This window comes from Heptranchias perlo, chromosome 7 (assembly GCF_035084215.1).
Source record: "Heptranchias perlo isolate sHepPer1 chromosome 7, sHepPer1.hap1, whole genome shotgun sequence".
In the NCBI taxonomy this organism is placed as follows: Eukaryota; Metazoa; Chordata; class Chondrichthyes; order Hexanchiformes; family Hexanchidae; genus Heptranchias; species Heptranchias perlo.
In genome coordinates, this window is record NC_090331.1 from 72,443,898 (window position 1) to 72,514,694 (window position 70,797).

At 44.1% G+C, this 70,797-nt stretch overlaps 6 protein-coding genes across 6 annotated transcripts in view; all 6 read right to left on the reverse strand.

The window, feature by feature from the left end:
* Positions 1-5,960: 5,960 nt before the first annotated feature.
* Positions 5,961-11,259, reverse strand: LOC137323351 (gamma-crystallin S-1-like). The gene is made up of 3 exons (XM_067986835.1): positions 11,251-11,259; positions 7,390-7,636; positions 5,961-6,229 (listed from the first exon to the last, which is right to left on the reverse strand). The coding sequence occupies exons 1-3, from the start codon at positions 11,257-11,259 to the stop codon at positions 5,961-5,963; spliced, it is 525 nt and encodes a 174-aa protein (XP_067842936.1).
* Positions 11,260-17,817: 6,558 nt separating this feature from the next.
* LOC137324026 (gamma-crystallin S-1-like) lies at positions 17,818-24,039 on the reverse strand. Its single transcript, XM_067988195.1, has 4 exons — positions 23,977-24,039; positions 22,318-22,657; positions 19,252-19,529; positions 17,818-18,093 (listed from the first exon to the last, which is right to left on the reverse strand). The coding sequence occupies exons 1-4, from the start codon at positions 24,037-24,039 to the stop codon at positions 17,818-17,820; spliced, it is 957 nt and encodes a 318-aa protein (XP_067844296.1).
* A 217-nt stretch (positions 24,040-24,256) lies between these two features.
* LOC137323352 (gamma-crystallin S-1-like) lies at positions 24,257-29,262 on the reverse strand. Its single transcript, XM_067986836.1, has 3 exons — positions 29,254-29,262; positions 26,198-26,440; positions 24,257-24,532 (listed from the first exon to the last, which is right to left on the reverse strand). The coding sequence occupies exons 1-3, from the start codon at positions 29,260-29,262 to the stop codon at positions 24,257-24,259; spliced, it is 528 nt and encodes a 175-aa protein (XP_067842937.1).
* Positions 29,263-35,824: 6,562 nt separating this feature from the next.
* On the reverse strand, positions 35,825-42,045 carry LOC137324027 (gamma-crystallin S-1-like). The gene is made up of 3 exons (XM_067988196.1): positions 41,983-42,045; positions 37,259-37,501; positions 35,825-36,100 (listed from the first exon to the last, which is right to left on the reverse strand). Exons 1-3 carry the CDS (start codon positions 42,043-42,045, stop codon positions 35,825-35,827), a joined length of 582 nt encoding a protein of 193 aa, XP_067844297.1.
* Positions 42,046-42,262: 217 nt separating this feature from the next.
* On the reverse strand, positions 42,263-47,218 carry LOC137323354 (gamma-crystallin S-1-like). Its single transcript, XM_067986837.1, has 3 exons — positions 47,198-47,218; positions 44,204-44,446; positions 42,263-42,538 (listed from the first exon to the last, which is right to left on the reverse strand). The coding sequence occupies exons 1-3, from the start codon at positions 47,216-47,218 to the stop codon at positions 42,263-42,265; spliced, it is 540 nt and encodes a 179-aa protein (XP_067842938.1).
* A 16,411-nt stretch (positions 47,219-63,629) lies between these two features.
* Positions 63,630-70,797, reverse strand: part of LOC137324028 (gamma-crystallin S-1-like) — a 10,111-nt gene continuing 2,943 nt past the window's right edge. Inside the window, exons 2-3 of the mRNA XM_067988198.1 lie at positions 65,690-65,932; positions 63,630-63,905 (exon numbers count right to left, since the gene is read on the reverse strand). Of these exons, the coding sequence (XP_067844299.1) occupies positions 63,630-63,905; positions 65,690-65,932 (519 nt within the window). The remainder of the gene's footprint in view (positions 63,906-65,689; positions 65,933-70,797) is intronic.

The window sequence follows — 70,797 nt, forward strand, 5'->3', positions numbered from 1 at the left end:
ATGACTTCACATTTTCCCACATTATATTCCATCTGCCAAATTTCTGCCCATTCGCTTAACCTGTCAGTATCCCTTTGCAGACACTTTGTGTCCTCATCACAACTTGCTTTTCCACCTATCTTTGTATCATCAGTAAATTTGGCCACATGACACTCTGTTCCTTCATCCAAGTCATTGATATATATTGTAAATAGTTGAGGCCTCAGCACTGATCCCTGCGGCACCCCACTAGTTACAGATAACCATTTTGAAAATGACCCTTTTATTCCGACTCTTTGTTTTCTGTTAGCTAGCCAGTCTTCTATCCATGCCAGTAAATTTCCCCCAACACCATGAGCTCCTATCTTGTGCAGTAATCTTTGATGTGGCACCTTATCGAATGCCTTTAGGAAATCCAAATACACTGCATCCATTGGTTCCCCTTTATCCACCCTGCCCGTTACTTCCTCAAAGAACTCCAATAAATTTGTCAGACATGATTTCCCCTTCATAAAACCATGTTGACTCTCCTTGATTGTATTATGAGTCTCCAAATGTCCTGCTGTTACTTCCTTAATCATGGATTCTCGCATTTTCCCAATGACAGATGTTAGGCTAAGTGGTCTGTAGTTACCTGCTTTCGATCTCACTCCCTTCTTGAATAGGGGTGTTACATTTGCGGTTTTCCAATCCGCTGGGACCTTTCCAGAATCTAGTGAATTCTGGAAGATGACAACCAATGCATCCACTATCTCTGTAGCCACTTCCTTTAAGACCCTTGGATGCAAGCCATAAGGTCCAGGGGACTTGTCAGCCTTTAGACCCATTAGTTTCCCTAGTACTTTTTCTCTCGTGATAGTGATTGTTTTTAGATCCTCCCCCCACTTTGCCCCTTGATTTTCTACAATTATTGTGATGTTATTAGTGTCTTCTACTCTGAAGACAGATACAAACTATCTGTTCAATTCCTCTGCCATTTCCTTGTTTTCCATTATTATTTCCCCAGTCTCATCCTCTAAGGGACCAATGTTTACTTTAGCTACCCTCTTCCTTTTTATATACTTGTCGAAGCTTATTTTTTTCAGCAGACCTGCAATCAGAGAAAACTGCAGTGTGACGTCACAGGTGAGGCAGGTAAGTGATTGGTAGTGACTGTGGGCTAAGTTTTGAGTTAACATATAGCATATAACTAAATTTTAAAAACTAAACTTAATTGAATTAATCTAATAAATTAAACAAGGAAAATAATTTGTTGAACTCTAAATTAATGAAATAAATAAAATAATGGGAGAACAAGAGATGTGTTGCTGCTGCAATATGTGGGAGCTTATGGACCTTTTTGTCCAGGGTGACTACATCTGCAGTAAGTGTCTGCGGATCGAGGAATTTTGGCCTCGAGTTGAGGAGCTGGAGTTCGAGCTGCGGATGTTGTGAGACATCAGGGAGGGAGAAAGCGACCTGGACCTTTTGCTCCAGGAGGCAGTCACACCCCTTAGATTAGATACTTTAGAACTGACACGTGGTCAGGGACAGGAGGGTGTGACTGTGAGTGAGGCAGGTTCGGGGGTCCAGGAGGTCGTATTGCAGGATCCTCAGTCCCTGCGCTTGTCCAATGGATTTGAGGTTCTTGCAACCCTTGTGGACAAGCGTGGGACTGCGTGGAGGACGAGCAAACTGACCACGGCATCGAGGTGCACAAAGCCGTTCAAGTGGGGGGAGTAAAAAGGAAGGTGGTTGCAGTAGGAGACAGTATAGTTTGGGGGATAGACACTGTTCTCTGCAGCCAGGAGCATGAGTCCCGAAGTCTATGTTGCCAACCCGGTGCCAGGGTTAAGGTTATCTCCTACGGGCTGGAGAAGAACTTGGAGTGGGAGGGGGAGGACCTTGTTGTCGTGGTCCATATTGGTGCCAATGACATTGGTTGGACTAAGAAAAAGGTTCTACTGAGAGAGTTTGAGCAGCTAGGGACTAAATTAAAAAGCAGAACTGCAAAGGTAATAATCTCTGGATTGTTACCTGAGCCACGAGCAAATTGGCATAACGTCAATAAGATCAGAGGGATGAATGCGTGGCTCAAAGATTGGTGTGGGAGAAGTGAGTTTCGATTCATGGGGCACTGGCACCAGTACTGGGGAAAGAGAGAGCTGTTCCATTGGGTCAGACTACACCTGAACCATGCTGGGACCAGAGTTCTATCAAATCAAATAACTGGGGAGGTAGATAGGGCTTTAAACTAAATAAGGGGCGGAGGAAGGGTCCCGCTGGAGAGAAATCTAGAATGTCAAAGAGAAAAGACAAGGAAGCAGTGCAGGAAAGTGATTGGGGTAAGGATAACCAGATTGTGTCAGGAAGGGACAGACCGTACAAACAAAAGAGTGCACTAACAAATAGAGTCCGGATAAGAAAAATGGTAATAAGACTAATGGGGCTAGAGTACATAAAAATGTAAAGATGTCTAAAAATGTTAAAAAGACAAATCCAAAGGCACTGTATCTGAATGCACGAAGCATTCGTAATAAAGTAGATGAATTAACAGCACAAATAGATGTAAACGGATATGATATAATTGCAATTACAGAGACTTGGCTGCAGGGTGTCCAAGGCTGGAAGCTTAATATCCAAGGGTATTCGATATTTAGGAAGGACAGGCAAAAAGGAAAAGGAGGTGGGGTGGCATTGTTAGTAAAGGATGAGATCAGAGCAACAGTGAGAAAGGATAATGGCTCAGAAAATCAAGATGTAGAATCAGTCTGGGTGGAGTTATGAAGCAACAAGGGGCAGAAAACACTGGTGGGAGTAGTCTATAGGCCTCCAAACAGTAATAGTAATGTAGGGGATGGCATCAAACAGGAAATTAGAGGCGCATGTAACGAGGGTACTCGAGTAATCATGGGTGACTTTAATCTACATACAGACTGGCCAAACCAAATGAATTCCTGGAGTGTGTACGAGATGATTTTTTCGACCAGTACATTGAGGAGCCAACCAGGGAACAGGCTATCCTAGATTGGGTATTGTGCAATGAGAAGGGATTAATAAATAATCTTGTTGTGCGGGTACTTAGGGGAAGATTGACCTTAACATGATAGAAGTCTTCATTAAGATGGAAAGTGAAGTAGTCCAATCTGAAACTGGGGTCCTAAATCTAAAGAAAGGAAACTATGAAGGTATGAGGAGTGAGTTGGCTCTGATAGATTGGGAAGCTTCATTAAAAGGCATGATGGTGGATAGGCAATGGCTCACATTTAAGGAACGAATGCATGAATTGCAACAATTATACATTCCTTTCTGGTGCAAAAACACAAAAGGAAAAGCGGCCCAACCATGGCTAACAATAGAAATTAAAGATAGTGCTAGATCCAATGAGGAGTCATATAAAGTTGCCAGAAAAAGCAGCAAGCCTGAGGATTGGGAGCAGTTTAGAATTCAGCAAATAAGGGACAAGGGATTGATTAAGAGGGGAAAAATAGAGTACGAGAGTGAACTTGCAATGAACATGAAAGTAGACTGTACAAGCTTCTACAAGTATGTAAAAAGAGAAAGATTAGTGAAGGCAAAGGTAGGTCCCTTACGGTCAGAAACGGGAGAATTTATAATGGGGAACAGGGAAATGGCAGAGCAATTAAACAAATACTTTGGTTCTGTCTTCACAGAAGACGACACAGAAAACTTCCCAGAAATGCTCGAGGACCAAAGGACGAGTGAGAAGGAGGAATTAAAGGAAATTAGTATTCGTAAAAACATAGTGCTGGGGAAATTAATGGGACTGAAAGTCGATAAATCCCCAGGGCCGAATAAACTGCATTCCAGAGCACTAAAAGAGGTAGCCATGGAAATAGTGGATGCATTAGTTGTCATCGTCCTAAATTCTATAGATTATGGAACAGATCCTATGGATTGGAGGATGGCAAATGGAACCCCACTATTTCAAAAAGAAGGGAGAGAGAAATCAGGGAACGACAGATCGGTTAGCCTAACATCAATAGCAGGGAAATTGCTAGAGTCTTTGATGAAGGATGTGTTAACAGGACCCTTAGAAAAAATCAACGGAATTAGACAAAGTCAACGTGGATTTATTAAAGGGAAAGCATTTTTGACAAACCTACAAGAGTTTTTTGAGGATGAAACTGGTACAATAGATAAGGGAGAACCAGTGGATGTGGTTTATTTGGATTTTCAGAAGACCTTTGATAAGGTCCCACATAAGAGGTTAGTGGGCAAAATTAAAGCACAGGGAATTGGTTGTAATATACTGGCATGGATTGAAAATTGGTTAACAGACAGGAAAGAGAGTCGGAATAAATGGGTCTTTTTCGGGGTGGCAGGCAGTGACTAGTGGGGTACCTCAGGGATCAGTGCTCGGGCCCCAGATATTCACAATATATATCAATGATTTGGATGAGGGAAGCAAATATAATATTTCCAAGTTTGCTGACGACACAAAACTCGGTGGGATTGTCAGTTGTGAGGAGGATGCAAAGAGGCTTCAAGGCAATTTAAACAAGTTGAGCGAGTGGGCAAAGTATAATGTGGAAAAATGTGAAGTTATCCACTTCGGAAGGAAAAACAGAAAGGCAGAGTATTATTTCAATGGTGATAGATTGGGAAATGGTTGATGTACAAAGGAACCTGGGTGTCCTTGTACACCAGTCACTGAAAGCAAACATGCAGTTGCAGCAAGCAGTTAGGAAGGCAAATGGTATGTTGGCCTTCATTGCAAGAGGATTTAAATACAGGAGCAAGGATGTCTTACTGCAGTTATACAGGGCCTTGATGAGACCACACCTAGAGTATAGTGTGCAGTTTTGGTCTCCTTACTTAAGAAAGGATCTACTTGCCATGGAGGGAGTGCAGCGAAAGTTCACCAGACTGATTCCTGGGATGGCAGAACTGTCATATGAGGAGAGATTGGGTCGACTCGGCCTGTATTCACTCGAGTTTAGAGTGAGAGCGGATCTCATTGAAACGTATAAATTTCTGATAGGGCGAGACAGACTGGACGCAGGGAGGATGTTTCCCCTGGCTGTGGGATCCAGAACGAGGGGTCACAGTCTCAGGATACGGGGTAGGACATTTAGGACTGAGATGAGGAGAAATTTCTTCACTCAGAGGGTGGTGAACCTGTGGAATTCTCTACGACAGAAGACTGTGCAGGCCAAGTCACTGAATATATTTAAGAAGGAGCGAGATAGATTTCTAGATGCAAAAGGCATCAAGGGGTATGGAGAGAGAGCGGGAATATGGTATTGAAGTAGAGGATCAGCCATGATCATATTGAATGGCAGAGCAGGCTCGAACGACCGAATGGCCTACTCCTGCTCCTTTTTCTATGTTTCTATGTTAACCGACTTACATTGAGAACCATGAGCGTGTGTACAGTTACAGCATTGAATCAAATGAGATTTTTCATGTACACCTGAGCAATATATCCACTTCTTCACTGAAAGTGGTGAACATTGGAAATGGATTTCAATATAATATTGTTTTCTGATGTGATTTTCAATGTTTGTACTTTAAAAAGCAGTTACATTCTCTTGGAGTTGAGGACAAGAGTGAAGCTGGACTAAATGCTGTGGATATTTTTACTTTAAAAGTGCCTGATTCTTATTCCAGGTTTCCTTCAGTCAACTGAGATGATATAGAAATGAGAACCTTGGATATCATTCATGGGACAAGCAGCCCTCATTCATAGTGACTTCCATTTTGATGCTCACTTTCATGAAGTCCGTGCATTGTATTGTCAGTCTCATGGACAACGTTCATTCTTAAATCTGCATTTACTGAATTGAAATCAATTCATTAGCTGAGATCAAAGAGGTACAATACTCGGCATGAGACACCAGCCTGAGATTTCCATGAGATTTCTCTGTGATTTCCACCATTATCCAAATATAAATGACAAACTTGTTTGTTAAGTAGAGGAGATTTTATTAATCTTAAGACCATTTCAGAGAGACAAAATCATGTTTCTCAAGAACAATCTAGAAGTCCCTCATGCGCCTGAAAGATCCGATAGTTGAGCTGTAGCCACCCCAGTCACTGAATCTCCTGTATTCACCGGGTCTCATGAAGTACTGTCGGCCTCTGTAGTTGGGATGTTCATAGAAGGTCCAGTAACCGTCCATCACATGGCAGGAGTGAATGTCACGGTAGCGGAAACAATCGTAGACAGATGGACAGTCATCCATGAATTCCATCATCTGTCCTCCAAAGTCAGGCCTCTCGTAAATCCTCATTCTGTAGTTTCCACCTCTGTACTGTAATATAAAAAGATCATATTAGTGAAGAAACTATAAATGTTCAGTGTCTAGAAAGACAGCCTCCTGGTGAGAAGGGAGCTTAAGAAAGGTTGCAGATGATGTTTCTGAAAAGCAAGAGACCGTTCAGTGACATCTATTGAAGCAGCAGATTCTCTCCTAACTGAAGTCACCAAGCAGCTCTTGTGTAAATGATAAGATAAGATGCCTAAGTTCTGAGTCTCCCTGTAGGTGGTGTTTTTACATTCCAAACTTCCAATCAAACAATTAGGCATTCAATTCTAATTGGTTAATTATTGTGAACTAATTCATCCAATTATATTCCCGTTTTTATTGAAACTTTAGACTGTTGCACAGATCACATGTTACCCAGTTTTTTTTATATTGGTTCATAGATATAGGCATCGTTGGCAAGGCCAGCATTTATTAACAATCCCTAATTGCCCTTGAGAAGGTAGTGGTGAGCCGCCTTCTCAAAACGCTGCAATCCGTGTGGTGAAGGTTCTCTCACAGTGCTGTTATGAATGTTACTTGCCACTGAACAGCCCCAACCTGGATGTTGTCCAGTCCTTGCTGCATGCGGGCTCGGACTGCATCATTATCTGAGGGGTTGCAAATGGAACTGAACACTGTGCAATCATCAGCGAACATCACCATTTCTGACCTTATGATTGAGGGAAGGTCACTGATGAAGCAGTTGAAGATGGTTGGGCGCACGACACTGCCCTGAGGAACTCATGCAACAATGACCTGGGGCTGAGATGATAAGCCTCCAACAACCACTACCATCTTCTTTTGTGCCAGGCATGACTCCAGCCACTGCAGAGTTTTCCCCTGATTCCCATTGACTTCAATTTTACTCGGGCTCCTTGGTGCCACGCTCGGTTAAATGCTGCCTTGATGTCAAGGGCCATCATCACCTCTGGAATTCAGCTCTTTTAAGTTTGCATAATTATGCTCTTAAGAACCAAGCTGTGTATCTTTATTATTATAAGAAATATCAGGTCATTTAGATATAACACGCACAAAGCTTTACAACGTGTGAAAAAAGCTGAAGTGTTTTCCCAGTTGACATTGACAAACTCAATTGCTCAGCAAGTTGTCATTAACTTGTCCTCAATCTGGGTAAAATATACAAACCATCAAAGGTAACTTACATATGGGTAGGTGCGACATGACCCGATGCTGTCATTGAATCCCATCCAGCGCTGGTAGTCAGGATATTCTCCTCTGCTCAGAACATACTGGTATCCCATGTAATTGGGTCTCTCATACAGCACCCACCAGTCACTCTCAACACGGATGGAGTTGCAGCGGCTGAAGTAAGAGGACAGGTCAGCATAGTCAGTACTGCACTCGTAGTGCCGACCCTGGAAGTTCCTGTCTTCATAAAAGATGATCTGTGGAAAGATATAGATTTGCAAATTAATATTTTCTCAAACTAGGAGATTGAAGAGTTATAATACAAAGTATAAAATCTGAGTTCTCCTTGCCTTTCCCATTTTGAGCTCACAGTTAGATTAGTAACTGACTGAATGTTTCACTGCTTCACACAGCTTGGTATTTATATGCTGGGCAGAAAGGCCACTCTGGGCTGTATCTTTGTTATTCTAATGATTCAGGATTGAAAATCAGCAAAAAGCAACAAAGCACATGTTGCATTCATTGTAGAAAAACACCTGAAAGATGCCTGATGTGTCATTTATTCTTTCCTCTTTGCCTTCCTGTCATTTTAATTGTTGCTGAACAAAGCAGTTCTGGAACAATCTCAGATCCAAAGTGACCCAGGTCTCTTTCAAATAGTTTGATGTAACTGCCTGGTTCTGCTCCCAAACTGGCCGAGATGAAGACAAACATATCCAGAGCATGTTCCTTCGTTTATTGCCTTGTACACATCTGATTGATGTATAATTGCGAGTGAGTTTAGTTTCCAGATTGCGCCACTGCCCCCTCCCAAAAACCTTCAGACAATGATATCACAGCCAGCACCAATCTGATGACATTATTACCTTCATGTGCAGCCATATTAATACAAACATACGAATTAAGAGCAGGATTTGGCCATTCGGCCTCTCGAGCCTGCTCTGCCATTTGATAAGATCATGGCTGATCTGATTGCGACCTCAACACTAATTTCCTGTCTACCTACTATAACCTTTGACACCCTTGATCATCAGGAATCCATCTCACTCAGCCTTAAAAATATTCAATGACCCAGCCTTCACCGCTCTCTGAGGAAGGGAGTCCCACAGACTCATGACCCTCTGCGAGATAAAAATTCTCCTCATCTCTGTCTTAAATGGGAGACCCCTTATCTTTAAACGGTGGCCCCGAGTTCGAGTCTCTCCCACAAGGGGATAAATCCTCTCAGCTTCTGCCCCTTCTGCTCCCCTCAGGAACTTACATGTTTCAATATGACCACCTCTCATTCTTCTAAACTCCAGTCTATACAGGCCCAACTTGTCCAACCTTTCCTCATAAACATAAGATAACCCCCTCATCCCAGGAATCTGTTGAGTGAACCTTTTCTGAACCGCCACTAAAGCAATTATGTCCTTTCTTAAATAAGGAGACCAAAACTGCACAAGGTATTCTAGATGTGGTCTCACCAATGCCCTGTACAACTGTAGCAAAACATCTCTACTTTTATATTCCATTCCCCTTGCAATAAATGACAATATTCCATTTGCCTTCCTGATCACTTGCTGCACCTGCATACTCACTTTGAGATTCATGTACTTGGACACCCAGATCCCTCTGCACCTCAGAGTTCTGCAATCTCTCTCCATTTAAATAATATACTGCTTTTCTATTCCTCCTGCCAAAGTGGACAAGTTCACCTTTTCCCACATATTGTGGGTGGTGTTTTTAATACAAATTACAGATCATACTTTGTATATTTGGTTTACACAGTTTCTTGAAAAGAAACTTCCTGTCTCCTTTTTATTTTAACGTTCAGGACAACAAATAGGAAAATTCAAATAAGTAAGAGAACAATAGAAAGTTAAGATGTGGAAAACAACGTCAGAGATTGAAAGTAGCTTTCAGCTTTGTTTGTCCCGACGGCAAAGTGTTAAAGACCAGATAGGTCTCCTTGGAGATAACTTGGAAAAAAGGATGTGAGATCACTGTACTTTCCCAGAGATCACTGTGCTTTTCCATATATCACTGTACTTTCCGAGATAACATTATGCTTCTGCATTGACCGTATTAATCTCGATGGGATCATTCGACTTTCCCAGAGAACACAATACTTTCCCAGAGAACACTGTATTTTTCCAGAGATCGCTGTGAACTCCCAGAGATCACTATACTCTCCCAGAGATGGCTATAGTTTCCCAGAGAACACTGTAATTTCCCACTGCCTTTTCCTGTTAATTGAGGAGTGATCCAGTTCGATTTTGAGCTCCCTCAAAGCAGCGCAACTTGGGTTGGGAACAAGGTTGTGCAGAGGATTGTAGCTGTGATACTTTGGCCCCAAACCTTTGCTGGATTTGACCCATAAATCTTGAAGCTTTTATAACGGGGGGAAAGTAGACCAATGATTAAAAACAGATAAGAAACATTAATCATTGATCATTGTTAATGTCACTGACCCGAGGAATGTCACTTCCACACAGAATATCAATTATGTATTTTAATAAAAATATTATTGAGGTTGCATTCCAAAAAGGAACCAGTTGCAGAGTTGTGATTGATTTGGTAAATCGTGCAAATGTGCACCTTACCTGACTGAGTGCAATAACAGAACCTCCTGTGATTCATAAATTTGTATTTTACCAAACGAGCAACCTTTGTACTCGGGGTAGTTGAGAAGCAGCTCTGTCAGTTACATCACTACATTTTTAAAATAAATCGTGGAATAAACAAAATACTGAGGGTGGAATTGACTTTCTGCACCTGATAAGTAAAAATAAAGAATACATGAAGTGAAATTCGTTATCTAGATTTTTAATATAGTAAAATGTTAATGCACTACAGACTCATGATGTGACCAATTGTATATATTCTGCTGTGTGTTAAACCATGTTCTATGTATTAATGGCAATAAGTGGTTTCTGAAAACATATGAACATACAAAAATGAAGGGTAGGAAAAGGCCAGCAGGTCCATCAAGGCTGCCCCACATGCATGATGGCTGGAGCATCACAACTGGACCTATCCAACTCCCCAAAGCCATGTTATCTCCTGCTATCTCCATCAATCCACTGTGAGACCACAACTTGTCCTTCACAGTGGAGAAGAGCTCAGTGATCCAAACCTTCTCATTATTTTCACTGCCTGCTCTCTCAGGTTTCAGGGCTGGTCTCCCAGGCGATGTCGGAGCAGAGTGCACTTCAATCAAATCGACTCTCCATTAGAAGTGTCATTTTCCTGACTGCAAGATAGCCAGGATTTCGTTAAAAATCCTTCTTGCAGCCCATCCTAGAAGTACCCTGGAAATATTATTCCTCCTTGGTTTTGACTTGTATAAAATCTAGTTTAAAATCTTTTAAAATCTAGTGTTAATTGCTATTAACTGTTAAGTATGATCGACTGTTTCAGTTCAATTTTAAACTTTAAATTTTTAAGTTTGTCAGGCTGAAGCAGAGACAAACTGGAGAGCTGCTGTCGTTCGTTAAATGGTTCGCTGGATTAAACTGGTTCCTGAAAGAGTCGCAGAGCAGGGCTGACTCATCTGAGTCACAAACAGTGGAAATAACAGGGGCCTGTGAGTGCAACGGCACTGAGTGCAGTGGGGACGGAGTGAACAACTTGAGAGTTTGGGAAGTGTGGGAGTTCGGTGAAGTGGGGGAAGGAGGTGCTGCTTTGCCTTGCTTTTCCTAACTTTTCCACAGAGCAGCGGCAGACCTGAGCAGCAGCAGACTGAGAACGGGATAAAAGCAGCAGCATAAGAACCATAAGAACATCAGAGATAGGGGAAGGAGTCGGCCATTCGGCCCCTCGAGCCTGCTCCGCCATTTAATGAGATCATGGCTGATCTGATTTTTACCTCAACTCCACCTTCCTGCACTTTCCCCATATCCTTGACTACCTTGCTGATCAAAAATTTGTCTAACTCAACCTTGATTGTGTTCAATGATTCAGCCTCCACAGCTTTTTGGAGTGACCCCTTATTCTGAGATTATGAAACCCAAGTTTTAGATTCCCCCATAAGGGATAACATCCTCTCAGCATCTACAATATCGAGTCCCCTCAGAATCTTGTATGTTTCAATAAGATCTCCTCTCATTCTTCTAAACTCCAATGAGTATACACCCAACCTGTTCAATCTTTCCTCATAAGACAACGCTTCCATACCCGGAATCAACCTCGTGAACCTTCTTTGAACTGCCTCCAATGCAAGGATATCCTTCCTGAAATAAGGGCACCAGGACTGTACGCAGTACTCCAGGTGTGGCCTCACCAGCACCCTGTACAGTTGTAGAATGACTTCCCTGCTTTTATACTCCATCCCCCTGGAAATAAAGGCCACTATTCCGTTTGCCTTCCGGATTACCTGCTGCACCTGTTGACTTTTTGTGTTTCATGTATGAGGACACCCAGATCCCTCTGTACCGCAGCATTTTGTAGTATTTCTCCATTCAATTAATATTTTGCTTTTTTATTTTTCCTCCCAAAGTGGATGACTTCACATTTTCCCACATTATATTCCATCTGCCAAATTTCTGCCCATTCGCTTAACCTGTCAGTATCCCTTTGCAGACACTTTGTGTCCTCATCGCAACTTGCTTTTCCACCTATCTTTGTATCATCAGTAAATTTGGTCACATGACACTCTGTTCCTTCATCCAAGTCATTGATATATATTGTAAATAGTTGAGGCCCCAGCACTGATCCCTGCGGCACCCCACTAGTTACAGATAACCATTTTGAAAATGACCCTTTTATTCCGACTCTTTGTTTTCTGTTAGCTAGCCAGTCTTCCATCCATGCCAGTAAATTTCCCCCAACACCATGAGCTCCTATCTTGTGCAGTAATCTTTGATGTGGCACCTTATCGAATGCCTTTAGGAAATCCAAATACACTGCATCCATTGGTTCCCCTTTATCCACCCTGCCCGTTACTTCCTCAAAGAACTCCAATAAATTTGTCAGACATGATTTCCCCTTCATAAAACCATGTTGACTCTCCTTGATTGTATTATGAGTCTCCAAATGTCCTGCTGTTACTTCCTTAATCATGGATTCTCGCATTTTCCCAATGACAGATGTTAGGCTAAGTGGTCTGTAGTTACCTGCTTTCGATCTCACTCCCTTCTTGAATAGGGGTGTTACATTTGCGGTTTTCCAATCCGCTGGGACCTTTCCAGAATCTAGTGAATTCTGGAAGATGACAACCAATGCATCCACTATCTCTGCAGCCACTTCCTTTAAGACCCTTGGATGCAAGCCATAAGGTCCAGGGGACTTGTCAGCCTTTAGACCCATTAGTTTCCCTAGTACTTTTTCTCTCGTGATAGTGATTGTTTTTAGATCCTCCCCCCATTTTGCCCCTTGATTTTCTACAATTATTGTAATGTTATTAGTGTCTTCTACTCTGAAGACAGATACAAACTATCTGTTCAATTCCTCTGCCATTTCCTTGTTTTCCATTATTATTTCCCCAGTCCCATCCTCTAAGGGACCAATGTTTACATTAGCTACCCTCTTCCTTTTTATATACTTGTCGAAGCTTATTTTTTTCAGCAGACCTGCAATCAGAGAAAACTGCAGTGTGACGTCGCAGGTGAGGCAGGTAAGTGATTGGTAGTGACTGTGGGCTAAGTTTTGAGTTAACATATAGCATATAACTAAATTTTAAAAACTAAACTTAATTGAATTAATCTAATAAATTAAACAAGGAAAATAATTTGTTTAACTCTAAATTAATGAAATAAATAAAATAATGGGAGAACAAGAGATGTGTTCCTGCTGCAATATGTGGGAGCTTATGGACCTTTTTGTCCAGGGTAATGACATCTGCAGTAAGTGTCTGCTGATCGAGGAACTTCGGCCTCGAGTTGAGGAGCTGGAGTTCGAGCTGCGGATGTTGCGAGACATCAGGGAGGGAGAAAGCGACCTGGACCTTTTGCTCCAGGAGGCAGTCACACCCCTTAGATTAGATACTTTAGAACTGACACATGGTCAGGGACAGGAGGGTGTGACTGTGAGTGAGGCAGGTTCGGGGGTCCAGGAGGTCGTATTGCAGGATCCTCAGTCCCTGCGCTTGTCCAATGGATTTGAGGTTCTTGCAACCCATGTGGACAAGCGTGGGACTGCGTGCAGGATGAGCAAACTGACCACGGCATCATGGTGCACAAAGCCGTTCAAGTGGGGGGAGTAAAAAGGAAGGTGGTTGCAGTAGCCGACAGTATAGTTAGGAGGATAGACACTGTTCTCTGCAGCCAGGAGCATGAGTCCCGAAGTCTATGTTGCCAACCCGGTGCCAGGGTTAAGGTTATCTCCTACGGGCTGGAGAAGAACTTGGAGTGGGAGGGGGAGGACCTTGTTGTCGTGGTCAATATTGGTGCCAATGACATTGGTTGGACTAAGAAAAAGGTTCTACTGAGAGAGTTTGAGCAGCTGGGGACTAAATTAAAAAGCAGAACTACAAAGGTAATAATCTCTGGATTGTTACCTGAGCCACGAGCAAATTGGCATAAGGTCAATAAGATCAGAGGGATGAATGCGTGGCTCAAAGATTGGTGTGGGAGAAGTGAGTTTCGATTCATGGGGCACTGGCACCAGTACTGGGGAAAGAGAGAGCTGTTCCATTGGGTCAGACTACACCTGAACCATGCTGGGACCAGAGTTCTATCAAATCAAATAACTAGGGAGGTAGATAGGGCTTTAAACTAAATAAGGGGCGGAGGAAGGGTCCCGCTGGAGAGAAATCTAGAATGTCAAAGAGAAAAGACAAGGAAGCAGTGCAGGAAAGTGATTGGGGTAAGGATAACCAGATTGTGTCAGGAAGGGACAGACCGTACAAACAAAAGAGTGCACTAACAAATAGAGTCCGGGTAAGAAAAATGGTAATAAGACTAATGGGGCTAGAGTACATAAAAATGTAAAGATGTCTAAAAATGTTAAAAAGACAAATCCAAAGGCACTGTATCTGAATGCACGAAGCATTCGTAATAAAGTAGATGAATTAACAGCACAAATAGATGTAAACGGATATGATATAATTGCAATTACAGAGACTTGGCTGCAGGGTAACCAAGGCTGGAAGCTTAATATCCAAGGGTATTCGATATTTAGGAAGGACAGGCAAAAAGGAAAAGGAGGTGGGATGGCATTGTTAGTAAAGGATGAAATCAGAGCAATAGTGAGAAAGGATAATGGCTCAGAAAATCAAGATGTAGAATCAGTCTGGGTGGAGTTATGAAGCAACAAGGGGCAGAAAACACTGGTGGGAGTAGTCTATAGGCCTCCAAACAGTAATAGTAATGTAGGGCATCAAACAGGAAATTAGAGGCGCATGTAACGAGGGTACTCGAGTAATCATGGGTGACTTTAATCTACATACAGACTGGCCAAACCAAATGAATTCCTGGAGTGTGTACGAGATGATTTTTTCGACCAGTACATTGAGGAGCCAACCAGGGAACAGGCTATCCTAGATTGGGTATTGTGCAATGAGAAGGGATTAATAAATAATCTTGTTGTGCGGGTCCTTAGGGGAAGAGTGACCTTAACATTATAGAAGTCTTCATTAAGATGGAAAGTGAAGTAGTCCAATCTGAAACTGGGGTCCAAAATCTAAAGAAAGGAAACAATGAAGGTATGAGGAGTGAGTTGGCTCTGATAGATTGGGAAGCTTCATTAAAAGGCATGATGGTGGATAGGCAATGGCTCACATTGAAGGAACGAATGCATGAATTGCAACAATTATACATTCCTTTCTGGTGCAAAAACACAAAAGGAAAAGCGGCCCAACCATGGCTAACAATAGAAATTAAAGAAAGTGCTAGATCCAATGAGGAGTCATATAAAGTTGCCAGAAAAAGCAGCAAGCCTGAGGATTGGGAGCAGTTCAGAATTCAGCAAATAAGGGACAAGGGATTGATTAAGAGGGGAAAAATAGAGTACGAGAGTGAACTTGCAATGAACATGAAAGTGGACTGTACAAGCTTCTACAAGTATGTAAAAAGAAAAAGATTAGTGAAGGCAAAGGTAGGTCCCTTACGGTCAGAAACGGGAGAATTTATAATGGGGAACAGGGAAATGGCAGAGCAATTAAACAAATACTTTGGTTCTGTCTTCACAGAAGACGACACAGAAAACTTCCCAGAAATGCTCGAGGACCAAAGGATGAGTGAGAAGGAGGAATTAAAGGAAATTAGTATTCGTAAAAACATAGTGCTGGGGAAATTAATGGGACTGAAAGTCGATAAATCCCCAGGGCCGAATAAACTGCATTACAGAGCACTAAAAGAGGTCGCCATGGAAATAGTGGATGCATTCGTTGTCATCGTCCTAAATTCTATAGATTATGGAACAGTTCCTGCAGATTGGAGGATGGCAAATGGAAACCCACTATTTCAAAAAGAAGGGAGAGAGAAATCAGGGAACGACAGATCGGTAAGCCTAACATCAATAGCAGGGAAATTGCTAGAGTCTTTGATGAAGGATGTGTTAATAGGACCCTTAGAAAAAATCAACGGAATTAGACAAAGTCAACGTGGATTTATTAAAGGGAAAGCATTTTTGACAAACCTACAAGAGTTTTTTGAGGATGAAACTGGTCGAATAGATAAGGGAGAACCAGTGGATGTGGTTTATTTGGATTTTCAGAAGGCCTTTGATGAAGTCCCACATAAGAGGTTAGTGGGCAAAATTAAAGCACAGGGAATTGGTTGTAATATACTGGCATGGATTGAAAATTGGTTAACAGACAGGAAAGAGAGTCGGAATAAATGGGTCTTTTTCGGGGTGGCAGGCAGTGACTAGTGGGGTACCTCAGGGATCAGTGCTCGGGCCCCAGATATTCACAATATATATCAATGATTTGGATGAGGGAAGCAAATATAATATTTCCAAGTTTGCTGACGACACAAAACTCGGTGGGATTGTCAGTTGTGAGGAGGATGCAAAGAGGCTTCAAGGCAATTTAAACAAGTTGAGCGAGTGGGCAAAGTATAATGTGGAAAAATGTGAAGTTATCCACTTCGGAAGGAAAAACAGAAAGGCAGAGTATTATTTCAATGGTGATAGATTGGGAAATGGTTGATGTACAAAGGAACCTGGGTGTCCTTGTACACCAGTCACTGAAAGCAAACATGCAGTTGCAGCAAGCAGTTAGGAAGGCAAATGGTATGTTGGCCTTCATTGCAAGAGGATTTAAATACAGGAGCAAGGATGTCTTACTGCAGTTATACAGGGCCTTGATGAGACCACACCTAGAGTATAGTGTGCAGTTTTGGTCTCCTTACTTAAGAAAGGATCTGCTTGCCATGGAGGGAGTGCAGCGAAAGTTCACCAGACTGATTCCTGGGATGGTAGAACTGTCATATGAGGAGAGATTGGGTCGACTCGGCCTGTATTCACTCGAGTTTAGAGTGAGAGCGGATCTCATTGAAACGTATAAAATTCTGACAGGGCTAGACAGACTGGATGCAGGGAGGATGTTTCCCCTGGCTGTGGGATCCAGAACGAGGGGTCACAGTCTCAGGATACGGGGTAGGACATTTAGGACTGAGATGAGGAGAAATTTCTTCACTCAGAGAGTGGTGAACCTGTGGAATTCTCTACGACAGAAGACTGTGCAGGCCAAGTCACTGAATATATTTAAGAAGGAGCGAGATAGATTTCTAGATGCAAAAGGCATCAAGGGGTATGGAGAGAGAGCGGGAATATGGTATTGAAGTAGAGGATCAGCCATGATCATATTGAATGGCAGAGCAGGCTCGAACGACCGAATGGCCTACTCCTGCTCCTTTTTCTATGTTTCTATGTTAACCGACTTACATTGAGAACCATGAGCGTGTGTACAGTTACAGCATTGAATCAAATGAGATTTTTCATGTACACCTGAGCAATATATCCACTTCTTCACTGAAAGTGGTGAACATTGGAAATGGATTTCACTATAATATTGTTTTCTGATGTGATTTTCAATGTTTGTACTTTAAAAAGCAGTTACATTCTCTTGGAGTTGAGGACGAGAGTGAAGCTGGACTAAATGCTGTGGATATTTTTACTTTAAAAGTGCCTGATTCTTATTCCAGGTTTCCATTAGTCAACTGAGATGATATAGAAATGAGAACCTTGGATATCATTCATGGGACAAGCAGCCCTCATTCATAGTGACTTCCATTTTGATGCTCACTTTCATGAAGTCCGTGCATTGTATTGTCAGTCTCATGGACAACGTTCATTCTTAAATCTGCATTTACTGAATTGAAATCAATTCATTAGCTGAGATCAAAGAGGTAAAATACTCGGCATGAGACACCAGCCTGAGATTTCCATGAGATTTCTCTGTGATTTCCACCATTATCCAAATATAAATGACAAACTTGTTTGTTAAGTAGAGGAGATTTTATTAATCTTAAGACCATTTCAGAGAGACAAAATCATGTTTCTCAAGAACAATCTAGAAGTCCCTCATGCGCCTGAATGATCCGATAGTTGATCTGTAGCCACCCCAGTCACTGAATCTCCTGTATTCACCGGGTCTCATGAAGTACTGTCGGCCTCTGTAGTTGGGATGTTCATAGAAGGTCCAGTAACCGTCCATCACATGGCAGGAGTGAATGTCACGGTAGCGGAAACAATCGTAGACAGATGGACAGTCATCCATGAATTCCATCATCTGTCCTCCAAAGTCAGGCCTCTCGTAAATCCTCATTCTGTAGTTTCCACCTCTGTACTGTAATATAAAAAGATCATATTAGTGAAGAAACTATAAATGTTCAGTGTCTAGAAAGACAGCCTCCTGGTGAGAAGGGAGCTTAAGAAAGGTTGCAGATGATGTTTCTGAAAAGCAAGAGACCGTTCAGTGACATCTATTGAAGCAGCAGATTCTCTCCTAACTGAAGTCACCAAGCAGCTCTTGTGTAAATGATAAGATAAGATGCCTAAGTTCTGAGTCTCCCTGTAGGTGGTGTTTTTACATTCCAAACTTCCAATCAAACAATTAGGCATTCAATTCTAATTGGTGAATTATTGTGAACTAATTCATCCAATTATATTCCCGTTTTTTATTGAAACTTTAGACTGTTGTACAGATCACATGTTACCCAGTTTTTTTTATATTGGTTCATAGATATAGGCATCGTTGGCAAGGCCAGCATTTATTAACAATCCCTAATTGCCCTTGAGAAGGTAGTGGTGAGCTGCCTTCTCAAAACGCTGCAATCCGTGTGGTGAAGGTTCTCTCACAGTGCTGTTATGAATGTGACTTGCCACTGAACAGCCCCAACCTGGATGTTGTCCAGTCCTTGCTGCATGTGGGCTCGGACTGCATCATTATCTGAGGGGTTGCAAATGGAACTGAACACTGTGCAATCATCAGCGAACATCACCATTTCTGACCTTATGATGGAGGGAAGGTCACTGATGAAGCAGTTGAAGATGGTTGGGCGCACGACACTGCCCTGAGGAACTCATGCAACAATGACCTGGGGCTGAGATGATAAGCCTCCAACAACCACTACCATCTTCTTTTGTGCCAGGCATGACTCCAGCCACTGCAGAGTTTTCCCCTGATTCCCATTGACTTCAATTTTACTCGGGCTCCTTGGTGCCACGCTCGGTTAAATGCTGCCTTGATGTCAAGGGCCATCATCACCTCTGGAATTCAGCTCTTTTAAGTTTGCATAATTATGCTCTTACGAACCAAGCTGTGTATCTTTATTATTATAAGAAATATCAGGTCATTTAGATATAATATGCACAAAGCTTTACAACGTGTGAAAAAAGCTGAAGTGTTTTCCCAGTTGACATTGACAAACTCAATTGCTCAGCAAGTTGTCATTAACTTGTCCTCAATCTGGGTAAAATATACAAACCATCAAAGGTAACTTACATATGGGTAGGTGCGACATGACCCGATGCTGTCATTGAATCCCATCCAGCGCTGGTAGTCAGGATATTCTCCTCTGCTCAGAACATACTGGTATCCCATGTAATTGGGTCTCTCATACAGCACCCACCAGTCACTCTCAACACGGATGGAGTTGCAGCGGCTGAAGTAAGAGGACAGGTCAGCATAGTCAGTACTGCACTCGTAGTGCCGACCCTGGAAGTTCCTGTCTTCATAAAAGATGATCTGTGGAAAGATGTAGATTTGCAAATTAATATTTTCTCAAACTAGGAGATTGAAGAGTTATAATACAAAGTATAAAATCTGAGTTCTCCTTGCCTTTCCCATTTTGAGCTCACAGTTAGATTAGTAACTGACTGAATGTTTCACTGCTTCACACAGCTTGGTATTTATATGCTGGGCAGAAAGGCCTCTCTGGGCTGCATCTTTGTTATTCTAATGATTCAGGATTGAAAATCAGCAAAAAGCAACAAAGCACATGTTGCATTCATTGTAGAAAAACACCTGAAAGATGCCTGATGTGTCATTTATTCTTTCCTCTTTGCCTTCCTGTCATTTTAATTGTTGCTGAACAAAGCAGTTCTGGAACAATCTCAGATCCAAAGTGACCCAGGTCTCTTTCAAATGGTTTGGTGCAACTGCCTGGTTCTGCTGCCAAACTGGCCGAGATAAAGACAAACGTATCCAGAGCATGTTCCTTCGTTTATTGCCTTGTACACATCTGATTGATGTATAATTGCGAGTGAGTTTAGTTTCCAGATTGCGCCACTGCCCCCTCCCAAAAACCTTCAGACAATGATATCACAGCCAGCACCAATCTGATGATATTATTACCTTCATGTGCAGCCATATTAATACAAACATACGAATTAAGAGCAGGATTAGGCCATTCGGCCTCTCGAGCCTGCTCTGCCATTTGATAAGATCATGGCTGATCTGATTGTGACCTCAACACTAATTTCCTGTCTACCTACTATAACCTTTGACACCCTTGTTCATCAGGAATCCATCCAACTCAGCCTTAAAAATATTCAATGACCCTGCCTCCACCGCTCTCTGAGGAAGGGAGTCCCACAGACTCATGACCCTCTGCGAGATAAAAATTCTCCTCATCTCTGTATTAAATGAGAGACCCCTTATCTTTAAACTGTGGCCCTTAGATCGAGTCTCTCTCCCAAGGGGATACATCCTCTCAGCTTCTACCCCTTCTGCTCCCCTCAGGATCTTACATGTTTCAATAAGACCACCTCTCATTCTTCTATACTCCAGTCTATACAGGCCCAACTTGTCCAACCTTTCCTCATAAGATAACCCCCTCATCCCAGGAATCTGTTGAGTGAACCTTCTCTGAACCGCCTCCAAAGCAATTATGTCCTTTCTTAAATAAGGAGACCAAAACTGCACACGGTATTCTAGATGTGGTCTGTAAGGGGTTTATTTTTTTACTGTTTCTCGGGCTTATAATAGGTCAGCCAGTTATGTTTTCCTGAGCTGCCCTGCCCGCAGTGCGGTTGCGAATCGCTTACCCCTTCCTGATTCTGAGCTGAGTACTTATCGAGTGGTAACAAAGACAGACAAACAGACCAGTGGATTGGTACAAGGAAAAACCAATGTTTATTAATAAGAAAAAAAAACTAAAACTACAAGGTAAACAGTATAACACAGAAGATAAAGAAATCGCTATGGATGTAATAGAGTCTTACACTTATCGGGTTGAAAGAAAACGGACACATCGAGGGAAAATTCTAAAATCACAAGTTTAGCAATATCCCCTTTAACCCCCAACCTTACACCTATGCTAAGCTGTCTTGTGGCAGCCAGAAAATTAATGCTCACCGGTGAAAACAGATGAAAAGGCCTGGCCCCTGTGCCTGCTGTTGCCGTCGACATGTGGTTGCGAGTTTTACTGAATGGCCTTCCTTCTTAGTTGCGAGCAGGCAGCAGGATGGGGCCAAGAGGCGAAGAGAGAAGCTAAAGAGAGATACTGGGCAGCCCCAGTTATACCCTCTTGGTAACAGGTTTTTTTTTCATACCTTATCAGCTTGCTTCATTGTTTGATTTAAGCACGAAACGTAAGATAAAGGACCCCATCTCTGGCCCATTAACATTAATGGCCATTTCCTGTATCAATCTGTTCGCTAACTGCTTTACCATTGTTCCGAATGTACCTTGATGGTTCACCTTTTGTCCTGCGATCACTTCCTGCTCGAATTTTGATGTGTTGGCCGGCCATGTTGATAGCTTGCCTCAGGGCGAGAATGCAGCTGCATTGTTTAAAGAAACCTGTCTGAGACACGAAGCCTGCCGAGTTGTTGAGAATGCAATTTCAAATCTGCCAGTCCTCGGCCATGTGTCTGACTGCAGCCATTTTGAGAGACCTTGGATTTTTTAAAACAGTCACACCAGGGTTTCTTTAATAACTCCAATAAATCTTCGGGGTGGGGGGAACATGTGAAATTTTGCGAATCCCTTCAGGTCTCACCAATGCCCTGTACAACTGTAGCAAAACATCTCTACTTTTATATTCCATTCCCCTTGCAATAAATGACAATATTCCATTTGCCTTCCTGATCACTTGCTGCACCTGCATACTCACTTTGAGATTCATGTCTTTGGACACCCAGATCCCTCTGCACCTCAGAGTTCTGCAATCTCTCTCCATTTAAATAATATACTGCTTTACGATTCCTCCTGCCAAAGTGGACAAGTTCACCTTTTCCCACATATTGTGGGTGGTGTTTTTAACACAAATTACAGATCATACTTTGTATATTTGGTTTACACAGTGTCTTGAAAAGAAACTTACTGTCTACTTTTTTATTTTAACGTTCAGGACAACAAATAGGAAAATTCAAATAAGTAAGAGAACAATAGAAAGTTAAGATGTGGAAAACAACGTCAGAGATTGAAAGTAGCTTTCAGCTTTGTTTGTCCCGACGGCAAAGTGTTAAAGACCAGATAGGTCTCCTTAGAGATAACTTGGAAAAAAGGATGTGAGATCACTATAATTTCCCAGAGATCACTGTGCTTTTCCATAGATCACTGTACTTTCCGAGATAACATTATGCTTCTGCATTGACCGTTTTAATCTCGATGGGATCATTCGACTTTCCCAGAGAACACAATACTTTCCCAGAGAACACTGTATTTTTCCAGAGATCGCTGTGAACTCCCAGAGATCACTATACTCTCCCAGAGATGGCTGTAGTTTCCCAGAGAACACTGTAATTTCCCACTGCCTTTTCCTGTTCATTGAGGAGTGATCCAGTTCGATTTTGAGCTCCCTCAAAGCAGCGCAACTTGGGTTGGGAACAAGGTTGTGCAGAGGATTGTAGCTGTGATACTTTGGCCCCAAACCTTTGCTGGATTTGACCCATAAATCTTGAAGCTTTTATAAGGAGGGGAAAGTAGACCAATGATTAAAAACAGATAAGAAACATTTATCATTGATCATTGTTAATGTCACTGACCCGAGGAATGTCACTTCCACACAGAATATCAATTATGTCTTTTAATAAAAATATTATTGAGGGTGCATTCCAAAAAGGAACCAGTTGCAGAGTTGTGATTGATTTGGTAAATCGTGCAAATGTGCACCTTACCTGACTGAGTGCAACAACAGAACCTCCTGTGATTCATAAATTTGTATTTTATCAAACGAGCAACCTTTGTACTCGGGGTAGTTTAGAAGCAGCACTGTCAGTTACATCACTACATTTTTAAAATAAATCGTGGAACAAACAAAATACTGAGGGTGGAATTGACTTTCTGCACCTGATAAGTTAAAATAAAGAATACATGAAGTGAAATTCGTTATATAGATTTTTAATATAGTAAAATGTTAATGCACTACAGACTCATGATGTGACCAATTGTATATATTCTGCTGTGTGTTAAACCATGTTCTATGTATTAACAGCAATAAGTGGTTTCTGAAAACATACGAGCATACAAAAATGAAGGGTAGGAAAAGGCCAGCAGGTCCATCAAGCCTGCCCCACATGCATGATGGCTGGAGCATCACAACTGGACCTATCCTACCTCCCCAAAGCCATGTTATCTCCTGCTATCTCCATCAATCCACTGTGAGACCACAACTTGTCCTTCACAGTGGAGAAGAGCTCAGTGATCCAAACCTTCTCATTATTTTCACTGCCTGCTCTCTCAGGTTTCAGGGCTGGTCTCCCAGGCGATGTCGGAGCAGAGTGCACTTCAATCAAATCGACTCTCCATTAGAAGTGTCATTTTACTGACTGCAAGATAGCCAGGATTTCGTGAAAAATCCTTCTCACAGTCCATCCAATAAGTACACTGGAAATATTCTTCCTACTGAGTTTTGAGTTGTACAACCGACTTACATTGAGAACCACGAGCGTGTGTACAGTTACAGCATTGAATCAAATGTGTTTGTTGCATTTCCACAATGAGCAATATATCCACTTCTTCACTGAATGTGCTGAACATTGGAAATGGATTTCACGATAATTTTGTTTTCTGATGTGATCTTCAATGTTTTTACTTTAAAAAGGAGTTACATTCTCTTGGAGTTGAGGACGAGAGTGAAGCTGGACTAAATGCTGTGCATATTTTCACTTTAAAAATGCCTGATTTTTATTCCAGGTTTCCTTTAGTCAACTAAGATGATATAGAAATGAGAACCTTGGATTTCATTCATGGGACATGCAGCCCTCATTCACAGTGACTTACATTTTGATGCTCACTTTCATGAAGTCCATGCATTGTATTGTCAATATCATGGACAACGTTCATTCCTAAATCTGCATTTACTGAATTGAAATAAATTCATTACCTGAGATCAAAGAATAAAATAATCGGCCTGAGACCCCGGCCTTGGATTTCCGTGAGATTTCTCTGTGATTTCCACTATATTCCAAAAGTAAGTGACAAACTCGGTTGTTAAGTAGGGGAGATTTTATTAATCTTAAGACCATTTCAGAGAGACAAAATCATGTTTTTCAAGAACAATCTAGAAGTCCCTCATGCGCCTGAAAGATCCGATAGTTGAGCTGTAGCCACCCCAGTCACTGAATCTCCTGTATTCACCGGGTCTCATGAAGTGCTGTCGGCCTCTGTAGTTGGGATGTTCATAGAAGGTCCAGTAACCGTCCATCACATGGCAGGAGTGAATGTCACGGTAGCGGAAACGATCGTAGACAGATGGACAGTCATCTGTGAATTCCATCATCTGTCCTCCAAAGTCAGGCCTCTCGTAAATCCTCATTCTGTAGTTTCCACCACTGTACTGTAATATAAATAAGATCATATTAGTGAAGAAACTATAAATGTTCAGTGTCTAGTAAGACTGCCTCCTTGTGAGAAGAGAGTATAGTAAGGGTTACAGATGATGTTTCTGAAAAGCAAGAGACCGTTCAGTGACATCTATTGAAGCAGCAGATTCTCTGCTCACTGAAGTCACCAAGCAGCTCATGTGTGAATGATAAGATAAGATGCCTAAGTTCTGAGACTCGCTGTAGGTGGTATTTTTACATTCCAAACTTCCAATCGAACAATTAGGCTTTAAGTTCTAATTGGTTAATTATTGTGAAATAATTCATCCAATTATATTCCTGTATTTTATTGAAACTTTGGACTGGTGCACAGATCATGGGCATCATTTTGACTCCCAGCCGGGAATTGGGCGGGGGGCTCAAATTGCGGAAAGAAAACCCAGAAGTACGGCTTCCCTGGACATCCTCACGATATTGACGTAAGGACGTCTTTTTTTGTTGGTTTGCCGTCCGACTGACTCGCCTGATTGACAGGCTGGTGTCAATCAGATGGGAAAACAGCCAGGGAGAGGATGTGTTCAGGTAAGTCTTCAGGTAAGTCTTTATTTGTATGGGTGGAGGGGAACATAAGGGACAGGGTTGGCACAGGGGGCATTCGAGCACAGGAGCATGGGGGCACAGCATCATGGGGCACAGGGGCACGGGGACTCAGGGGCCATGGGTTGGAATGAGGCATGGGTTGGCACATGGACATGGGTTGGCATGGTGCATGCATTGGCAAGGGGGCAAGGGTTGGCAGGGGACGCCTGAGGGCAGTCAGTCATGGGCGGGAGGGATCGGGGGTCAGTCACAGACATCCACGAACTTTGGAGGGGTCAGGGGTCATCCTGGGCGTCCGTGATTGTTGGGGGCAGGATCGTGGTTGGGGGTTGGGGGTCTGCGATTGTTGAGGGTGAGCGGAGATCGGGGGCAGGGATTCCTGACTGTGGGGAGGGGTCGGGGTTCGGGGGCACGTGTCCGCTATCATTGGGAGACGGGTCGGGATCATCGCGGGGGTTCAGTGATCATTGGGGGTTCGCTGCAGGTAGGCTGGTTGGGCCTGGGGGAAGCACTCCTGCTCCTCCGAACCCACAAGCTGTGTCAGAAAGGCACCTATCTGTTAGTCTCGGACCTCCTAGCCTCCTTTCAAGTGGCATAAAAGAGAAGCCCGGAAATCCCAGCCCCTCGGGGTTGAAATCGGAAACTGTGGAAAATTGGAGGCCTGCAGCGTCAATGAAAGGTTTTAAAGTCTGACCAGCCTCCTGGGAGTGGCTTGGCCACCCAGCCCCTCATCCCACCCCGGTAAAAAGGTGGAATGGGGGTGGGTTAGGGGTGGGTCTGAAATGGTTGAGATTTTGAATGCCCCCACCACTCCCAACCCACCCGTTTTTCATTACTGAAAGCGTGCCCGATATGTCACCTAGTCTTTTAAGTTTGGATAATTAAACTGTTCATAACCAAGCTGTGTATCTTCACTATCACTACAAATATCAGGTCATTTCGATATACAAAGCCTTAATACAAGTGAAAACAGCTGAAGTGTTTTCCCAGTTGACATTGACAAACTCAATTGCTCAGCAAGTTGTCATTAATTTGTCCTCAATCTGGGTAAAATATAAAAATCATAAAAGGTAACTTACGTATGGGTATGTGCGACATGACCTGATGTTGTCATTGAATCCCATCCAGCGCTGGTAGTCAGGATATTCTCCTCTGCTCAGAACATACTGATATCCCATGTAATTGGGTCTCTCATACAGCACCCACCAGTCACTCTCAACACGGATGGAGTTGCAGCGGCTGAAGTCAGAGGACAGGTCAGCACAGTCAGTACTGCACTCGTAGTGCCGACCCTGGAAGTTCCTGTCTTCATAAAAGATGATCTGTGGAAAGATATAGATTTGCAAGTTAATAATTTCTAAAAATTAGGAGATTGAATAATTATAATAAAAAGGATAAAATCTGAGTTCTCCTTGCCTTTCCCATTTTGAGCTCACAGTTAGACTGAATGTTTCACTGCTTCACACAGCTTGGTGTTTATATGCTGGGCAGAAAGGCCACTCTATTCTATATCTTTGTTATTCTAATGATTCAGGATTGAAACTCAGCAAAAATCATCAAAGCACATGTTGCATTCATTGTAGAAAAACACCTGAAAGATGCCTGATGTGTCATTTATTCTTTCCCCTTGGCCTTCCTGTCATTTTAATTGTTGTTTGAACAAAGCACTTCTGGGACAATCACAGATACAAATCACTCAGGTCTGTTTCAAATAGTTTGGTGTAACCGCCTGGTTCTGCTCCCAAACTGGCAATGAAGACAGAGATATCCAGAGCATGTCGATTCGGTTATTGCCTTGTACACATCTGGTTGATGTATAATTACGAGTGAGTTTAGTTTCCAGATTGCACCACTGCCCCTCTCCAAATCCTTCATTCAATGATATCACGGCCGGCATCAATCTGATGACATTATTGCCTTCATGTGCAACCATATTGTGGGTGGTGTTTATTAACACAAATTACAGATCACACATTGTTTATTTAGTTTATCAGAGTCTTTGATAGAAACTTACTGTCTGCTTTTTTGTTTTTAAGTCAGGGACAACTAATAGGAATATTCAAATAAGTAAGAGAACGATGGAAATTTAAGATGTGGAAACCAACGTCAGAGATTGAAAGGAGCTTTCAGCTTTCATTGTCCTGAAGGCAAAGTGTTAAAGACCGGAGCGGTCTCCTTCGGGATAACTTGGAAAAAAGGATGTGAGATCATTGCACTTTCCCAGATATCACTGTGCTTTTCCATAGATCACTGTACTTTCCCAGAGATCACTGTAATTTCCCAGAGAACATTGTGCTTTTGCATGGACCATTTTAATCTCTATGGGATCATTGTACTTTCCCAAAGATCACTGTACTTCCCAGAGAACACTGTACTTCCCAGAGATCACTGTATTTTTCAGACATCACTGTGATCTCCCAGAGATCACAACACTTTCCCAGAGACAACTGTACTTTCCCGGAGAACAATTTAAAACGGCCTTTTCCTGTTAATTGAGGAGTGATCCAGTTCTATTTTGAGCTCCCTCAAAGCAGCGCAACTTGGGTTGAGAACAAGGTTGTGCAGAGGATTGTAGCTGTGATACTTTGGCCCCAAACCTTTGCTGTATTTGACCCATAAATCATGAAACTTATATAAGGGGGGGAAAGTAGACCAATGATTAAAAACAGATAAGAAACATTAATCATTGATCATTGTTAATGTCACTGACCTGAGGAAGATTACTTCCATAAAGAATATCAATTATGTCTTTTAATAAAAATATGACTGAGGTTGCATTCCAACAAGGAACCAGTTGCAGAGTTGTGATTGATTCAGCAAATCGTGCAAATGTGCACCTTACCTGACTGAGTGCAATAACAGAACCTCCTGTGATTCATAAATTTGTATTTTACCAAACGAGCAACCTTTGTACTCGGGGTAGTTTAGAAGCAGCTCTGTCAGTTACATCACTACATTTTTAAAATAAATCGTGGAATAAACAAAATTTTCAGGATGGGATTGACGTTGTGCCCCTCATAAGTAAAAATAAAGAATACAGGAAGTGAAATTCGACATCTCGATTTTCAAAATTGTACAATGTTAATCCACTACACACCAGTGACTTGGCCAATTGTACATTTTCTGCTCTGTATTAAACTCTGGAAACCATTCTGTGTATTAATGGCAATAAGTGGTTCCTGAAAACATACGAACATACAAAAATGTAGGGTAGGAAAAGGCCAGCAGGTCCATCAAGCCTGCCCCACATGCATGATGGCTGGAGCATCACAACTGGACCTATCCTACCTCCCCAAAGCCATGTTATCTCCTGCTATCTCCATCAATCCACTGTGAGACCACAACTTGTCCTTCACAGTGGAGAAGAGCTCAGTGATCCAAACCTTCTCATTATTTTCACTGCCTGCTCTCTCAGGTTTCAGGGCTGGTCTCCCAGGCGATGTCGGAGCAGAGTGCACTTCAATCAAATCGACTCTCCGTTAGAAGTGTCATTTTCCTGACTGCAAGATAGCCAGGATTTCGTTAAAAATCCTTCTTGCAGCCCATCCAAGGAGTACCCTGGAAATATTATTCCTCCTTGGTTTTGACTTGTATAAAATCTAGTTTAAAATCTTTTAAAATCTAGTGTTAATTGCTATTAACTGTTAAGTATGATCGACTGTTTCAGTTCAATTTTAAACTTTAAATTTTTAAGTTTGTCAGGCTGAAGCAGAGACAAACTGGAGAGCTGCTGTCGTTCGTTAAATGGTTCGCTGGATTAAACTGGTTCCTGAAAGAGTCGCAGAGCAGGGCTGACTCATCTGAGTCACAAACAGTGGAAATAACAGGGGCCTGTGAGTGCAACGGCACTGAGTGCAGTGGGGACGGAGTGAACAACTTGAGAGTTTGGGAAGTGTGGGAGTTCGGTGAAGTGGGGGAAGGAGGTGCTGCTTTGCCTTGCTTTTCCTAACTTTTCCACAGAGCAGCGGCAGACCTGAGCAGCAGCAGACTGAGAACGGGATAAAAGCAACAGCATAAGACCATAAGAACATAAGAGACAGGAGAAGGAGTAGGCCATTCGGCCCCTCGAGCCTGCTCCGCCATTTAATGAGATCATGGCTGATCTGATTTTTACCTCAACTCCACCTTCCTGCACTTTCCCCATATCCTTGACTACCTTGCCGATCAAAAATTTGTCTAACTCAGCCTTGATTGTGTTCAATGATTCAGCCTCCACAGCTTTTTGGAGTGACCCCTTATTCTGAGATTATGAAACCCAAGTTTTAGATTCCCCCATAAGGGATAACATCCTCTCAGCATCTACACTATCGAGTCCCCTCAGAATCTTGTATGTTTCAATAAGATCTCCTCTCATTCTTCCAAACTCCAATGAGTATACACCCAACCTGTTCAATCTTCCCTCATAAGACAACCCTTCCATACCCGGAATCAACCTCGTGAACCTTCTTTGAACTGCCTCCAATGCAAGGATATCCTTCCTGAAATAAGGGCACCAGGACTGTACGCAGTACTCCAGGTGTGGCCTCACCAGCACCCTGTACAGTTGTAGAATGACTTCCCTGCTTTTATACTCCATCCCCCTGGAAATAAAGGCCACTATTCCGTTTGCCTTCCGGATTACCTGCTGCCCCTGTATGTTGACTTTTTGTGTTTCATGTACGACGACACCCAGATCCCTCTGTACCGCAGCATTTTGTAGTATTTCTCCATTCAAATAATATTTTGCTTTTTTATTTTTCCTCCCAAAGTGGATGACTTCACATTTTCCCACATTATATTCCATCTGCCAAATTTCTGCCCATTCGCTTAACCTGTCAGTATCCCTTTGCAGACACTTTGTGTCCTCATCGCAACTTGCTTTTCCACCTATCTTTGTATCATCAGTAAATTTGGTCACATGACACTCTGTTCCTTCATCCAAGTCATTGATATATATTGTAAATAGTTGAGGCCCCAGCACTGATCCCTGCGGCACCTCACTAGTTACAGATAACCATTTTGAAAATGACCCTTTTATTCCGACTCTTTGTTTTCTGTTCGCTAGCCAGTCTTCTATCCATGCCAGTAAATTTCCCCCAGCTCCATGAGCTCCTATCTTGTGCAGTACTCTTTGATGTGGCACCTTATCGAATGCCTTTAGGAAATCCAAATATACTGCATCCATTGGTTCACCTTTATCCACCCTGCCCGTTACTTCCTCAAAGAACTCCAATAAATTTGTCAGACATGATTTCCCCTTCATAAAACCATGTTGACTCTCCTTGATTGTATTATGAGTCTCCAAATGTCCTGCTGTTACTTCCTTAATCATGGATTCTCGCATTTTCCCAATGACAGATGTTAGGCTAAGTGGTCTGTAGTTACCTGCTTTCGATCTCACTCCCTTCTTGAATAGGGGTGTTACATTTGCGGTTTTCCAATCCGCTGCAACCTTCCCAGAATCTAGTGAATTCTGGAAGATGACAACCAATGCATCCACTATCTCTGCAGCCACTTCCTTTAAGACCCTTGGATGCAAGCCATAAGGTCCAGGGGACTTGTCAGCCTTTAGACCCATTAGTTTCCCTAGTACTTTTTCTCTCGTGATAGTGATTGTTTTTAGATCCTCCCCCCATTTTGCCCCTTGATTTTCTACAATTATTGTAATGTTATTAGTGTCTTCTACTCTGAAGACAGATACAAACTATCTGTTCAATTCCTCTGCCATTTCCTTGTTTTCCATTATTATTTCCCCAGTCTCATCCTCTAAGGGACCAATGTTTACTTTAGCTACCCTCTTCCTTTTTATATACTTGTCGAAGCTTATTTTTTTCAGCAGACCTGCAATCAGAGAAAACTGCAGTGTGACGTCGCAGGTGAGGCAGGTAAGTGATTGGTAGTGACTGTGGGCTAAGTTTTGAGTTAACATATAGCATATAACTAAATTTTAAAAACTAAACTTAATTGAATTAATCTAATAAATTAAACAAGGAAAATAATTTGTTTAACTCTAAATTAATGAAATAAATAAAATAATGGGAGAACAAGAGATGTGTTCCTGCTGCAATATGTGGGAGCTTATGGACCTTTTTGTCCAGGGTAATGACATCTGCAGTAAGTGTCTGCTGATCGAGGAACTTCGGCCTCGAGTTGAGGAGCTGGAGTTCGAGCTGCGGATGTTGCGAGACATCAGGGAGGGAGAAAGCGACCTGGACCTTTTGCTCCAGGAGGCAGTCACACCCCTTAGATTAGATACTTTAGAACTGACACATGGTCAGGGACAGGAGGGTGTGACTGTGAGTGAGGCAGGTTCGGGGGTCCAGGAGGTCGTATTGCAGGATCCTCAGTCCCTGCGCTTGTCCAATGGATTTGAGGTTCTTGCAACCCATGTGGACAAGCGTGGGACTGCGTGCAGGATGAGCAAACTGACCACGGCATCATGTTGCACAAAGCCGTTCAAGTGGGGGGAGTAAAAAGGAAGGTGGTTGCAGTAGGCGACAGTATAGTTAGGAGGATAGACACTGTTCTCTGCAGCCAGGAGCATGAGTCCCGAAGTCTATGTTGCCAACCCGGTGCCAGGGTTAAGGTTATCTCCTACGGGCTGGAGAAGAACTTGGAGTGGGAGGGGGAGGACCTTGTTGTCGTGGTCAATATTGGTGCCAATGACATTGGTTGGACTAAGAAAAAGGTTCTACTGAGAGAGTTTGAGCAGCTGGGGACTAAATTAAAAAGCAGAACTACAAAGGTAATAATCTCTGGATTGTTACCTGAGCCACGAGCAAATTGGCATAAGGTCAATAAGATCAGAGGGATGAATGCGTGGCTCAAAGATTGGTGTGGGAGAAGTGAGTTTCGATTCATGGGGCACTGGCACCAGTACTGGGGAAAGAGAGAGCTGTTCCGTTGGGTCAGACTACACCTGAACCATGCTGGGACCAGAGTTCTATCAAATCAAATAACTAGGGAGGTAGATAGGGCTTTAAACTAAATAAGGGGCGGAGGAAGGGTCCCGCTGGAGAGAAATCTAGAATGTCAAAGAGAAAAGACAAGGAAGCAGTGCAGGAAAGTGATTGGGGTAAGGATAACCAGATTGTGTCAGGAAGGGACAGACCGTACAAACAAAAGAGTGCACTAACAAATAGAGTCCGGGAAAGAAAAATGGTAATAAGACTAATGGGGCTAGAGTACATAAAAATGTAAAGATGTCTAAAAATGTTAAAAAGACAAATCCAAAGGCACTGTATCTGAATGCACGAAGCATTCGTAATAAAGTAGATGAATTAACAGCACAAATAGATGTAAACGGATATGATATAATTGCAATTACAGAGACTTGGCTGCAGGGTAACCAAGGCTGGAAGCTTAATATCCAAGGGTATTCGATATTTAGGAAGGACAGGCAAAAAGGAAAAGGAGGTGGGATGGCATTGTTAGTAAAGGATGAAATCAGAGCAATAGTGAGAAAGGATAATGGCTCAGAAAATCAAGATGTAGAATCAGTCTGGGTGGAGTTATGAAGCAACAAGGGGCAGAAAACACTGGTGGGAGTAGTCTATAGGCCTCCAAACAGTAATAGTAATGTAGGGCATCAAACAGGAAATTAGAGGCGCATGTAACGAGGGTACTCGAGTAATCATGGGTGACTTTAATCTACATACAGACTGGCCAAACCAAATGAATTCCTGGAGTGTGTACGAGATGATTTTTTCGACCAGTACATTGAGGAGCCAACCAGGGAACAGGCTATCCTAGATTGGGTATTGTGCAATGAGAAGGGATTAATAAATAATCTTGTTGTGCGGGTCCTTAGGGGAAGAGTGACCTTAACATTATAGAAGTCTTCATTAAGATGGAAAGTGAAGTAGTCCAATCTGAAACTGGGGTCCTAAATCTAAAGAAAGGAAACTATGAAGGTATGAGGAGTGAGTTGGCTCTGATAGATTGGGAAGCTTCATTAAAAGGCATGATGGTGGATAGGCAATGGCTCACATTTAAGGAACGAATGCATGAATTGCAACAATTATACATTCCTTTCTGGTGCAAAAACACAAAAGGAAAAGCGGCCCAACCATGGCTAACAATAGAAATTAAAGATAGTGCTAGATCCAATGAGGAGTCATATAAAGTTGCCAGAAAAAGCAGCAAGCCTGAGGATTGGGAGCAGTTCAGAATTCAGCAAATAAGGGACAAGGGATTGATTAAGAGGGGAAAAATAGAGTACGAGAGTGAACTTGCAATGAACATGAAAGTGGACTGTACAAGCTTCTACAAGTATGTAAAAAGAAAAAGATTAGTGAAGGCAAAGGGAGGTCCCTTACAGTCAGAAACGGGAGAATTTATAATGGGGAACAGGGAAATGGCAGAGCAATTAAACAAATACTTTGGTTCTGTCTTCACAGAAGACGACACAGAAAACTTCCCAGAAATGCTCGAGGACCAAAGGATGAGTGAGAAGGAGGAATTAAAGGAAATTAGTATTCGTAAAAACATAGTGCTGGGGAAATTAATGGGACTGAAAGTCGATAAATCCCCAGGGCCGAATAAACTGCATTACAGAGCACTAAAAGAGGTAGCCATGGAAATAGTGGATGCATTCGTTGTCATCGTCCTAAATTCTATAGATTATGGAACAGTTCCTGCAGATTGGAGGATGGCAAATGGAAACCCACTATTTCAAAAAGAAGGGAGAGAGAAATCAGGGAACGACAGATCGGTAAGCCTAACATCAATAGCAGGGAAATTGCTAGAGTCTTTGATGAAGGATGTGTTAATAGGACCCTTAGAAAAAATCAACGGAATTAGACAAAGTCAACGTGGATTTATGAAAGGGAAAGCATTTTTGACAAACCTACAAGAGTTTTTTGAGGATGAAACTGGTCGAATAGATAAGGGAGAACCAGTGGATGTGGTTTATTTGGATTTTCAGAAGGCCTTTGCTAAAGTCCCACATAAGAGGTTAGTGGGCAAAATTAAAGCACAGGGAATTGGTTGTAATATACTGGCATGGATTGAAAATTGGTTAACAGACAGGAAAGAGAGTCGGAATAAATGGGTCTTTTTCGGGGTGGCAGGCAGTGACTAGTGGGGTACCTCAGGGATCAGTGCTCGGGCCCCAGATATTCACAATATATATCAATGATTTGGATGAGGGAAGCAAATATAATATTTCCAAGTTTGCTGACGACACAAAACTCGGTGGGATTGTCAGTTGTGAGGAGGATGCAAAGAGGCTTCAAGGCAATTTAAACAAGTTGAGCGAGTGGGCAAAGTATAATGTGGAAAAATGTGAAGTTATCCACTTCGGAAGGAAAAACAGAAAGGCAGAGTATTATTTCAATGGTGATAGATTGGGAAATGGTTGATGTACAAAGGAACCTGGGTGTCCTTGTACACCAGTCACTGAAAGCAAACATGCAGTTGCAGCAAGCAGTTAGGAAGGCAAATGGTATGTTGGCCTTCATTGCAAGAGGATTTAAATACAGGAGCAAGGATGTCTTACTGCAGTTATACAGGGCCTTGATGAGACCACACCTAGAGTATAGTGTGCAGTTTTGGTCTCCTTACTTAAGAAAGGATCTGCTTGCCATGGAGGGAGTGCAGCGAAAGTTCACCAGACTGATTCCTGGGATGGCAGAACTGTCATATGAGGAGAGATTGGGTCGACTCGGCCTGTATTCACTCGAGTTTAGAGTGAGAGCGGATCTCATTGAAACGTATAAAATTCTGACAGGGCTAGACAGACTGGATGCAGGGAGGATGTTTCCCCTGGCTGTGGGATCCAGAACGAGGGGTCACAGTCTCAGGATACGGGGTAGGACATTTAGGACTGAGATGAGGAGAAATTTCTTCACTCAGAGAGTGGTGAACCTGTGGAATTCTCTACGACAGAAGACTGTGCAGGCCAAGTCACTGAATATATTTAAGAAGGAGCGAGATAGATTTCTAGATGCAAAAGGCATCAAGGGGTATGGAGAGAGAGCGGGAATATGGTATTGAAGTAGAGGATCAGCCATGATCATATTGAATGGCAGAGCAGGCTCGAACGACCGAATGGCCTACTCCTGCTCCTTTTTCTATGTTTCTATGTTAACCGACTTACATTGAGAACCATGAGCGTGTGTACAGTTACAGCATTGAATCAAATGAGATTTTTCATGTACACCTGAGCAATATATCCACTTCTTCACTGAAAGTGGTGAACATTGGAAATGGATTTCAATATAATATTGTTTTCTGATGTGATTTTCAATGTTTGTACTTTAAAAAGCAGTTACATTCTCTTGGAGTTGAGGACGAGAGTGAAGCTGGACTAAATGCTGTGGATATTTTTACTTTAAAAGTGCCTGATTCTTATTCCAGGTTTCCTTTAGTCAACTGAGATGATATAGAAATGAGAACCTTGGATATCATTCATGGGACAAGCAGCCCTCATTCATAGTGACTTACATTTTGATGCTCACTTTCATGAAGTCCGTGCATTGTATTGTCAGTCTCATGGACAACGTTCATTCTTAAATCTGCATTTACTGAATTGAAATCAATTCATTAGCTGAGATCAAAGAGGTACAATACTCGGCATGAGACACCAGCCTGAGATTTCCATGAGATTTCTCTGTGATTTCCACCATTATCCAAATTTAAATGACAAACTTGTTTGTTAAGTAGAGGAGATTTTATTAATCTTAAGACCATTTCAGAGAGACAAAATCATGTTTCTCAAGAACAATCTAGAAGTCCCTCATGCTCCTGAATGATCCGATAGTTGATCTGTAGCCACCCCAGTCACTGAATCTCCTGTATTCACCGGGTCTCATGAAGTACTGTCGGCCTCTGTAGTTGGGATGTTCATAGAAGGTCCAGTAACCGTCCATCACATGGCAGGAGTGAATGTCACGGTAGCGGAAACAATCGTAGACAGATGGACAGTCATCCATGAATTCCATCATCTGTCCTCCAAAGTCAGGCCTCTCGTAAATCCTCATTCTGTAGTTTCCACCTCTGTACTGTAATATAAAAAGATCATATTAGTGAAGAAACTATAAATGTTCAGTGTCTAGAAAGACAGCCTCCTGGTGAGAAGGGAGCTTAAGAAAGGTTGCAGATGATGTTTCTGAAAAGCAAGAGACCGTTCAGTGACATCTATTGAAGCAGCAGATTCTCTCCTAACTGAAGTCACCAAGCAGCTCTTGTGTAAATGATAAGATAAGATGCCTAAGTTCTGAGTCTCCCTGTAGGTGGTGTTTTTACATTCCAAACTTCCAATCAAACAATTAGGCATTCAATTCTAATTGGTGAATTATTGTGAACTAATTCATCCAATTATATTCCCGTTTTTTATTGAAACTTTAGACTGTTGTACAGATCACATGTTACCCAGTTTTTTTTATATTGGTTCATAGATATAGGCATCGTTGGCAAGGCCAGCATTTATTAACAATCCCTAATTGCCCTTGAGAAGGTAGTGGTGAGCCGCCTTCTCAAAACGCTGCAATCCGTGTGGTGAAGGTTCTCTCACAGTGCTGTTATGAATGTGACTTGCCACTGAACAGCCCCAACCTGGATGTTGTCCAGTCCTTGCTGCATGTGGGCTCGGACTGCATCATTATCTGAGGGGTTGCAAATGGAACTGAACACTGTGCAATCATCAGCGAACATACCCATTTCTGACCTTATGATGGAGGGAAGGTCACTGATGAAGCAGTTGAAGATGGTTGGGCCCACGACACTGCCCTGAGGAACTCATGCAACAATGACCTGGGGCTGAGATGATAAGCCTCCAACAACCACTACCATCTTCTTTTGTGCCAGGCATGACTCCAGCCACTGCAGAGTTTTCCCCTGATTCCCATTGACTTCAATTTTACTCGGGCTCCTTGGTGCCACGCTCGGTTAAATGCTGCCTTGATGTCAAGGGCCATCATCACCTCTGGAATTCAGCTCTTTTAAGTTTGCATAATTATGCTCTTAAGAACCAAGCTGTGTATCTTTATTATTATAAGAAATATCAGGTCATTTAGATATAATATGCACAAAGCTTTACAACGTGTGAAAAAAGCTGAAGTGTTTTCCCAGTTGACATTGACAAACTCAATTGCTCAGCAAGTTGTCATTAACTTGTCCTCAATCTGGGTAAAATATACAAACCATCAAAGGTAACTTACATATGGGTAGGTGCGACATGACCCGATGCTGTCATTGAATCCCATCCAGCGCTGGTAGTCAGGATATTCTCCTCTGCTCAGAACATACTGGTATCCCATGTAATTGGGTCTCTCATATAGTACCCACCAGTCACTCTCAACACGGATGGAGTTGCAGCGGCTGAAGTAAGAGGACAGGTCAGCATAGTCAGTACTGCACTCGTAGTGCCGACCCTGGAAGTTCCTGTCTTCATAAAAGATGATCTGTGGAAAGATGTAGATTTGCAAATTAATATTTTCTCAAACTAGGAGATTGAAGAGTTATAATACAAAGTATAAAATCTGAGTTCTCCTTGCCTTTCCCATTTTGAGCTCACAGTTAGATTAGTAACTGACTGAATGTTTCACTGCTTCACACAGCTTGGTATTTATATGCTGGGCAGAAAGGCCTCTCTGGGCTGCATCTTTGTTATTCTAATGATTCAGGATTGAAAATCAGCAAAAAGCAACAAAGCACATGTTGCATTCATTGTAGAAAAACACCTGAAAGATGCCTGATGTGTCATTTATTCTTTCCTCTTTGCCTTCCTGTCATTTTAATTGTTGCTAAACAAAGCAGTTCTGGAACAATCTCAGATCCAAAGTGACCCAGGTCTCTTTCAAATGGTTTGGTGTAACTGCCTGGTTCTGCTCCCAAACTGGCCGAGATAAAGACAAACGTATCCAGAGCATGTTCCTTCGTTTATTGCCTTGTACACATCTGATTGATGTATAATTGCGAGTGAGTTTAGTTTCCAGATTGCGCCACTGCCCCCTCCCAAAAACCTTCATACAATGATATCACAGCCAGCACCAATCTGATGACATTATTACCTTCATGTGCAGCCATATTAATACAAACATACGAATTAAGAGCAGGATTAGGCCATTCGGCCTCTCGAGCCTGCTCTGCCATTTGATAAGATCATGGCTGATCTGATTGTGACCTCAACACTAATTTCCTGTCTACCTACTATAACCTTTGACACCCTTGATCATCAGGAATCCATCCAACTCAGCCTTAAAAATATTCAATGACCCTGCCTCCACCGCTCTCTGAGGAAGGGAGTCCCACAGACTCATGACCCTCTGCGAGATAAAAATTCTCCTCATCTCTGTCTTAAATGAGAGACCCCTTGTCTTTAAACTGTGGCCCTTAGATCGAGTCTCTCTCCCAAGGGGATACATCCTCTCAGCTTCTACCCCTTCTGCTCCCCTCAGGATCTTACATGTTTCAATAAGACCACCTCTCATTCTTCTATACTCCAGTCTATACAGGCCCAACTTGTCCAACCTTTCCTCATAAGATAACCCCCTCATCCCAGGAATCTGTTGAGTGAACCTTCTCTGAACCGCCACTAAAGCAATTATGTCCTTTCTTAAATAAGGAGACCAAAACTGCACACGATATTCTAGATGTGGTCTGTAAGGGGTTTATTTTTTTACTGTTTCTCGGGCTTATAATAGGTCAGCCAGTTATGTTTTCCTGAGCTGCCCTGCCCGCAGTGCGGTTGCGAATCGCTTACCCCTTCCTGATTCTGAGCTGAGTACTTATCGAGTGGTAACAAAGACAGACAAACAGACCAGTGGATTGGTACAAGGAAAAACCAATGTTTATTAATAAGAAAAAAAAACTAAAACTACAAGGTAAACAGTATAACATAGAAGATAAAGAAATCGCTATGGATGTAATAGAGTCTTACACTTATCGGGTTGAAAGAAAACGGACACATCGAGGGAAAATTCTAAAATCACAAGTTTAGCAATATCCCCTTTAACCCCCAACCTTACACCTATGCTAAGCTGTCTTGTGGCAGCCAGAAAATTAATGCTCACCGGTGAAAACAGATGAAAAGGCCTGGCCCCTGTGCCTGCTGTTGCCGTCGACATGTGGTTGCGAGTTTTACTGAATGGCCTTCCTTCTTAGTTGCGAGCAGGCAGCAGGATGGGGCCAAGAGGCGAAGAGAGAAGCTAAAGAGAGATACTGGGCAGCCCCAGTTATACCCTCTTGGTAACAGGTTTTTTTTTCATACCTTATCAGCTTGCTTCATTGTTTGATTTAAGCACGAAACGTAAGATAAAGGACCCCATCTCTGGCCCATTAACATTAATGGCCATTTCCTGTATCAATCTGTTCGCTAACTGCTTTACCATTGTTCCGAATGTACCTTGATGGTTCACCTTTTGTCCTGCGATCACTTCCTGCTCGAATTTTGATGTGTTGGCCGGCCATGTTGATAGCTTGCCTCAGGGCGAGAATGCAGCTGCATTGTTTAAAGAAACCTGTCTGAGACACGAAGCCTGCCGAGTTGTTGAGAATGCAATTTCAAATCTGCCAGTCCTCGGCCATGTGTCTGACTGCAGCCATTTTGAGAGACCTTGGATTTTTTAAAACAGTCACACCAGGGTTTCTTTAATAACTCCAATAAATCTTCGGGGTGGGGGGAACATGTGAAATTTTGCGAATCCCTTCAGGTCTCACCAATGCCCTGTACAACTGTAGCAAAACATCTCTACTTTTATATTCCATTCCCCTTGCAATAAATGACAATATTCCATTTGCCTTCCTGATCACTTGCTGCACCTGCATACTCACTTTGAGATTCATGTCTTTGGACACCCAGATCCCTCTGCACCTCAGAGTTCTGCAATCTCTCTCCATTTAAATAATATACTGCTTTTCTATTCCTCCTGCCAAAGTGGACAAGTTCACCTTTTCCCACATATTGTGGGTGGTGTTTTTAACACAAATTACAGATCATACTTTGTATATTTGGTTTACACAGTGTCTTGAAAAGAAACTTACTGTCTACTTTTTTATTTTAACGTTCAGGACAACAAATAGGAAAATTCAAATAAGTAAGAGAACAATAGAAAGTTAAGATGTGGAAAACAACGTCAGAGATTGAAAGTAGCTTTCAGCTTTGTTTGTCCCGACGGCAAAGTGTTAAAGACCAGATAGGTCTCCTTAGAGATAACTTGGAAAAAAGGATGTGAGATCACTATAATTTCCCAGAGATCACTGTGCTTTTCCATAGATCACTGTACTTTCCGAGATAACATTATGCTTCTGCATTGACCGTTTTAATCTTGATGGGATCATTCGACTTTCCCAGAGAACACAATACTTTCCCAGAGAACACTGTATTTTTCCAGAGATCGCTGTGAACTCCCAGAGATCACTATACTCTCCCAGAGATGGCTGTAGTTTCCCAGAGAACACTGTAATTTCCCACTGCCTTTTCCTGTTAATTGAGGAGTGATCCAGTTCGATTTTGAGCTCCCTCAAAGCAGCGCAACTTGGGTTGGGAACAAGGTTGTGCAGAGGATTGTAGCTGTGATACTTTGGCCCCAAACCTTTGCTGGATTTGACCCATAAATCTTGAAGCTTTTATAAGGAGGGGAAAGTAGACCAATGATTAAAAACAGATAAGAAACATTTATCATTGATCATTGTTAATGTCACTGACCCGAGGAATGTCACTTCCACACAGAATATCAATTATGTCTTTTAATAAAAATATTATTGAGGGTGCATTCCAAAAAGGAACCAGTTGCAGAGTTGTGATTGATTTGGTAAATCGTGCAAATGTGCACCTTACCTGACTGAGTGCAATAACAGAACCTCCTGTGATTCATAAATTTGTATTTTATCAAACGAGCAACCTTTGTACTCGGGGTAGTTTAGAAGCAGCACTGTCAGTTACATCACTACATTTTTAAAATAAATCGTGGAACAAACAAAATACTGAGGGTGGAATTGACTTTCTGCACCTGATAAGTTAAAATAAAGAATACATGAAGTGAAATTCGTTATATAGATTTTTAATATAGTAAAATGTTAATGCACTACAGACTCATGATGTGACCAATTGTATATATTCTGCTGTGTGTTAAACCATGTTCTATGTATTAACAGCAATAAGTGGTTTCTGAAAACATACGAGCATACAAAAATGAAGGGTAGGAAAAGGCCAGCAGGTCCATCAAGCCTGCCCCACATGCATGATGGCTGGAGCATCACAACTGGACCTATCCAACTCCCCAAAGCCATGTTGTCTCCTGCTATCTCCATCAATCCACTGTGAGACCACAACTTGTCCTTCACAGTGGAGAAGAGCTCAGTGATCCAAACCTTCTCATTATTTTCACTGCCTGCTCTCTCATGTTTCAGGGCTGGTCTCCCAGGCGATGTCGGAGCAGAGTGCACTTCAATCAAATCGACTCTCCATTAGAAGTGTCATTTTACTGACTGCAAGATAGCCAGGATTTCGTGAAAAATCCTTCTCACAGTCCATCCAATAAGTACACTGGAAATATTCTTCCTACTGAGTTTTGAGTTGTACAACCGACTTACATTGAGAACCACGAGCGTGTGTACAGTTACAGCATTGAATCAAATGTGTTTGTTGCATTTCCACAATGAGCAATATATCCACTTCTTCACTGAATGTGCTGAACATTGGAAATGGATTTCACGATAATTTTGTTTTCTGATGTGATCTTCAATGTTTTTACTTTAAAAAGGAGTTACATTCTCTTGGAGTTGAGGACGAGAGTGAAGCTGGACAAAATGCTGTGGATATTTTCACTTTAAAAATGCCTGATTTTTATTCCAGGTTTCCTTTAGTCAACTGAGATGATATAGAAATGAGAACCTTGGATTTCATTCATGGGACATGCAGCCCTCATTCACAGTGACTTACATTTTGATGCTCACTTTCATGAAGTCCATGCATTGTATTGTCAATATCATGGACAACGTTCATTCCTAAATCTGCATTTACTGAATTGAAATAAATTCATTACCTGAGATCAAAGAATAAAATAATCGGCCTGAGTCCCCGGCCTTGGATTTCCGTGAGATTTCTCTGTGATTTCCACTATATTCCAAAAGTAAGTGACAAACTCGGTTGTTAAGTAGGGGAGATTTTATTAATCTTAAGACCATTTCAGAGAGACAAAATCATGTTTTTCAAGAACAATCTAGAAGTCCCTCATGCGCCTGAAAGATCCGATAGTTGAGCTGTAGCCACCCCAGTCACTGAATCTCCTGTATTCACCGGGTCTCATGAAGTGCTGTCGGCCTCTGTAGTTGGGATGTTCATAGAAGGTCCAGTAACCGTCCATCACATGGCAGGAGTGAATGTCACGGGAGCGGAAACGATCGTAGACAGATGGACAGTCATCTGTGAATTCCATCATTAGTCCTCCAAAGTCAGGCCTCTCGTAAATCCTCATTCTGTAGTTTCCACCACTGTACTGTAATATAAATAAGATCATATTAGTGAAGAAACTATAAATGTTCAGTGTCTAGTAAGACTGCCTCCTTGTGAGAAGGGAGTATAGTAAGGGTGACAGATGATGTTTCTGAAAAGCAAGAGACCGTTCAGTGACATCTATTGAAGCAGCAGATTCTCTGCTCACTGAAGTCACCAAGCAGCTCATGTGTGAATGATAAGATAAGATGCCTAAGTTCTGAGACTCGCTGTAGGTGGTATTTTTACATTCCAAACTTCCAATCGAACAATTAGGCTTTAAGTTCTAATTGGTTAATTATTGTGAAATAATTCATCCAATTATATTCCTGTATTTTATTGAAACTTTGGACTGGTGCACAGATCATGGGCATCATTTTGACTCCCAGCCGGGAATTGGGCGGGGGGCTCAAATTGCGGAAAGAAAACCCAGAAGTACGGCTTCCCTGGACATCCTCACGATATTGACGTAAGGACGTCTTTTTTTGTTGGTTTGCCGTCCGACTGACTCGCCTGATTGACAGGCTGGTGTCAGTCAGATGGGAAAACAGCCAGGGAGAGGATGTGTTCAGGTAAGTCTTCAGGTAAGTCTTTATTTGTATGGGTGGAGGGGAATATAAGGGACAGTTTTGGCACAGGGGGCATTCGAGCACAGGAGCATGGGGGCACAGCATCATGGGGCACAGGGGCACGGGGACTCAGGGGCCATGGGTTGGAATGAGGCATGGGTTGGCACATGGACGTGGGTTGGCATGGTGCATGCATTGGCAAGGGGGCAAGGGTTGGCAGGGGACGCCTGAGGGCAGTCAGTCATGGGCGGGAGGGATCGGGGGTCAGTCACAGACATCCACGAACTTTGGAGGGGTCAGGGGTCATCCTGGGCGTCCGTGATTGTTGGGGGCAGGATCGTGGTTGGGGGTTGGGGGTCTGCGATCGTTGAGGGTGAGTGGAGATCGGGGGAAGGGATTCCTGACTGTGGGGAAGGGTCGGGATTCGGGGGCACGTGTCCGCTATCATTGGGAGACGGGTCGGGATCATCGCGGGGGTTCAGTGATCATTGGGGGTTCGCTGCAGGTAGGCTGGTTGGGCCTGGGGGAAGCACTCCTGCTCCTCCGAACCCACAAGCTGTGTCAGAAAGGCACCTATCTGTTAGTCTCGGACCTCCTAGCCTCCTTTCAAGTGGCATAAAAGAGAAGCCCGGAAATCCCAGCCCCTCGGGGTTGAAATCGGAAACTGTGGAAAATTGGAGGCCTGCAGTGTCAATGAAAGGTTTTAAAATCTGACCAGCCTCCTGGGAGTGGCTTGGCCACCCAGCCCCTCATCCCACCCCGGTAAAAAGGTGGAATGGGGGTGGGTTAGGGGTGGGTCTGAAATGGTTGAGATTTTGAATGCCCCCACCGCTCCCAACCCACCCGTTTTTCATTACTAAAAGCGTGCCCGATATGTCACCTAGTCTTTTAAGTTTGGATAATTAAACTGTTCATACCCAAGCTGTGTATCTTCACTATCACTACAAATATCAGGTCATTTCGATATACAAAGCCTTAATACAAGTGAAAACAGCTGAAGTGTTTTCCCAGTTGACATTGACAAACTCAATTGCTCAGCAAGTTGTCATTAATTTGTCCTCAATCTGGGTAAAATATAAAAATCATAAAAGGTAACTTACGTATGGGTATGTGCGACATGACCTGATGTTGTCATTGAATCCCATCCAGCGCTGGTAGTCAGGATATTCTCCTCTGCTCAGAACATACTGATATCCCATGTAATTGGGTCTCTCATACACCACCCACCAGTCACTCTCAACACGGATGGAGTTGCAGCGGCTGAAGTCAGAGGACAGGTCAGCACAGTCAGTACTGCACTCGTAGTGCCGACCCTGGAAGTTCCTGTCTTCATAAAAGATGATCTGTGGAAAGATATAGATTTGCAAGTTAATAATTTCTAAAAATTAGGAGATTGAATAATTATAATAAAAAGGATAAAATCTGAGTTCTCCTTGCCTTTCCCATTTTGAGCTCACAGTTAGATTAGTAACTGACTGAATGTTTCACTGCTTCACACAGCTTGGTATTTATATGCTGGGCAGAAAGGCCACTCTATTCTATATCTTTGTTATTCTAATGATTCAGGATTGAAACTCAGCAAAAATCATCAAAGCACATGTTGCATTCATTGTAGAAAAACACCTGAAAGATGCCTGATGTGTCATTTATTCTTTCCCCTTGGCCTTCCTGTCATTTTAATTGTTGTTTGAACAAAGCACTTCTGGGACAATCACAGATACAAGTCACTCAGGTCTGTTTCAAATAGTTTGGTGTAACCGCCTGGTTCTGCTCCCAAACTGGCAATGAAGACAGAGATATCCAGAGCATGTCGATTCGGTTATTGCCTTGTACACATCTGGTTGATGTATAATTACGAGTGAGTTTAGTTTCCAGATTGCACCACTGCCCCCTCTCCAAATCCTTCATTCAATGATATCACGGCCGGCATCAATCTGATGACATTATTGCCTTCATGTGCAACCATATTGTGGGTGGTGTTTATTAACACAAATTACAGATCATACTTTGTATATTTGGTTTACACAGTGTCTTGAAAAGAAACTTACTGTCTACTTTTTTGTTTTTAAGTTAGGGACAACTAATAGGAATATTCAAATAAGTAAGAGAACGATGGAAATTTAAGATGTGGAAACCAACGTCAGAGATTGAAAGGAGCTTTCAGCTTTCTGTGTCCTGAAGGCAAAGTGTTAAAGACCGGAGCGGTCTCCTTAGAGATAACTTGGAAAAAAGGATGTGAGATCATTGCACTTTCCCAGATATCACTGTGCTTTTCCATAGATCACTGTACTTTCCGAGATAACATTATGCTTCTGCATTGACCGTTTTAATCTTGATGGGATCATTCGACTTTCCCAGAGAACACAATACTTTCCCAGAGAACACTGTATTTTTCCAGAGATCGCTGTGAACTCCCAGAGATCACTATACTCTCCCAGAGATGGCTGTAGTTTCCCAGAGAACACTGTAATTTCCCACTGCCTTTTCCTGTTAATTGAGGAGTGATCCAGTTCGATTTTGAGCTCCCTCAAAGCAGCGCAACTTGGGTTGGGAACAAGGTTGTGCAGAGGATTGTAGCTGTGATACTTTGGCCCCAAACCTTTGCTGGATTTGACCCATAAATCTTGAAGCTTTTATAAGGAGGGGAAAGTAGACCAATGATTAAAAACAGATAAGAAACATTTATCATTGATCATTGTTAATGTCACTGACCCGAGGAAGACTCTCAGCCTCCGGCAGCAGGCAGCGAAAGGTTGCCTGTCCCCAGCTCAGACTTGGGAAGGGAGGAGCCACAGGGGAAAAGTCCCCAGCCAGCGAGGACTGCGACCCACAGCAAGGGTCCGCTCGCCAGGGTAGCCCCACCAACAGCACTTCCTAGGAGGTCCCCTCGGACACCCCAGCCTAGGAAGGCATGGTCGCCGGCTCCCCAGTTTAAAAGGGCTACCTCCCGCGTTAAAGTTAAGTCGAAAGACAAAGGTCCTCAGCCAGCAGTCGCGGGCTGTGAGGGACCAGAAGTAAAGGTCAGTACAGCCAAGCCGCAGGAAGCAGCCTGCAGCAGTCCTGACAGAATTTGAGCTGGCCGCTCGGAGACGGGCGGCGGATGTATATAACTTTAGCAGTTAAGTTTGTAGTTTTAAGTTAAGATGTATAGGTTTATTATAAGGTGTGGAACCGTAATGTAATTTTAAGATGGAACCGTTCCAGTGTTGTCTACGTGAGCCGAGGTCGAGGGACCCGCTCACACTTCACCCAAGCCAGGCAGCCTATAGGGAGCCCGGCCAGATGTTTTTATCTCTCACAGGGAATGTTCGGAGGAGTGATCCTGCTCGCCCTGTCTGGACTGAGCCTCGCGAGAAGGGGCGACACAGAGGACCATCAAATCTTCGGATGAGCCCTCTTAAAGGGGATGTTAAATTTTATCAGTTTGATTTTTCAGACGGTGACAGAACCAGACTAAACACCCACGAGCTTTTGGACGGGATTGGGAGACAAAGAAGGGGTGTTTTTAACGATGTCTTAACTGGTTTTAACACGGGGTCTCCTGTCATCAACAGCTTAGATGACATCGAGCTGCAGACCCAGATTAATGGTTTAAAAACTCAATTAAAGAAAATATTAATCGATGCGAATAAGGTGGTGGGTTCGGAACTGCACGAAGATCAGGCCATGACTCTCCTCTTAAAGGAGATCATAGCGGAGCTGGAAAAGCATGCAGAGACGGTGAATGTGCTCATTAGGGAGGGTCGGAATGCGTCAGACCAGGCGGCGCAGAATGAAGTGTGCGTGCTGTATAGGGCATGGTTGCTGGGCTAGGCCCGCAGCAATCTGGAGGATTTAAAGCAAGGTTTAGACCCCTCCTGGTAGAGCAACAAACACCTCGCAGCCCTCCACCCTTTTGAGAATACATTAAGTCCGTGCCAGCTCCGCTTAGCTTCTGAGGCCTACCCAGTCCCAGTGGACTGTGGGCGTTCCAACCACACCATCATAGGGATAGTTGTAAGGATGCCAGTCATGGGCGGGACGGCCCGACCCGCGCCGGTGTACAGGGTGGAGAACATTGGTGTCATTCAGGGGGGTGCACACGTTCGTTTCACAGCGGTCCCGCCCTCCGTCATAAAGTGGGAGCATGGTATGACTGGTACTGACCTCTCGGGGTGCCAGAGCCGGGGATCACACATAATCCTGTGTCCCCAGCACTTGAACGCCTATTCAAAACCGCAGTGCGGGTTCAGAGCTGCTGACGCGAAGCCTATAAACTGCACCATGGAAGCCATGGCACAAGGCCATGTTCCCCCACAGGTGGTGTATATAGGAGGTGGGACATATTGTATCACCACAGCAGCGTCTCACTACCAGCATGGTCAGCACAGCTGGTGTGCGGTGAGTGACAGCAGTTTCTGCTTTAAACCCGAGGCAGAAGTTCAAGTGGCACAGATACGAATTGTCCCCGTCCCTGAACCATCCACTGTTCACCTCACTGTGAAAGAGAATTTCACCAACCTCCAAAAGTATGTAGCCCACTTTGGCTACCAGATCCCCCCTCTCCTAGAACACCTCGTTAAATTATTAAAAGCAGTAGGGGTGTCCCAAAAACACTTTTACACGCTGGAACAGATGACTGTCCAGATAGGGGCCGATATTCTGAGTATTACGACCCCACCCTGGTGGGACATCTTTGAGAATATAGAGGTCCCCTCCTGGATTCGTCTGGCATCACACGTGCTCGTAATCTGTCAGCTCGGGATCGTCCTCTACCTGGTTTGCGTCCAGTGTCGGAATAGGGGTCTCGAGGTAGTAGTTAGAACACAAAGGGTATGGAAGGACCAGTATGCTCGGGTAGACGAAACACCCGTGTGAGTTCGGGGACGCATCCCTTGCGAGTGATGGCAGCCTGTTTCATTATTTTAATAAAGATGGTCCCTTCCGTGTTGTTTTCAATAAAGTAAGTTGACGTTTTGATGTTATTTTGAATAAAGATTGTTCATTGTTGTGTTGTATAGTATGCAAAATACTGTTTCATCCCAAGTGGTGCAGGGGTATTTGGACCCCTCCGTGCTGGGATTGTTGTACTTCAACCTTGTTTTCTATCCGAATGCCTGCCATACACTGGGGTTCTCTCCAAGTAAGGGAATGTATGTGTCGAGGGATTAGGGATAGGTAAATAAAGGGGAAGGTTGTTTGCGACGGTCAGAAATCTTTGCTCACCTTGCATGGACACTTCAAGCAAGTTTAAGTATCCACAGGGGGGAGTGAAGGGATTCGCAAAATTTCACATGTTCCCCCCACCCCGAAGATTTATTGGAGTTATTAAAGAAACCCTGGTGTGACTGTTTTAAAAAATCCAAGGTCTCTCAAAATGGCTGCAGTCAGACACATGGCCGAGGACCGGCAGATTTGAAATTGCATTCTCAACAACTTGGCAGGTTTCGTGTCTCAGACAGGTTTCTTTAAACAATGCAGCTGCATTCTAGCCCTGAGGCAAGCTATCAACATGGCCGGCCAACACATCAAAATTCGAGCAGGAAGTGATCGCAGGACAAAAGGTGAACCATCAAGGTACATTCGGAACAATGGTAAAGCAGTTAGCATACAGATCGATACAGGAAACGGCCATAATGTAAATGGGCCAGAGATGGGGTCCTTTGTCTTACGTTTCGTGCTTAAATCAAACAATGAAGCAAGCTGATAAGGTATGAAAAAAACCTGTTACCAAGAGGGTATAACTGAAGCTGCCCAGTATATTTCTGGCTAGTAGCTGCTCTCTTCGCCTCTTGGCCCTATCCTGTCTGTCTGCTAGCAACTAAGAAGGAAGCCATTCAGTAAACCTCGCAACCACATGTCGACGGCAGCAGCAGGCACAGGGGCCAGGCCTTTTCATCTGTTTTCACCGGTGAGCATTAATTTTCTGGCTGCCACAAGACAACCTAGCATAAGTGTAAGGTTGGGGGTTCAGGGATATTGCTAAACTTGTGATTTTAGAATTTTCCCTCGATGTGTCTGTTTCTTTCAACCCGATAAGTGTAAGACTGTATTACACCCATAGCGATTTCTTTTTTATCTTCTGTATTATACTGTTTACCTTGTAGTTTTAGTTTTCTTATTCATAAACATTGGTTTTCCTTGTACCAATCCACTGGTCTGTTTGTCTGTCTTTGTTACCACTCGATAAGTCCTCAGCTCAGATTCAGGAAGGGGTAAGCGATTCGCAACCGCACTGCGGGCAGGGCAGCTCAGGAAAACATAACTGGCTGACCTATTATAAGCCCGAGAAACAGTAAAAAAAAGAAACCCCTTACAGGACTCACCAGTACCCTGTACATTTGCAGCATGACTTCCCTGCTTTTATACTCCATCCCCCGAGAAATAAAGGCCAATATTCCGTTTGCCTTCCGGATTACCTGCTGCACCTGTATGTTGACTTTTTGTGTTTCATGTGCGAGGACACCCAGATCCCTCTGTACCGCAGCATTTTGTAGTATTTCTCCATTCAAATAATATTTTGCTTTTTTATTTTTCCTCCCAAAGTGGATGACTTCACATTTTCCCACATTATATTCCATCTGCCAAATTTCTGCCCATTTGCTTAACCTGTCAGTATCCCTTTGCAGACACTTTGTGTCCTCATCGCAATTTGCTTTTCCACCTATCTTTGTATCATCACCAAATTTGGCCACAAGACACTCTGTTCCTTCATCCAATTCATTGATATATATTGTAAATAGTTGAGGCTCCAGCACTGATCCCTGCGGCACCTCACTAGTTACATTTCACCATTTTGAAAATGACCCTTTTATTCCGACTCTTTGTTTTCTGTTCGCTAGCCAGTCTTCTATCCATGCCAGTAAATTTCCCCCAACACCATGAGCTCCTATCTTGTGCAGTAATCTTTGATGTGGCACCTTATCGAATGCCTTTTGGAAATCCAAATATACTGCATCCATTGGTTCCCCTTTATCCACCCTGCCCGTTACTTCCTCAAAGAACTCTAATAAATTTGTCAGACATGATTTCCCCTTCATAAAACCATGTTGACTCTCCTTGATTGTATTATGAGTCTCCAAATGTCATAAGAACATAAGAACATAAGAAATAGGAGCAGAAGCAGGCCAATCGGCCCCTCGAGCCTGCTCCGCCATTCAATGAGATCATGGCTGATCTGATCCTAACCTCAAATCTAAATTCATGTCCAATTTCCTGCCTGCTCCCCGTAACCCCTAATTCCCTTTACTTCTAGGAAACTTCTATTTCTGTTCTAAATGTATGACTTCCTTAATAATGGATTCTAGCATTTTCCCAATGACAGATGTTAGGCTAACTGGTCTATCGTTACCTACTTTCTGTCTCACTTCCTTCTTGAATAGGGGTGTTACGTTTGCGGTTTTCCAATCCGCTGGGACCTTTCCAGAATCTAGTGAATTCTGGAAGATTACAACCAATGCATCCACTATCTCTGCAGCCACTTCCATAAGACCCTCGGATGCAAGCCATAAGGACCAGGGGACTTGTCAGCCTTTAGACCCATTAGTTTACCTAGTACTTTTTCTCTAGTGATAGTGATTGTTTTTAGTTCCTCCCCCCACTTTGCCCCTTGATTTTCTACAATTATTGTAATGTTATTAGTGTCTTCTACTGTGAAGACAGATACAAAATATCTGTTCAATTCCTCTGCCATTTCTTTGTTTTCCATTATTATTTCCCTCGTCTCATCCTCTGAGGGACCAATGTTTACTTTAGCTACCCTCTTCCTTTTTATATACTTGTCGAAGCTTATTTTTTTCAGCCGACCTGCAATCAGAGAAAACTGCAGTGTGACGTCGCAGGTGAGGCAGGTAAGTGATTGGTAGTGACTGTGGGCTAAGTTTTGAGTTAACATATAGCATATAACTAAATTTTAAAAACTGAACTTAATTGAATTAATCTAATAAATTAAACAAGGAAAATAATTTGTTTAACTCTAAATTAATAAAATAAATAAAATAATAGGATAACAAGATATGTGTTGCTGCTGCAATATGTGGGAACTTATGAACATTTTTGTCCAGGGTGACTACATCTGCAGTAAGTGTCTGCGGCTCGAGGAACTTCGGCCTTGAGTTGAGGAGCTGGAGTTCGAGCTGAGGACATGGCGAGACATCAGGGAGGAAGAAAGCGACCTGGACCTTTTGCTCCAGGAGGCAGTCACACTGCTCAGATTAGATACTTTAGAACTGACACAGGGACAGGAGGGTGTGACTGTGAGTGAGGCAGGTTCGGGGGTCCAGGAGGTAGTATTGCAGGAGCCTCAGTCCCTGCACTTGTCCAATGGATTTGAGGTTCTTGCAACCCTTCTGGACAAGCGTGGGACTGCGTGGAGGATGAGAAAACTGACCACAGCACCATGGTACACAAAGCCGTTCAAGTGGGGGGAATAAAAAGGAAGGTGGTTGCAGTAGGCGACAGTATAGTTCGGGGGAGAGACATTGTTGTCTGCAGCCAGGAGCATGAGTCTCAAAGTCCATGTTGCCAACCCGGTGCCAGGGTTAAGGTTATCTCCTCCGGGCTGGAGAAGAACTTGGAGTGGGAGGGGGAGGACCCAGTTGTCGTGGTCCACATTGGTACCAGCGACATTGGTTGGACTAAGAAAATGGTTCTACTGAGAGAGTTTGAGCAGCTAGGGACTAAATTAAAAAGCAGAACTACAAAGGTAATAATCTCTGGATCATTACCTGAGCCACAAGCAAATTGACATAAGGTCAATAAGATCAGAGGGATGAATGCGTGGCTCAAAGATTGGTGTGGGAGAAGTGGGTTTCGATTCATGGGGCACTGGCACCAGTACTGGGGAAAGAGAGAGCTGTTCCATTGGGTCAGACTACACCTGAACCATGCTGGGACCAGAGTTCTATCAAATCAAATAACTGGGGAGGTAGATAGGGCTTTAAACTAAATAAGGGGTGGAGGAAGGGTCCCGCTGGAGAGAAATCTAGAATGTCAAAGAGAAAAGACAAGGAAACAGTGCAGGAAAGTGATTGGGCTAAGGATAACCAGATTGTGTCAGGAAGGGACAGACCGTACAAACAAAAGAGTGCACTAACAAATAGAGTCCGGGTAAGAAAAAATGGTAATAAGACTAATAGGGCTAGAGTACAAAAAAATGTAAAGATGTCGAAAAATGTTAAAAAGACAAATCCAAAGGCACTGTATCTGAATGCACGAAGCATTCGTAATAAAGTAGACGAATTAACAGCACAAATAGATGTAAACGGATATGATATAATTGCAATTACAGAGACTTGGCTGCAGGATGACCAAGGCTGGGAGCTTAATATCCAAGGGTATTCGATATTTAGGAAGGACAGGCAAAAAGGAAAAGGAGGTGGGGTGGCATTGTTAGTAAAGGATGAAATCAGAGCAACAGTGAGAAAGGATAATGGCTCAGAAAATCAAGATGTAGAATCACTCTGGGTGGAGTTAAGAAGCATCAAGGGGCCTAAAACACTGGTGGGAGTTGTCCACAGGCCTCCAAACAGTAATGGTAATGTAGGGGATGGCATCAAACAGGAAATTAGAGATGCATGTAACGAGGGTACCACAGTAATCATGGGTGACTTTAATCTACATACAGACTGGCCAAACCAAATGAATTCCTGGAGTGTGTACGAGATGGTTTTTAAGACCAGTACGTTGAGGAGCCAACCAGGGAACAGGCTATCCTAGATTGGGTATTGTGCAATGAGAAGGGATGAATAAATAATCTTGTTGTGTGGGTCCTTAAGGGAAGAGTGGCCTTAACATGATAGAATTCTTCATTAAGATGGAAAGTGAAGTAGTCCAATCCGAAACTACGGTCCTAAATCTAAAGAAAGGAAACTATGAAGGTATCAGGAGTGAGTTGGCTCTGATCGATTGGGAAGCTTCATTAAAAGGCATGATGGTGGATAGGCAATGGCTCACATTTAAGGAACGAATGCATGAATTGCAACAATTATACATTCCTTTCTGGTGCAAAAACACAAAAGGAAAAGCGGCCCAACCATGGCGAACAAAAGAAATTAAAGATAGTATTAGATCCAATGAGGAGTCATATAAAGTTGCCAGAAAAAGCAGTTTAGAATTCAGCAAAAAAGGACCAAGGGATTGATTAAGAGGGGAAAAATAGAGTACGAGAGTGAACTTGCAATGAACATAAAAGTGGACTGTAAAAGCTTCTACAAGTATGTAAAAAGGAAAAGATTAGTGAAGACAAATTTAGGTCCCTTACAGTCAGAAATGGGAGAATTTATAATGGGGAACAAGGAAATGGCAGAGCAAAAAACAAATACTTTGGTTCTGTCTTCACAGAATAGGACACAAACAACTTCCCAGAAATGCGAGGTAACCAAAGGACGAGTGAGAAGGAGGAATTAAAGGAAATTAGTATTCGTAAAAACATAGTGCTGGGGAAATTAATGGGACTGAAAGTCGATAAATCCCCAGGGCCTGATAAACTGCATTACAGAGCACTAAAAGAGGTAGCCATGAAAATAGTGGATGCATTCGTTGTCATCTTCCTAAATTCTATAGATTATGGAACAGTTCCAGCAGATTGGAGGATGGCAAATGGAACCCCACTATTTCAAAAAGAAGGGAGAGAGAAAACAGGGAACGACAGATCGGTTAGCCTAACATCAATTGTAGGGAAATTGCTGGAGTCTTTTACAAAGGATGTGTTAACAAGACTCTTCGAAAATATCAACGGAATTATACAAAGTCAACATGGATTTATGAAAGGGAAAGCATTTTTGACAAAACTACAAGAATTTTTTGAGGATGTAACTGGTAGAATCGATAAGGGAGAACCAGTGGATGTGGTTTATTTGGATTTTCAGAAGGCCTTTGATGAAGTCCCACATAAGAGTGTAAGGGGTTTCTTTTTTACTGTTTCTCGGGCTTATAATAGGTCAGCCAGTTATGTTTTCCTGAGCTGCCCTGCCCGCAGTGCGGTTGCGAATCACTTACCCCTTCCTGATTCTGAGCTGAGGACTTATCGAGTGGTAACAAAGACAGACAAACAGACCAGTGGATTGGTACAAGGAAAACCAATGTTTATTAATAAGAAAACTAAAACTACAAGGTAAACAGTATATTAGAGAAGATAAAGAAATCGCTATGGATGTAATACAGTCTTACACTTATCAGGTTGAAAGAAACGGACACATCGAGGGAAAATTCTAAAATCACAAGTTTAGCAATAACCCCTTTAACCCCCAACCTTACACCTATGCTAAGCTGTCTTGTGGCAGCCAGAAAATTAATGCTCACCGGTGAAAACAGATGAAAAGGCCTGGCCCCTGTGCCTGCTGTTGCCGTCGACATGTGGTTGCGAGGTTTACTGAATGGCCTTCCTTCTTAGTTGCTAGCAGACAGACAGGACAGGGCCAAGAGGCGAAGAGAACAGCTCGAGAGAGATACTGGGCAGCCCCAGTTATACCCTCTTGGTAACAGGTTTTTTTCATACCTTATCAGCTTGCTTCATTGTTTGATTTAAGCACGAAACGTAAGACAAAGGACCCCACCTCTGGCCCATTTACATTAATGGCCATTTCCTGTATCGATCTGTTTGCTAACTGCTTTACCATTGTTCCGAATGTACCTTGATGGTTCACCTTTTGTCCTGCGATCACTTCCTGCTCGAATTTTGATGTGTTGGCCGGCCATGTTGATAGCTTGCCTCAGGGCTAGAATGCAGCTGCATTGTTTAAAGAAACCTGTCTGAGACACGAAGCCTGTCGAGTTGTTGAGAATGCAATTTCAAATTTTTTTATTTTTTTTTATTCGTTCATGGGATGTGGGCGTCGCTGGCAAGGCCGGCATTTATTGCCCATCCCTAATTGCCCTCGAGAAGGTGGTGGTGAGCCGCCTTCTTGAACCGCTGCAGTCCGTGTGGTGACGGTTCTCCCACAGTGCTGTTAGGAAGGGAGTTCCAGGATTTTGACCCAGCAGGGGTATTTGGACCCCTCCGTGCTGGGATCTACCGGTCCTCGGCCATGTGTCTGACTGCAGCCATTTTGAGAGACCTTGGATTTTTTTAAAACAGTCACACCAGGGTTTCTTTAATAACTCCAATAAATCTTCGGGGTGGGGGGAATATGTGAAATTTTGCGAATCCCTTCACTCCCCCCTGTGGATACTTAAACTTGCTTGAAGTGTCCATGCAAGGTGAGCAAAGATTTCTGACCGTCGCAAACAACCTTCCCCTTTATTTACCTATCCCTAATCCCTCGACACATACATTCCCTTACTTGGAGAGAACCCCAGTGTATGGCAGGCATTCGGATAGAAAACAAGGTTGAATTACAACAATCCCAGCACGGAGGGGTCCAAATACCCCTGCACCACTTGGGATGAAACAGTATTTCGCATACTATACAACACAACAATGAACAATCTTTATTCAAAATAACATCAAAACGTAAACTTACTTTATTGAAAACAACGAACGGAAGGGACCATCTTTATTAAAATAATGAAACAGGCTGCCATCACTCGCAAGGGATGCGTCCCCGAACTCACACGGGTGTTTCGTCTACCCGAGCATACTGGTCCTTCCATACCCTTTGTGTTCTAACTACTACCTCGAGACCCCTATTCCGACACTGGACGCAAACCAGGTAGAGGACGATCCCGAGCTGACAGATTACGAGCACGTGTGATGCCAGACGAATCCAGGAGGGGACCTCGATATTCTCAAAGATGTCCCACCAGGGTGGGGTCGTAATACTCAGAATATCGGCCCCTATCTGGACAGTCATCTGTTCCAGCGTGTAAAAGTGTTTTTGGGACACCCCTACTGCTTTTAATAATTTAACGAGGTGTTCTGGGAGAGGGGGGGATCTGATAGCCAAAGTGGGCTACATACTTTTGGAGGTTGGTGAAATTCTCTTTCACAGTGAGGTGAACAGTGGATGGTTCAGGGATGGGGACAATTCGTATCTGTGCCACTTGAACTTCTGCCTCGGGTTTAAAGCAGAAACTGCTGTCACTCACCGCACACCAGCTGTGCTGACCATGCTGGTAGTGAGACCTTGCTGTGGTGACGCAATATGTCCCACCTCCTATATACGCCACCTGTGGGGGAACATGGCCTTGTGCCATGGCTTCCATGGTGCAGTTTATAGGCTTTGCGTCAGCAGCTCTGAACCCGCACTGCGGTTTTGAATAGGCGTTCAAGTGCTGGGGACACAGGATTATGTGTGATCCCCGGCTCTGGCACCCCGAGAGGTCAGTACCCGTCATACCATGCTCCCACTTTATGACGTAGGGCGGGACCGCTGTGAAACGAACGTGTGCACCCCCCTGAATGACACCAATGTTCTCCACCCTGTACACCGGCGCGGGTCGGGCCGTCCCGCCCATGACTGGCATCCTTACAACTATCCCTATGATGGTGTGGTTGGAACGCCCACAGTCCACTGGGACTGGGTAGGCCTCAGAAGCTACGTGGAGCTGGCACAGACTTAATGTATTCTCAAAAGGGTGGAGGGCTGCGAGGTGTTTGTTGCTGATCCAGGAGGGGACTAAACCTTGTTTTAAATCCTCCAAATTGCTGCGGGCCTCGCCCAGCAACCATGCCCCATACAGCACGCACACTTCATTCTGCGCTGCCTGGTCTGACGCATTCCGACCCTCCCTAATGAGCGCATTCACCGTCTCTGCATGCTTTTCCAGCTCCGCTATGATCTCCTTTACGTGGAGAGTCATGGCCTGATCTTCGTGCAGTTCCGAACCCACCACCTTATTCGCATCGATTAATATTTTCTTTAATTGGGTTTTTCAACCATTAATCTGGGTCTGCAGCTCGATGTCATCTCAGCTGTTGATGACAGAAGACCCCGTGTTAAAACCAGTTAAGACATCGTTAAAAACACCCCTTCTTTGTCTCCCAATCCCGCCCAAAAGCTCGTGGGTGTATAGTCTGGTTCTGTCAACGTCTGAAAAATCAAACTGATAAAATTTATGGAACATCTCTTTTAAGAGGGCTTGATACAACTGTGCGGTCTCTGTAGGGCACCACGCGGGTAGGTGTATCTCGGTGAGGTTTAAAATCACGGAGGCTACCGCGTCGTGCACCCCTTGATACAGCACCTGGTCTGTAGGTACTAGCACCAAGCCATTCCCTGGTCCCTTGGTGGTGGCGGGGCATCCCTCTACTATAATACGTGACGTCGCAGTCGTGGGCAGGGGCTGTCGGGGGCGGGTTACTAATTCAGTGGCATTAACCGAGATTGGGGAGTATGGGATCACGCATGCGCTCAGGCGCGATTCCCAGTCCATCCCCCTCCCGTTATCTTGCCACTGGCTGTGGAAAATGATGGAAATGCCTGTGGGGCAGACTTTCTCTGAACCCCACATACAGACATAGATCCCCTGATCCGGTTCCCACCATTTGTCCCAGCACACACTTAACCTTCCCTGGGTCCCTGTGATGGTCCTGTGGGTGTTATTCCCTAACCTTTCCCACTCTACCCTGGGGTTCCCCATATCCTTACTTAATTTCCTAAGCCACCACCACCTATCCAGGGGAACATTGCCTTTACATGACAAACATATTCCTTTTCCCACGGTGACGCTAATCCTTGGGGTGATAATTCGTATCCTCGGGCACTGGAGGGAGGTCTCCCTGTATGAAAAACCGGCCTGGCTCGAGTACTGGGTCGAATTTGACCCCAGCAATCCGGGCCAGCTCCCCTCGTGAGTGTACAAGGTGATTTCATCCGCCTCGCGTAGGCCACTCCCATCGTGGGCGAGGGGCGCCGTTTTTCCAGAGCATCCGAAGATGTGGTGGTCCTCGGTGTCGCCCCTTCTCGCGAGGCTCAGTCCAGACAGGGCGAGCAGGATCACTCCTCCGAACATTCCCTGTAAAAGATAAAGAACATCTGGCCGGGCTCCCTATAGGCTGCCTGGCTTGGGTGAAGTGTGAGCGGGTCCCTGGACCTCGGCTCACGTAGACAACACTGGAACGGTTCCATCTTAAAATTACATTACGGTTCCACGCCTTATAATAAACCGATACATCTTAACTTAAAACTACAAACTTAACTGCTAAAGTTATATACATCCGCCGCCCGTCTCCGAGCGGCCAGCTCAAATTCTGTCAGGACTGCTGCAGGCTGCTCCCTGCGGCTTGGCTGTACTGAGCTTTACTTCCGGTCCCTCACAGCCCGCGACTGCTGGCTGAGGACCTTTGTCTTTCGACTTCACTTTAGCACGGGAGGTAGCTCTTTTAAACTGGGGAGCCGGCGACCATGTCTTCCTTGGCTGGGGTGTCCGAGGGGACCTCCTAGGAAGTGCTGTTGGTGGGGCTACCCTGGCGAGCGGACCCTTGCTGTGGGTCGCAGCCCTCGCTGGCTGGGGGCTTTTCTCCTGTGGCTCCTCCCTTCCCAAGTCTGAGCTGGGGACAGGCAACCCTTCGCTGCCTGCTGCCGGAGGCTGAGAGTCTTCCTCTCCAGGTTCAAAACCTAGGTCGGGGGCGGGGCTACCTGCCTCGGGCTCCTCCTCCTCCCCACCTGAGTCCCAGAAGAGAGGGGGAGTGGTTTGGACAGGGGTCTGTGTGACTCCTCCCCTGACTGCTCCTGCAGGTGCTGCCTGTGAGCTGTGACCTGCTGGGAGCTGGGGATTTCTAACCTCGGGTTCGATCCCAGCTGCCTGCCTTTTCGCCTCCACAGTACTGGGGACCGATAGCTCTTGGACCGCTTCCCTCCTAGCCTTGTCTATGGCCCTTTCCCCTGCGCGGACGGTCAGGCCCAGGAATTTCACCTCCTGCTGACCGATCTGCGCTTTCTTCTCTAGTCATAGCGGGGCATCGTCAGGGGGGGCTGAGGGAGCTACCACACCAGTAGTGGCTGCTATTCTTCCCTGGCTGGCCATAAAAGATCGCATGGCCTCAAAAAATGACTCCATGGCAGCGGGGGCAATTCCTGCCTCTGCCTCCCCCATCGCTGCCTTTTGGGCTAGGGCGGTGGGATTCTTTCCCTTAGTATCCTTCCAGGGGTTTTTACAATCTTTCCGCCAGTGGCCGTTCTTCCCGCACCCAAAGCAGTTTAACTTAGCCTGGGCGGGACGATTCCCTTCCTGGTGCCATTCCCTTTTATGCTGGGCCCATTATTTAACCTCGTGGACTTTCCCCTTGGGTTGGGGCGTCTCGATACCCCTGAAATTTTTAAATGCTATCGTGAGCTGGCGGATCACCGTTTCCTCGGTGGTCTGGGGGCTACGGGGGTCAAACCAGGCCGCAGCTCGTGTTCGAATTTGGGGCAGGCAGTTTGTCATGAGACAGCGGAGCCAGTGAGCCAATTGATCTCTGTTCAGGAGTGTCCGCCCTGGCATTCCCGGGCATGCGCTCCGGTAGACTGGCCACAGCCTGTCTGCGAACGCCTGTGGGGACTCCCCAGGGAGCTGTACCGTTTTTCCCACCCGGGCGAACGGACTCCCATCATTTAGTCCCATGGCCTCCAATATCTCTTCCCTTAACTCCTCGTAATCTTTCTGCCCCCTTTTGCACTCATCTGATAAGGTTTGGAGGAGGTCACCACCCAGAGAAAACAGCAGCATTTTTGCTTGTTCTGCTTCATCGCAGTCATTAACGCACGCTGCCTGCTCTATCTCACGGAAGTGTAGAGAGGGGTCTCCCTCCACTGTAAGCTTAGGGATATGGCTAACCATGGCCCTGAGCTGTGGGGTGCCATGCGGCACTACAAACTGGTTCTGGATGGCCCCTAGGTCCTCGCCATCGGCGGGCGGGCCGTACCTCCGTTGTCGGAGGGGGTACACTGGTCCCGATCCTGGTCTATCTACCAGGAATTGCTGGGTCTCCCCTAAAGCTTCATCCTCCACCCCCCCTTGCTGCCAGACCTCCTGAAAACTCGGGGCTATGGGTGGTGGCCGTGAAGCCTCTGGTTCCCTAACCAGTGTCGTTCTGGGAGCTGCCTGTGGGACTTCCCTGCTTGGATTGCCGGTAAAATCCGACTGGCCCGCCTTCGGGCTAAGGAGGCATACCATGCCCTTCGCCCTCGCTAAGGCCATGCCCAAACGTTCTATTTCTTGCCTGCAGGGGCCATGATCTGCGTCCTCAAACCCCTGGGTGCAGGCCAGCTTATATGCTGCCTTTACCTCGCCTACTTTCTCCTCCTGCTCTTTTAATTCTTGCGTGAGGCTGTGGATCTTATCCATTAACCTCACCTCACTGCCTCTCGCCTCTCTGACCTGGTATTCCAGGTGTTCCATTCTACCTCTAGCGCTACTTTTGAGCTCAGCGATCTGGTATTCCAGGCGCTCTACCTTTGCCTGGTGGTCCCTTGCCATCTGCGCCCTTTCTTGGCTAATTGCCTGGAGCGCTGCTACCCCTTTCTCTTCCGCTGCTGTCTTTCCCTGCAGCTCTAGGGTCAACTGTTTAATCTTGGCTGCTTGTACTGCTACAGCACGGTCTGGTACCAAGACCTGCTTTTTAAAACACAAGAGCCAGACCGCCTTCTCAATACCTTTCTTATACTGTTTACTTGCTGTTCACTGGATGGCTGCATCTATGGGACGCTCGGCCTTTAACATATCGCCCACCCACTTTTTCGCGATATTTACCTTGCCGCACACATAGGCAGACAACCTTATCTCCATTGCGGATTCCTCCTCCGCACCACTGTCTGCCTTGTTACACACTTTCGCCTCAGCTCCTGCCTGACTCGCCATTTCTGTAAGGTGTTTCCTTTTTTTAATGTTACTCGGGCTTATAATAGGTCAGCCAGTTATGTTTTCCTGAGCTGCCCTGCCCGCAGTGCGGTTGCGAATCGCTTACCCCTTCCTGATTCTGAGCTGAGGACTTATCGAGTGGTAACAAAGACAGACAAACAGACCAGTGGATTGGTACAAGGAAAACCAATGTTTATTAATAAGAAAACTAAAACTATAAAGTGAACAGTATAATACAGAAGATAAAGAAATCGCTATGGATGTAATACAGTCTTACACTTATCGGGTTGAAAGAAACGGACACATCGAGGGAAAATTCTAAAATCACAAGTTTAGCAATATCCCTTAACCCCCAACCTTACACTTATGCTAGGTTGTCTTGTGGCGGCCAGAAAATTAATGCTCACCGGTGAAAACAGATGAAAAGGCCTGGCCCCTGTGCCTGCTGCTGCCGTCGACATGTGGTTGCAAGGTTTACTGAATGGCCTTCCTTCTTAGTTGCTAGCAGACAGACAGGACAGGGCCAAGAGGCGAAGAGAGAAGAGCAAGAGAGATACTGGGCAGCCCCAGTTATACCCTCTTGGTAACAGGTTTTTTTCATACCTTATCAGCTTGCTTCATTGTTTGATTTAAGCACGAAACGTAAGACAAAGGACCCCATCTCTGGCCCATTTACATTAATGGCCATTTCCTGTATCGATCTGTTCGCTAACTGCTTTACCATTGTTCCGAATGTACCTTGATGGTTCACCTTTTGTCCTGCGATCACTTCCTGCTCGAATTTTGATGTGTTGGCCGGCCATGTTGATAGCTTGCCTCAGGGCTAGAATGCAGCTGCATTGTTTAAAGAAACCTGTCTGAGACACGAAGCCTGTCGAGTTGTTGAGAATGCAATTTCAAATCTGCCGGTCCTCGGCCATGTGTCTGACTGCAGCCATTTTGAGAGACCTTGGATTTTTTTAAAACAGTCACACCAGGGTTTCTTTAATAACTCCAATAAATCTTCGGGGTGGGGGGAACATGTGAAATTTTGCGAATCCCTTCAAGAGGTTAGTGGGCAAATTTAAAGCACAGGGGATTGGTTGTAATATCCTGGCATGTATTGAAAATTGGTTAACAGATAGGAAACAGAGAGTCGGAATAAATGGGTCTTTTTTGGGGTGGCAGGCAGTGACTAGTGGGGTACCTCAGGGATCAGTGCTCGGGCCACAGCTATTGACAATTTTTATCAATGATTTGGAAGAGGGAAGCAAATATAATATTTCTAAGTTTGCTGACAACACAAAACTAGGTGGGATCGTGAGTTGTGAGGAGGATGCAAAGAGGCTTCAAGGCAATTTGAACAAGTTGAGTGAGTGGGCAAAGTATAATGTGGAAAAATGTGAAGTTATCCACTTCGGAAGGAGAAACAGAAAGGCAGATTATTATTTCAATGGTGATAGATTGGGAAATGGTTGATGTACAAAGGAACCTGGGTGTCCTTGTACACCAGTCACTGAAAGCAAACTTGCAGTTGCAGCAAGCAGTTAGGAAGGCAAATGGTATGTTAGCCTTCATTGCAAGAGGATTTAAGTACAGGAGCAAGGATGTCTTACTGCAGTTATACAGGGCCTTGGTGAGACCACACCTGGAGTATAGTGTGCAGTTTTGGTCTCCTTACTGAAGAAAGGATCTACTTGCCATAGAGGGAGTGCAGCGAAAGTTCACCAGACTGATTCCTGGGATGGCAGAACTGTCATATGAGGAGAGATTGGGTCGACTCGGCCTGTATTCACTCGAGTTTAGAAGAGTGAGGGCGGATCTCATTGAAACGTATAAAATTCTGACAGGGCTAGACAGACTGGAGCAGGGAGGATGTTTCCCCTGGCTGTGGGATCCAGAACGAGGGGTCACAGTCTCAGGATACGGGGTCGGACATTTAGGACTGAGATGAGGAGAAATTTCTTCACTCAGAGGGTGGTGAACCTGTGGAATTCTCTACGACAGAAGACTGTGCAGGCCAAGTCACTGAATATATTTAAGAAGAAGCTCGATAGATTTCGAGATGCAAAAGGCATCACAGTGTATGGGGAGAGAGCGGGAATATGGTATTGAAGTGGAGGATCAGCCATGAGCATATTGAATGTCAGAGCAGGCTCGAACGACCGAATGGCCTACTCCTGCTCCTTTTTTCGATGTTTCTATGTTAACTGACTTACATTGAGAACCATGAGCGTGTGTCCAATTACAGCATTGAATCAAACGCGATTTTTGCATTTCTACATGAGCAATATATCCACTTCAAAGCTGAAATGGTGAACATTGGAAATGGATTTCACAATAATATTGTTTTCTGATGTGATTTTCAATGTTTTTACTTTCAAAAGCAGTTACATTCCATTGGAGTTGAGGACGAGAGTGAAGCTGGACTAAATACTGTGGATACTTTTACTTTAAAAGTGCCTGATTCTTATTCCAGGTTTCCATTAGTCAACTGAGATGATATAGAAATGAGAACCTTGGATTTCATTCATGGGACAAGCAGCCCTCATTCATAGTGACTTACATTTTGATGCTCACTTTCATGAAGTCCGTGCATTGTATTGTCAGTCTCATGGACAACATTCATTCTTCAATCTGCATTCACTGAATTGAAATCAATTCATTAGCTGAAATCCAAGAGGTAAAATACTCGGCATGAGACCCCAGCCTGAGATTTCCGTGAGATTTCTCTGTGATTTTCACCATTATCCAAATATAAATGACAAACTTGTTTGTTAAGTAGAGGAGATTTTATTAATCTTAAGACCATTTCAGAGAGACAAAATCATGTTTCTCAAGAACAATCTAGAAGTCCCTCATGCGCCTGAAAGATCCGATAGTTGATCTGTAGCCACCCCAGTCACTGAATCTCCTGTATTCACCGGGTCTCATGAAGTACTGACGGCCTCTGTAGTTGGGATGTTCATAGAAGGTCCAGTAACCGTCCATCACATGGCAGGAGTGAATGTCACGGTAGCGGAAACAATCGTAGACAGATGGACAGTCATCCATGAATTCCATCATCTGTCCTCCAAAGTCAGGCCTCTCGTAAATCCTCATTCTGTAGTTTCCACCTCTGTACTGTAATATAAAAAGATCATATTAGTGAAGAAACTATAAATGTTCAGTGTCTAGGAAGACAGCCTCCTGTTGAGAAGGGAGCTTAAGAAAGGTTACAGATGATGTTTCTGAAAAGCAAGAGACCGTTCAGTGACATCTATTGAAGCAACTGATTCTCTCCTAACTGAAGTCACCAAGCAGCTCTTGTGTAAATGATAAGATAAGATGCCTAAGTTCTGAGACTCGCTGTAGGTGGTGTTTTTACATTCCAAACTTCCAATCAAACAATTAGGCATTCAATTCTAATTGGTTAATTGTTGTGAACTAATTCATCCAATTATATTCCCGTATCTTATTGAAACTTCAGACTGTTGCACAGATCATATGTTATCCAGTTTTTTTTATATTGGTTCAAAGATATAGGCAGCGATGGCAAGGCCAGCATTTATTAACAATCCCTAATTGCCCTTGAGAAGGTGGTGGTGAGCCGCCTTCTCGAACCGCTGCAGTCCGTGTGGTGAAGGTTCTCCCACAGTGCTATTAGGTAGGGAATTCCAGGATTTTGACCCAGCGACGATGAAGGAACAGCGATATATTTCCAAGTCAGGATTGTGTGTGACTTGGAGGGGAACGTGCAGGTGGTGCTGATCCCATGTGTCTGCTGCCCTCGTCCTTCCAGGTGGTGGAGGCCGCAGGTTTGGGAGGTGCTGTCGAAGAAGCCTTGGCGAGTTGCTGCAATGCATCCTGTAGATGGTACACACTGCAGCCACAGTGCGCCGGTGGTGAAGGGAGTGAATGTTCAGGGTGGTGGATGGGGTGCCAATCAAGCGGGCTGCTTTGTCCTGGATGTTGTCGAACTTCTTGAGTGTTGTTGCAGCTGCACTCATCCAGGCAAGTGGAGAGTATTGCATCACACTCCTGACTTGTGCCTTGTAGATGGTGGAAAGGCTTTGGGGAGTCAGGAGGTGAGTCCATTGCCGCAAAATATCCAGCCCCTTACCTGCTCTTGTAGCCACAGTAGTTATGTATGCTGGTCCAATTAAATTTCTGGTCAATGGTGACCCCCAGGATGTTAATGGTGGGGGATCCAGCAATGATAATTGCTGTCAAGTGGAGGTGGTTAGACTCTCAGTTGTTGGAGATGATCTTTGCCTAGCACTTGTCTGGTATGAATGTTACTTGCCACTTAACAGCCCCAACGGGGATGTTGTCCAGGCCTTGCTGCATGCAGGCTTGGACTTCATCATTATCTGAGAGGTTGCGAATGGAACTGAACACTGTGCAATCATCAGCGAACATCACCATTTCTGACCTTATGATGGAGGGAAGGTCATTTATGAAGCAGTTGAAGATGGTTTGGCCCACGACACTGCCCTGAGGAACTCATGCAGCAATGACCTGGGGCTGAGATGATAAGCCTCCAACAACCACTACCATCTTCATTTGTGCCAGGCATGACTCCAGCCACTGCAGAGTTTTCCCCTGATTCCCATTGACTTCAATTTTACTCGGGCTCCTTGGTGCCACGCTCGGTTAAATGCTGCCTTGATGTCAAGGGCCATCATCACCTCTGGAATTCAGCTCTTTTAAGTTTGCATAATTATACTCTTAAGAACCAAGCTGTGTATCTTTATTATTATCAGAAAAATCAGGTCATTTAGATATAATACGCACAAAGCTTTACTACATGTGAAAAAAGCTGAAGTGTTTCCCCAGTTGACATTGACAAACTCAATTGCTCAGCAAGTTGTCATTAACTTGTCCTCAATCTGGGTAAAATATACAAACCATCAAAGGTAACTTACATATGGGTAGGTGCGACATGACCCGATGCTGTCATTGAATCCCATCCAGCGCTGGTAGTCAGGATATTCTCCCTTGCTCAGAACATACTGGTATCCCATGTAATTGGGTCTCTCATACAGCACCCACCAGTCACTCTCAACACGGATGGAGTTACAGCGGCTGAAGTAAGAGGACAGGTCAGCATAGTCAGTACTGCACTCGTAGTGCCGACCCTGGAAGTTCCTGTCCTCATAAAAGGTGATCTGTGGAAAGATATAGATTTGCAAATTAATATTCTCTCAAACTAGGAGATTCAAGAGATACAATACAAAGTATAAAACCAGTTCTCCTTGCCTTTCCCATTTTGAGCTCACAGTTAGATTAGTAACTGACTGAATGTTTCACTGCTTCACACAGCTTGGTATTTATATGCTGGGCAGAAAGGTCTCTCTGGGCTGTATCTTTGTTATTCTAATGATTCAGGATTGAAAGTCGGCAAAAAGCAACAAAGCACATGTTGCATTCATTGTAGAAAAACACCTGAAAGATTCCTGATGTGTCATTTATTCTTTCCTCTTTGCCTTCCTGTCATTTTAATTGTTGCTGAACAAAGCAGTTCTGGAACAATCTCAGATCCAAAGTGATCCAGGTCTCTTTCAAATAGTTTGATGTAACTGCCTGGTTCTGCTGCCAAACTAGCCGAGATAAAGACAAACGCATCCAGAGCATGTTCCTTCATTTATTGCCTTGTACACATCTGATTGATGTATAATTGCGAGTGAGTTTAGTTTCCAGATTGCGCCACTGCCCCCTCCAAAAAATCTTCAGACAATGATATCACAGCCAGCACCAATCTGATGACATTATTACCTTCATGTGCAGCCATATTAATACAAACACACGAATTAAGAGCAGGATTAGGCAATTCGGCCTCTCGAGCCTGCTCTTCCATTTGATAAGATCTTGGCTGATCTGATTATGACCTCAACACTAATTTCCTATCTACCTACTATAACCTTTGACACCCTTGTTAATCAGGATTCCATCTAACTCCGCCTTAAAAATATTCAATGACCCTGCCTCCACCGCTCTCTGAGGAAAGGAGTCCCACAGACTCATGACCCTCTGCGAGAAAAAAATTCTCCCCATCTCTGTCTTAAATGGGAGACCCCTTATCTTTAAACGGTGGCCCCGAGTTCGAGTCTCTCCCACAAGGGGAAACATCCTCTCAGTTTCTACCCCTTCTGCTCCCCTCAGGATCTTACATGTTTCAATAAGATCACCTCTCATTCTTCTATACTCCAGTCTATACAGGCCCAACTTGTCCAACATTTCCTCATAAGATAACCCCCTCATCCCAGGAATCTGTTGAGTGAACCTTCTCTGAACCGCCTCCAAAGCAATTATGTACTTTCTTAAATAAGGAGAACAAAACTGCACACAGTATTCTAGATGTGGTCTCACCAATGCCCTGTACAACTGTAGCAAAACATCTCTACTTTGATATTCCATTCCCCTTGCAATAAATGACAACATTCCATTTGCCTTCCTAATCACTTGCTGTACCTGCATACTAACTTTGAGATTCATGTACTAGGACACCCAGATCCCTCTGCACCTCAGAGTTCTGCAATCTCTCTCCATTTAAATAATATACTGCTTTTCTATTCCTCCTGCCAAAGTGGACAAGTTCACCTTTTCCCACATATTGTGGGTGGTGTCTCTTAACACAAATTACAGATCATACTTTGTTTATTTGGTTTACACAGTGTCTTGAAAAGAAACTTCCTGTCTGCTTTTTTATTTTAACGTTCAGGACAACAAATAGGAAAATTCAAATGAGGAAGAGAACAATAGAAAGTTAAGATGTGGAAAACAACGTCAGAGATTGAAAGTAGCTTTCAGCTTTGTTTGTCCCGACGGCAAAGTGTTAAAGGCCAGATAGGTCTCCTTAGAGATAACTTGGAAACAAGGATGTGAGATCACTGTACTTTCCCAGAGATCACTGTGCTTTTCCATAGATCACTGTACTTTCTGAGATAATATTATGCTTCTGCATTGACCGTTTTAATCTCTATGGGATCATTGTACTTTCCCAGAGCACACTCTATTTTTTCAGAGATCACTGATCTCCCAGGTATCACTACACAGTCCCAGGGATCACTGTAATTTCCCAGAGAGCACTGTAATTTCCCACTGCCTTTTCCTGTTGATTGAGGAGTGATCCAGTTCTATTTTGAGCTCTTTCAAAGCAGCACAACTTGGGTTGGGAACAAGGTTGTGCAGAGGATTGTAGCTGTGATACTTTGGCCCCAAACCTTTGCTGTATTTGACCCATAAATCATGAAGCTTATATAAGGTGGGGGTAAGTAGACCAATGATTAAATACAGATAGAAACATTTATTATTGGTCATTGTTAATGTCACTGACCTGAGGAAGATTACTTCAATAAAGAATATCAATTATGTCTTTTAATAAAAATATGACTGAGGTTGCATTCCAACAAGGAACCAGTAGCAGAGTTGTGATTGATTTGGCAAATAGTGAAATGTGCACCTTACCTGAGTGAGTGCAATAACAGAATCTCCTGTGATTCATTAATTTGTATTTTACCAAATTAGCAACTTTTGTACTCGGGGTAGTTAAGAAGCAGCACTGTCAGATAAATCACGACATCTTTAAACTAAGTCATGGAATAAACAAAATTTTCAGGATGGAATTGACTTTGTGCCCCTCATAAGTAAAAATAAAGAATACAGGAAGTGAAATTCGACATCTAGATTTTCAATATTGTACAATGTTAATCCACAACACACCAGTGACTTGGCCAATTATACATATTCTGCTTAATATTTAACTCTGGAAACCATTCTATGTATTAATGGCAATAAGTGGTTCCAGAAAACATACGAGCATACAAAAATGAAGGGTAGGAAAAGGCCAGCAGGTCCATCAAGCCTGCCCCACATGCATGATGGCTGGAGCATCACAACTGGACCTATCCTACCTCCCCAAAGCCATGTTATCTCCTGCTATCTCCATCAATCCACTGTGAGACCACAACTTGTCCTTCACAGTGGAGAAGAGCTCAGTGATCCAAACCTTCTCATTATTTTCACTGCCTGCTCTCTCAGGTTTCAGGGCTGGTCTCCCAGGCGATGTCGGAGCAGAGTGCACTTCAATCAAATCGACTCTCCGTTAGAAGTGTCATTTTCCTGACTGCAAGATAGCCAGGATTTCATTAAAAATCCTTCTTGCAGCCCATCCAAGACGTACCCTGGAAATATTATTCCTCCTGAGTTTTGACTTGTATAAAATCTAGTTTAAAATCTTTTAAAATCTAGTGTTAATTGCTATTAACTGTTAAGTATGATCGACTGTTTAAGTTCAATTTTAAACTTTAAATTTTTAAGTTTGTCAGTCTTCAGCAGAGACAAAGGGCTCGATGTTACCAGGCCTGCGGGTTTCCGGCGGGTTGGGTTTCGGGTGCGTGGTCAACACGCTCGGTGAAATTAGTGGGTTGCCCGCGCGATCGTAGCAGGCAACACACTAATAGGAATCAATTACCCGCTCCTCCGGGGTCCACGCTGCTGGTCTGCGCATCGGGCGGGCTGCGCATGCGCAGTACGATCTGTCAGCTGGAGGCTCTCCAGTTAAAGGGGCAGTCCTCCACTGACAGATGCTGCAACCAATGGAACAAATTTCAGCATGGAGCAGCCCAGGGGGAAGGCTGCTCCCAGTTTAATGATGCCTCACCCCAGGTATCATCAGATGGGGTGAGGAGGAGGGCGAAGACAGAGATCTTCCACCCGGCGGGCGGGAGGAAGCGGCCAGCCTCTGCCACCAAGAAGGCCTGGCTCGAGGTGGCAGAGGAGGTCACCTGCGCAACCAACATATCGCCCACCTGAATACAGTGCAGGAGGCGCTGCAATGACCTCAGTAGGTCAGCCACAGTGAGAACACGAAGTCTTTCCCCTACACTCCATCTGCCACAACACTGACCCAATCCCACATCTCGTTTGGCACCGCCAACACTACTCTGCCACATCACCCCTCATACCCACTCAAACCCCATCCTCATCTTACCTCCACCTACTCACCTCGCCAGTACTCATCCTGCCACTAACACGCGACCCAATCCTCATACAATCTCATGGCTCTATCCCATACTCACCCTCTCGTGCATCTCCCTCACGGCCAGCCTCACTCAACCTGCCACCACCTGTGCTGCAGCCACAGGGCATGCATCACATATGTGCAGTAGGCAGCGTAAGGCAAATGTTTCGTGAGCATGAAGGGGGTGCACAAGGGTGTCTGAGGGTTTGCCATGGGTGTTACCTATATTGAATTTCAGAGCAACAAACAGCACACGTTATATTGACACCACCACTGCCATGTCTCCGCGAATCCTGTCTGTTGTGTCCAATAATGCCCGCTCCTGGTTATCACTATGAGGACCCACCACTGATGCCACCCATCGTGTTACTGCAGAGTCGGTGCAGGTGTATTTGCAGGGCTCTTCCGCGCAGACGACTGAGAGACATCGGCAGTGTTGCCGGCTGCACCCTGGAAGGATGCGGAGGAGAAGTTGTGGAGGGCAGTGGTGACTTTGGCAGCGACAGGGAAGCACTTGGTGCTGGGGCCAGCCAGGAGCAGCTCGGCATGAAAGAGCCTGCAGATCTCCACGATTACATGTCGAGCGAATCTGCGCCTCCCTGTGCACTGCTGCTGTTAGAGGTCCGGGGAGCTGCGCCTCGGTCTGTGGACCCTGTGGTGAGGGTAGTGCCCTCTGCGACGCATCTCTCTCTGCGGTAGCCCTCCCTCCTGCTGTGCAGGGGGGCGTGCAACCACACCGTGTTGGGGGGCTCCACGTCTCTGCGGCGGACGGCGTGGACTGCGAGGCTGCTGGGGCTGGTCATGCTGTTCGTCCTCCGAGGGTGTCCACGCACCACCCATTTGGCAGGTGTTGGTCTGAGGGGTTGTGCAGGGTAGTTGGGTGGTTCCTCGGACTGGGGCTGCGGTTTCGTGTCGGTCTGTCCTCTGGCTTGGCGGGGGGTGGTGGAGGGCAGGGGTTGCCCTATGTGAGGCGGTGGCCTCCTGCGTGGGTGAGGGCTCTCCCCTGTGGAG

Bases quoted from the DNA above. Each gene is read 5' to 3' on its own strand.
- LOC137323352 (XM_067986836.1), bottom strand. The intron at 24,533-26,197 runs GTAAGTTACCTT...TTTATATTACAG, and splicing joins CATGTCGCACATACCCATAC to TACAGTGGTGGAAACTACAG.
- LOC137323351 (XM_067986835.1), bottom strand. The intron at 6,230-7,389 runs GTTACCTTTGAT...TACAGTACAGAG, and splicing joins TCGCACCTACCCATATGTAA to GTGGAAACTACAGAATGAGG.
- LOC137324027 (XM_067988196.1), bottom strand. From the start codon at position 42,045: ATGAACGTTGTCCATGATATTGACAATACAATGCATGGACTTCATGAA. The intron at 37,502-41,982 runs GTAAGTCACTGT...ATCTTTCCACAG, and splicing joins ATGAAAGTGAGCATCAAAAT to ATCATCTTTTATGAAGACAG. The intron at 36,101-37,258 runs GTAAGTTACCTT...TTTATATTACAG, and splicing joins CATGTCGCACCTACCCATAT to TACAGAGGTGGAAACTACAG.
- LOC137323354 (XM_067986837.1), bottom strand. From the start codon at position 47,218: ATGACGGAGGGCGGGACCGCT. The intron at 44,447-47,197 runs GTGAAACGAACG...ATCTTTCCACAG, and splicing joins TGACGGAGGGCGGGACCGCT to ATCATCTTTTATGAAGACAG. The intron at 42,539-44,203 runs GTAAGTTACCTT...TTTATATTACAG, and splicing joins CATGTCGCACATACCCATAC to TACAGTGGTGGAAACTACAG.
- LOC137324026 (XM_067988195.1), bottom strand. From the start codon at position 24,039: ATGAACGTTGTCCATGATATTGACAATACAATGCATGGACTTCATGAA. The intron at 22,658-23,976 runs GTAAGTCACTGT...TCCTTATAAAAG, and splicing joins ATGAAAGTGAGCATCAAAAT to CTTCAAGATTTATGGGTCAA. The intron at 19,530-22,317 runs GTACAGTGATCT...TCCTAGTTTGAG, and splicing joins GCATAATGTTATCTCGGAAA to AAAATATTAATTTGCAAATC.